At 43.9% G+C, this 65,815-nt stretch overlaps 3 protein-coding genes and 1 long non-coding RNA gene across 11 annotated transcripts; 1 reads left to right on the top strand and 3 right to left on the bottom strand.

The window, feature by feature from the left end:
* Window positions 1–5,960: 5,960 nt before the first annotated feature.
* On the bottom strand, window positions 5,961–9,907 carry LOC129848111 (fibrous sheath-interacting protein 2-like). The gene is made up of 6 exons (XM_055915577.1): window positions 9,866–9,907; window positions 9,465–9,527; window positions 9,124–9,285; window positions 6,749–6,838; window positions 6,422–6,540; window positions 5,961–6,251 (listed from the first exon to the last, which is right to left on the bottom strand). Exons 1-6 carry the CDS (start codon window positions 9,905–9,907, stop codon window positions 6,074–6,076), a joined length of 654 nt encoding a protein of 217 aa, XP_055771552.1. The 3' UTR covers window positions 5,961–6,073.
* A 6,040-nt stretch (window positions 9,908–15,947) lies between these two features.
* On the bottom strand, window positions 15,948–39,488 carry LOC129848108 (uncharacterized). 7 transcript variants are annotated; one of them, XM_055915575.1, is made up of 9 exons: window positions 39,272–39,488; window positions 38,977–39,136; window positions 38,363–38,779; window positions 33,140–33,300; window positions 23,596–23,746; window positions 23,412–23,468; window positions 16,997–22,968; window positions 16,777–16,852; window positions 15,948–16,656 (listed from the first exon to the last, which is right to left on the bottom strand). In XM_055915575.1, the coding sequence occupies exons 7-9, from the start codon at window positions 18,959–18,961 to the stop codon at window positions 16,550–16,552; spliced, it is 2,148 nt and encodes a 715-aa protein (XP_055771550.1). In that variant the 5' UTR covers window positions 18,962–22,968; window positions 23,412–23,468; window positions 23,596–23,746; window positions 33,140–33,300; window positions 38,363–38,779; window positions 38,977–39,136; window positions 39,272–39,488; the 3' UTR covers window positions 15,948–16,549. The 7 variants fall into 7 exon arrangements, with proteins under 7 accessions (XP_055771550.1, XP_055771545.1, XP_055771548.1 ...); XM_055915570.1 differs by lacking the exons at window positions 38,363–38,779; window positions 38,977–39,136; window positions 39,272–39,488 and adding an exon at window positions 35,446–35,532; XM_055915573.1 differs by lacking the exons at window positions 38,363–38,779; window positions 38,977–39,136; window positions 39,272–39,488 and adding an exon at window positions 35,446–35,532 and having other exon boundaries at window positions 16,997–21,888.
* On the top strand, window positions 36,604–37,864 carry LOC129848110 (uncharacterized). Its single transcript, XR_008758478.1, has 2 exons — window positions 36,604–37,019; window positions 37,675–37,864. It is a non-coding gene; the product is annotated as an uncharacterized LOC129848110 (long non-coding RNA).
* Window positions 39,489–48,437: 8,949 nt separating the features above from the next.
* LOC129848107 (mucin-17-like) lies at window positions 48,438–63,604 on the bottom strand. Of its 2 annotated transcripts, none has more exons than XM_055915568.1 (10): window positions 63,421–63,604; window positions 60,756–60,818; window positions 60,415–60,576; window positions 60,004–60,093; window positions 59,679–59,797; window positions 59,359–59,509; window positions 58,965–59,231; window positions 49,490–54,202; window positions 49,278–49,353; window positions 48,438–49,157 (listed from the first exon to the last, which is right to left on the bottom strand). In XM_055915568.1, the coding sequence occupies exons 1-10, from the start codon at window positions 63,442–63,444 to the stop codon at window positions 49,051–49,053; spliced, it is 5,772 nt and encodes a 1,923-aa protein (XP_055771543.1). In that variant the 5' UTR covers window positions 63,445–63,604; the 3' UTR covers window positions 48,438–49,050. The 2 variants fall into 2 exon arrangements, with proteins under 2 accessions (XP_055771543.1, XP_055771544.1); XM_055915569.1 differs by lacking the exon at window positions 63,421–63,604 and adding an exon at window positions 62,914–63,298.
* Between the last annotated feature and the right edge of the window lie 2,211 nt (window positions 63,605–65,815).

The raw sequence follows: 65,815 nt of genomic DNA, 5'->3' as shown, positions 1-65,815 counted from the left end.
GTCACTCCTTCTGTCTAAAAGCTTGATAGAGCACGAGGAGGGGCGGCTGCTGGAGGGGAGGTTGGTGTTGGTCTCTTCGCTGGAGAGTAAGGAGGAGAAAGGGGCCAAGGTCAGTTTGACAGGGATGACATGCCCACGACCTACCACAGCAGAGGTTCCAGAGTAGTCAGTGGCATTCTCTAATATCCGTCAGTGAGATGTGGGAAGGAACCTCCCCTTGCTGCTGCAAGACTAGGAACTGCTTCAAAAGATTTTTCTGAGAGAGAGAGAGAGAGAGAGATTCATTTGCACCCTTGCCCTCCACAAGTTTTTGGCCCTAGCCCTCACCCGCCGATCCAACAGGTCCCAGACGTGCTCAATGGGATTGAGATACGAGCTCTTCGCTGGCCATGGCAGAACACGGACATTCCTGTCTTGCAGGAAATCTCGCACAGGACGAGCAGTATGGCTTGTGGCATTGTCATGCTGGAGGGTCATGTCAGGATAAGCCTGCAGGAAGAGTACCACATGAGGGAGGAGGTTTTCTTCCCTGTAACGCACAGCGTTGACACTGCCTGGAATAACAACAAGCTCAGTCCGATAATGCAGTGACACACCGCCCAAGGCAATGACAGACCCTCCACCTCCAAATCGATCCCGCTCCAGAGTACAGGCATCGGTGTAACGCTCATTCCTTCGACGATAAACGCGAATCCGACCATCACCCCTGGTGAAACAAAACCATGACTCGTCAGTGAAGAGCACTTTTTGACAGTCCTGTCTGGTCCAGCGATGGTTGGTTTGTGCCCATTGGCGACGTTGTTGCCGGTTTCCTTACAACAGGCCTACAAGCCCTCAGTCCAGCCTCTCTCAGCCTATTGCGGACAGTCTGAGCACTGATGGAGGGATTGTGCGTTCCTGGTGTAACTCTGGCAGTTGTTGTTGCCATCCTGTACCTGTCCCGCAGGTGTGATGTTTGGATGTACCGATCCTGTGGAGGTGTTGTTACACGAGGTCTGCCACTGCGAGGACGATCAGCTGTCCGTCCTGTCTCCCTGTAGCGCTGTCTTAGGCGTCTCACAGTACAGACATTGCAATGTATTGCCCTGGCCACATCTGCAGTCCTCATGCCTACTTGCAGCATGCCTAAGGCACGTTCACACAGATGAGCAGGGACCCTGGACATTTTTCTTTTGGTGTTTTTCAGAGTCAGTAGAAAGGCCTCTTTAGTTTCCTAAGTTTTCATAACTGTGACCTTAATTGCCTATCGTCTGTAAGCTGTTAGTGTCTTAACGACCGTTCCACAAATGCATGTTCATTCATTGTTTATGGTTCATTGAACAAGCATGGGAAACAGTGTTTATACCCTTTACAATGAAGATCTGTGAAGTTATTTGGATTTATACGAATTATCTTTGAAAGACAGGGTTCTAAAAAAGGGAGGTTTATTTTTTTGCTGAGTGTACTTTTTCTACCCTGCACTGTGAATGTTTACACGGTATGTTCAATAAAGACATGAAAAAGTAAAATTATTTGTGTGTTACTAGTTTAAGCAGACTGTGTTTGTCTATTGTTGTGACTTAGATGAAAATCAGATAACATTTTATGACCAATTTACACAGAAGTCCAGGTAATTCCAAAGGGTTCACATACTTTTTCTTGCAACTGTACTTGGATATGGATTTCCCAGGAGATGGGAGACAGGGAAGCAGTAATATGTCTACAGCCCCCAAAGAGTGAAAGCTGGGAACATGTTCATGACCAAAATGACCTACCACTGAGTGGCTAGCTGAATGTGGTGAGCAGGTCGTCACAGTCGACAAGGTTCCAGAGTGATCAGAGTCACTGCTAGGTCTTTCAGTTGGTGGTCTGGCATAACGTGGTCTGGCAGTATGTAGCCTAGCAACCTCGAGGTTCTTAGTCGAGATCTGACTGGAAAGAGTGTCCATCGAGGAGGTGGAGTGTTTGAAGGGAGAGTCCATTACCAGAGGTGTGTGTGTCTCCATGCCCAGGGGTCTCCAATCTCATTTACATTTACATTTACATTTACATTACATTTAAGTCAATTAGCAGACGCTCTTATCCAGAGCGACTTACAAATTGGTGCATTCACCTTATGATATCCAGTGGAACAACCACTTTACAATAGTGCATCTAACTCTTTTAAGGGGGGGGGGGGGGTTAGAAGGATTACTTTATCCTATCCTAGGTATTCCTTAAAGAGGTGGGGTTTCAGGTGTCTCCGGAAGGTGGTGATTGACTCCGCTGACCTGGCGTCGTAAGGGAGTTTGTTCCACCATTGGGGTGCCAGAGCAGCGAACAGTTTTGACTGGGCTGAGCGGGAACTGTACTTCCTCAGAGGTAGGGAGGCGAGCAGGCCAGAGGTGGATGAACGCAGTGCCCTTGTTTGGGTGTAGGGCCTGATCAGAGCCTGAAGGTACGGAGGTGCCGTTCCCCTCACAGCTCCGTAGGCAAACACCATGGTCTTGTAGCGGATGCGAGCTTCAACTGGAAGCCAGTGGAGAGAGCGGAGGAGCGGGGTGACGTGAGAGAACTTGGGAAAGTTGAACACCAGACGGGCTGCGGCGTTCTGGATGAGTTGTAGGGGTTTAATGGCACAGGCAGGGAGCCCAGCCAACAGCGAGTTGCAGTAATCCAGACGGGAGATGACAAGTGCCTGGATTAGGACCTGCGCCGCTTCCTGCGTGAGGCAGGGTCGTACTCTGCGAATGTTGTAGAGCATGAACCTACAGGAACGGGTCACCGCCTTGATGTTAGTTGAGAACGACAAGGTGTTGTCCAGGATCACGCCAAGGTTCTTAGCACTCTGGGAGGAGGACACAATGGAGTTGTCAACCGTGATGGCGAGATCATGGAACGGGCAGTCCTTCCCCGGGAGGAAGAGCAGCTCCGTCTTGCCGAGGTTCAGCTTGAGGTGGTGATCCGTCATCCACACTGATATGTCTGCCAGACATGCAGAGATGCGATTCACCACCTGGTTATCAGAGGGGGGAAAGGAGAAGATTAATTGTGTGTCGTCTGCATAGCAATGATAGGAGAGACCATGTGAGGATATGACAGAGCCAAGTGACTTGGTGTATAGCGAGAATAGGAGAGGGCCTAGAACAGAGCCCTGGGGGACACCAGTGGTGAGAGCACGTGGTGCGGAGACAGATTCTCGCCACGCCACCTGGTAGGAGCGACCTGTCAGGTAGGACGCAATCCAAGCGTGGGCCGCGCCGGAGATGCCCAGCTCGGAGAGGGTGGAGAGGAGGATCTGATGGTTCACAGTATCAAAGGCAGCCGATAGGTCTAGAAGGATGAGAGCAGAGGAGAGAGAGTTAGCTTTAGCAGTGCGGAGCGCCTCCGTGATACAGAGAAGAGCAGTGTCAGTTGAATGACTAGTCTTGAAACCTGACTGATTTGGATCAAGAAGGTCATTCTGAGAGAGATAGCAGGAGAGCTGGCCAAGGACGGCACGTTCAAGAGTTTTGGAGAGAAAAGAAAGAAGGGATACTGGTCTGTAGTTGTTGACATCGGAGGGATCGAGTGTAGGTTTTTTCAGAAGGGGTGCAACTTTCGCTCTCTTGAAGACGGAAGGGACGTAGCCAGCGGTCAAGGATGAGTTGATGAGCGAGGTGAGGTAAGGGAGAAGGTCTCCGGAAATGGTCTGGAGAAGAGAGGAGGGGATAGGGTCAAGCGGGCAGGTTGTTGGGCGGCCGGCCGTCACAAGACGCGAGATTTCATCTGGAGAGAGAGGCGAGAAAGAGGTCAAAGCACAGGGTAGGGCAGTGTGAGCAGAACCAGCGGTGTCGTTTGACTTAGCAAACGAGGATCGGATGTCGTCGACCTTCTTTTCAAAATGGTTGACGAAGTCATCAGCAGAGAGGGAGGAAGGGGGAGGAGGATTCAGGAGGGAGGAGAAGGTGGCAAAGAGCTTCCTAGGGTTAGAGGCAGATGCTTGGAATTTAGAGTGGTAGAAATTGGCTTTAGCAGCAGAGACAGAAGAGGAGAATGTAGAGAGGATGGAGTGAAAGGATGCCAGGTCCGCAGGGAGGCGAGTTTTCCTCCATTTCCGCTCGGCTGCCCGGAGCCCTGTTCTGTGAGCTCGCAATGAGTCGTCGAGCCACGGAGCAGGAGGGGAGGACCGAGCCGGCCTGGAGGATAGGGGACATAGAGAGTCAAAGGATGCAGAAAGGGAGGAGAGGAGGCAGAATCAGGAGATAGGTTGGAGAAGGTTTGAGCAGAGGGAAGAGATGATAGGATGGAAGAGGAGAGAGTAGCGAAGGTTGGGACGGCGCGATACCATCCGAGTAGGGGCAGTGTGGGAAGTGTTGGATGAGAGCGAGAGGGAAAAGGATACAAGGTAGTGGTCGGAGACTTGGAGGGGAGTTGCAATGAGATTAGTGGAAGAACAGCATCTAGTAAAGATGAGGTCAAGCGTATTGCCTGCCTTGTGAGTAGGGGGGGAAGGTGAGAGGGTGAGGTCAAAAGAGGAGAGGAGTGGAAAGAAGGAGGCAGAGAGGAATGAGTCAAAGGTAGACGTGGGGAGGTTAAAGTCACCCAGAACTGTGAGAGGTGAGCCATCCTCAGGAAAGGAACTTATCAGGGCGTCAAGCTCATTGATGAACTCTCCAAGGGATCCTGGAGGGCGATAAATGATAAGGATGTTAAGCTTGAAAGGGCTGGTAACTGTGACAGCATGGAATTCAAAGGAGGCGATAGACAGATGGGTCAGGGGAGAAAGAGAGAATGTCCACTTGGGAGAGATGAGGATCCCAGTGCCACCACCCCGCTGACCAGAAGCTCTCGGGGTGTGCGAGAACACGTGGGCAGACGAGGAGAGAGCAGTAGGAGTAGCAGTGTTATCAGTGGTAATCCATGTTTCCGTCAGTGCCAAGAAGTCGAGGGACTGGAGGGAAGCATAGGCTGAGATGAACTCTGCCTTGTTGGCCGCAGATCGGCAGTTCCAGAGGCTGCCTGAGACCTGGAACTCCACGTGGGTCGTGCGCGCTGGGACCACCAGGTTAGAGTAGCAGCGGCCACGCGGTGTGAAGCGTTTGTATGGTCTGTGCAGAGAGGAGAGAACAGGGATAGACAGACACATAGTTGACAGGCTACAGAAGAGGCTACGCTAATGCAAAGGAGATTGGAATGACAAGTGGACTACACGTCTCGAATGTTCAGAAAGTTAAGCTTACGTTGCAAAAAATCTTATTGACTAAAATGATATAGTACTGCTGGCTGGTGAAATAGGCTAGCTAGCAGTGGCTGCGTTGTTGACTTTGTTTGAAAGTGTAGCTGGCTAGGTAACCTCTAACTGGCTAGGTAACCTCGACAATTACTCTAGACTACACAATTATCTTGGATACAAAGACGGCTATGTAGCCAGCTAAGATCAAACAAATCAAACTGTTGTACTGTAATGAAATGAAATGTAATACTACCTGTGGAGCAAAGCGGAATGCAACTACTCGCTCCAACCCGGAAGTGCGTATCGTAGAGGGAGAGGCAATAGAAGTGTTGTTTCTTGTATTATTGTCTTTTGTGTCTTTAGAGGACTGCTTCACCTTAATGTCCCCTTTCCCCCCTTTCCCTTTTCTTCTGTCCTTATTTTGTCCCACTTTGTCCCTTCTTTGTCCCTTCTTCTCTTCTGCCAACTAGACACTCCTTGTTAGCTAGCTAGCTTCTTCCAGGAATGTCCCTAGCAACTGCCTAGCAACAGGTAAACAACTTAGCTAGCTAAGAAAACGGTATAATTTTATGAAAAAATTGTTACTTTTTCAAAAGCCTTTCTTCTTTGTTTGCTGCTTGTTTGGTCTCCTATTCAGTTTGCAGTTTTCTTTTGATTTTTTTCGATGTACTTTACTCTAAAAAAACATTTACATTTCAATATTTGTAGGAGCTCATCTTTTCAGCTGCTGCTGCTTAATTTGGAACTCCGGAATGTTAATCTCCCATCAAAAATCATAAATCTCCCATCTGGCTACCAGGCTAAGAGAGACGGGTGAGAGAGAGAGGCAAATGGATGAAGATACCAACAGAAACACTGAGGTCCTACTGCTGCTTAAGCAACTATGAGTTGATATCAGCCCTAGGAGTGCCGCTGTTCCATCCTTACCTGTCCAATCACCGACCAGCAGATTCGGCGCTCCAGGCGCAGCTCCCTGCACACTTCTCTTTCCAGCTCCTCAAGCCTGCGGCGTCGTTTCACATCCCAAGCCAGTTCAGCCAAGTGAAGGTTCTTCCCCTCTTCCATTTCACTCTGAAACCTTCACATACAAGGGAACATCAAACATGATTTACCTTCATTTTTCTACAACTCAAACTGTCCACCATATCTATTTCTTAAGTTATTGCTAGATAGGAGGTCAACGTGATTCCACACCTTTGCTTATGTTTTTTTTAACAAATTTGGGTAAAAGATTCTAATAAAACTCACGTGTTCTTGAAGTAGTTTCTACCCTTGGCAATGAGCCATTCTCTAATATCCGTCAGTGAGATGTGGGAAGGAACCTCCCCTTGCTGCTGCAAGACTAGGAACTGCTTCAAAAGATTTTTCTGATAGTGAGAGAGAGAGATTCATTTGCACCCTTGCCTTCCACAAGTTTTTCCTGGTGTTGTCACGTGATCAGAAAACCCTTTCCCGATCCATGAGCGATAGCAAGTTACATACACAGTTGAAATATAAAACGCATGGAAAGGTGTGTCTTACAATATAGCTTTTGTGTTTTTATAATTGTGCATCTAGAAAGTAGACCACTCTAACCTGCAGGGCACAGCACTGCTTCTCCCACAGCAACTGAACTGACTTGATGTAGCTACTGTAGCGATTGTACTCTTTACACGTACACAGCACCTGAAAGGGAGGAGCCACAAAAGAGCCATTTTTAGAGGAAGTTCATGTGTACAAACACCCAATCCCAAATCTACCTCTAACCTCTACCCCAGGGGTGTCAAACTCATTTCGCATCGTGGGCCACATACGGCCTAGGGAGATGTCAAGTGGGCCGGACCATTAAAATTATACCATACTCTGCTATAAATAACCAAAATATCATGTCTTTCCTTTGTTTTGGTGTAAAGAAGCACAAGAACATTAGGAAAATATTGAAATTTAATGAACTATCCTTTTACAAAACATTTCATGAAACACCTCATATTTCCTTAGACAAATGTGCAATTTACTTTTATCATTCACAAATATGCATTGCAACTGATCCCACTGATTGTACAAAGGCACAAAACTTTAATTGGTACTGAAAAATATAGTAATGCACTTTAAGATTAAATGAGACTTTTAAAGAAAGGAATTTTTAAACCACTTACACATACGCATATAAAATCTAAATGTAATCCCTGCGTACACCTTACAAACTAAGGAGAGTGATTTTAAATGTGTAATGAAGAAAGTGTTCGCCTGTCCTGTAAATCTGTAAACTTCATACATGAAACATACATACACATACAATACATACTGAAAATTTATGGAGTTGTATGAACAGTAGAATTCCATCACACAACTTTTGTTTTGAAGCTGCTGACTAACATTAAAGTGCACATTTTTTAAATCACCACAGTAAGGATTCATCTTCACAGAGCTGTATTCTTTCAATGCAAACAGTATCTAAGGCAGCATTTTAAAGGTGTTAGTCTAGTCTGGACTTGTATTTGTTCCTGAAACTTGGCATCTTTTGGCCTGTACAAGTGCATCAACACCAGGTGTCATGTCCTGACTAGCTGTCACTTTCAGAATGTCATTTAAGTGCTTGTTTGTGAGCCTTGAACGCATTTTTGTTTTATTGATATTCATCACTGAGAAAATTTGTTCACAAAGGTAGGTTGTCCCAAACATGCACAAAATTTTAGCAGCCAGGGCTGTTAATTTGGGGTACCCTGGTAGTAGATACTGATAAAATCTGTCCAGACCTACAGAGGCAAATTTGCCCTTCAAATCTGCATCACACTGCAAATCAATTATCTCTAGCTGAATTTCGACCGGCAGATCAGAAGCTTTAACTGTGAAAGGTGAGCGAAAAACTGAAAATTCTGTCTCAAGTTCACCAAATACCTGAAAACGTTTCTCAAACTCCCGCAGTAGTCCTGCAATTTTGTCTTTGTACCGTTTCATGTCCGCATCAGGTCTGGTCACACACACATCTCTCAGACAGGGGAAATGAGCAGGGTTGCCATTTGCCAGTTGCATCTCCCACAAAGTCAGCTTCAACTTAAATGCATGTATGTTGTCAGAAAACTGTGTGACAACTTTTTTGCGGCCTTGCAACATTTTGTTCAGATAGCTGGCTTTTACCGCTGCTTCACTGACTTCTCGGCTCTGGATGAAAGTTGACTGCTGTTTCCTCAGACCCGCCAGCAATTCGTTAATCTTATCTCTTCTCAGTTGTCCTTGCAAGCCGTCATATTTTTCGCTGTGATGAGTCTCGTAGTGGCGTCGAATATTATATTCCTTCAATACCGAAACTTGTTGCAAACACACCAAGCACGAAGGTTTTCCGTGCATCTCTGTAAATAAATAGGACGTGGTCCATTTTTCTTTGAAAATTCTACACTCCTTATCTACTTTTCTCCGTTTGGATAACGACATTTTGGCTAATGAGGGTGTAGCGGAGAGGTAGAGACCAAGGTATTAACAACGTCGTAACAAGCAGCAGATGGCGCATTGATACCGTCTGCTGTTTTCAGTCTGTCTCAGTGATGCGGCTTGTCTTCTACTCTGATGGAAAGAGTGCGCCCCTTAGCGGATAATCCATGAATTGCAGCGAATTAAAAATATTAATTCCATGTCTTTTATGCATTTTTTCCACTTTCAAATTATCCTGCGGGCCTGATCGAACCTCCTTGGGGGCCGGTTTCGGCCCGCGGGCCGTATGTTTGACACCCCTGCTCTACCCCAATATTGATTGATTTTGCCTTTATTTAACCAGGTAAGACATTAAGAACACATTCTCTTTTACAACCTGCACTAACAATGACCATATGCACTTGTAGATTTGGATTTGTGTAAACTAAGCAAAATGGCAAACATTTCACCTAGCCATCATATTGCTTACACCTGTCCAATTTTCTCAGTTCCATATAAGTGTCACTTTAAGATTTTGGAAAGAAAAAGGAGGTTTGCCATGCCTTCTCATTTGAGGTGATGAGGCCTTGCTTCACCAGCCGCTTCTTCCTTTCCGGATGGCGGAAAAAACTCTTCAGGTGTTTGTCGTGGAGGCAGTTATAACTAACATCCATGACTCTCATGTTGGGGTCCAACAGGTCAAACCCGGGGGTCTCCTGATGGAGCTGTGGATTGTGTTTTAACAAACCTCAATGTCAGGGCAATGGATACTACAGTGGGAATGGTTGTGGAATTAGGACTGGAAATGGGAAGGAAGTCATTAAAAAGATATAATTAGGTAACATTTCATTTGAAAGAAATTGAGGATCTCAGATCATTTGGAATGTCATACTATCACACTAACCTTCTCCCCTAGTTTTCCTCTGAAGAATACAGGGAATGTCCTCTCTTGGGCTTCCTGTAACCCCTACAAAGACAGAGACAGTCATGACAAAACTTTTTAGACGTGGGGTTTTGATAGTAGACCCCATCCCTGTAACTTGGTTTGCAATAATTCCCCCTTTTGCCAATTCACTTTGCATGAAAAATGTTGAATCAAGCTCATATCTAAAACACATTTGTTTGATCCATTTACATTGTTAAACTATTCTTAAAGTAGTCAACTAGCCGTAGGCCTACATGATGATTGATTCTGTAGGCTACATATTCATCTCATAGACTTTCATCATCCATCTTTAGAATTATACAAATGTGAAGCGACATTAATATGAAGAACGAACAAAGCATTATCCTAGGCCTACTCACATGTTCTTCTTCTTTGCCCGCACTTTTTGACATAGTAGGCATATTGACTAATATTGTAAACAAGTGATGTCATAACTGAAACTTGATTATCCTGTGTCTCCAGAAAAGGTAGGCCCTAAGCCCCCCAAAAGTCCGCTATCTGATAGACCTATGTTGTTGTACTGATATAAACACTATGAAAGGATATTGTAGCCTTAACCTATTGATATAGTCTACAGGATTATTTATGGTGTGCCCACTCCATAAAGCGCACCTCCAGTAGTGCCTGGGCTTGCTGCAACAGGTGCACTCCACAGACTCATACCTCAACCCTAAAATGTGATCCACATGTATTCGTTTTTCGAAACTGTCAGTTATTTGCAGTGATGGATTTAAAGCATTATCACGACTAACAGGCTGACAACACCAAAATGAATTTAGAAATCTATATTATTCAATTATTGCACCCACCCTGCTCGGGCACGCCAAGGAGTGTCTGCATAGTAAATTGATAAAATAGAAGTCAGTTCTATTTCTGATGCAGATCGCACTGCAAGTCCTGCCTCTCCCATCTCCTCATTGGTTTATAGAAGCAGGTACCCACGTGCCATATCCTCATTGGTTATACCCACGTGGGTGACTGAAAAATGAACGAGGTCAGTGGCTGTAACGCACCTAATTTATGAAAGTTGCCAATCGCAATATAAAATCAAGAGAAGAAAAAGCCTGGAAGGAAGAGACATGACTAGAAACGATTCGGTTGACCGTTTATGTGTGGAATAATTGGTGGAGTAGAGGACCTTGTGCATTTTAGGTAAAATAACAACTCAATGTTTATATCCCAGGACAAATTAGCTAGCAAGTGCAAGCTAGCTAGCTAAATTGCCATAAATGTTTAATGCTTTTCAACCTGTCCCCAATTTAATCTAATTGGTTCAGAGTTTGGTTTGATATTTTAACCTGCGTGTCGTGATCTCGTTTGGTGTGGGTGGACAAAATAAATGTATGCACGATGGCGCACGCGCGCATCTGGTTTGGGTTCTGTGTTACAGACAGTTTTTTTGTGGTGCTTCGATGCACAAAGAGTCGGAAAACCGTGTGCACTTTGCCCATAAACTACCTGTGGTGCCAGTTAACAAAGCCAGAAAATTGCACCTGATTCCTCTCTCAGTCGATGAGCGCTCAATTTGGATGTTATTTTGCCCCTAGCCTATTGATTGAAGAGGGTGCAACCTCCTGTAAATGTACATTGCATTCGGAAAGTATCCAGACTCCTTGACTTTTTCCACTTTTTGTTACGTTGCACTCTTATTCTTAAATGGATAAAAAAAAAATCCTATTCAATCTACATACAATACCACATAATGACAAACCAAAAAGAGGTTTTTAGAAGTTTTTGCAATTGAAAAAAAAATATATAATAAGAAATACCTAATTTACATAAATATTCAGACCCTTTGCTTTGAGACTAGGGGTAGTTTTTTATTGCACCCAAATTACGACGTGCCGTGTAAAGGCACAGGGACAAAGACCAAACAAACACTCAACAAAAACACAGTGTTGAAACCCAAACAAAAGAGTGAGGAGTACCTCGAATAAATTACACACGCGCACAATGATTAACACACGGGACGAGACCCGTAATCATCTGCGCAATCCACAAGGGCACGAAAGACCAAAACACACAGCACAGGTACTCACACATACCAACGGACATTGTAACCATTTTCAACAGTCCAATGGAAACCAAAGGGCACACTTATACAAGTCCTAATCAGTGGGAATAGGGGACAGGTGTGCGTAATGAAAGTTCCGGTGGGATCCCTGACATCCGCGAAGCGCAAGAAGCATGAATGCTCTGACTTCTGTGGCTAATGCAGAATTCGGATTGACCATGCAGAGTCCTTAATAGTAATAATAATAATACTAGTAGTAATAATAGTAGTAATAATAATAATAGTAGTAATAATAGTAATAATAATAATAGTAGTACTACTAAAAATAGTAATAATAGTAATCATAACAGTAGTAATAATAGTAATAACAATAGTACTAATACTAATAACAATAGCAATCATAACCGTAGTAATAATAGTAATAATAATAGTAATACTAGTAATAGTAGTAATACCAATAGCAGTAATATTAAGAACAGTAATAATAGTATTGTTCATAATAATAGTAATAAAATATTAACAATAGTAATAACTGTAATAATAATAGTAATAATAATAAGAACAATAGTAATAATAGTAATAATAATATAAACAGCAATAATAGTAATACTCATAATAATAGTAATAATAATCATAATAATAATAATGTTAATAATAATCATAATACTATTAATAATAACAACAGTAATAATAGTCACAATGGTCATAATAATAATACTAGTAATAATAATAGCAATAGTAATAATTATAATGATAGTAATACTAGTAGTAATAGTATTAATAATAATAATAGTAATAATAATAATAATGTATGGCATTTCTATAGCGCTTTTCATTTAATCTCAAAGCGCTTCAACAGCAAAAAACAAACAAGCAATTTATCAGGACAGGTCAACCAATAGAGGCCAAGTCTTTGAAAGCTGCATCCTCCGAAGATGGAGGGTGTCACGCCCTGGCCTTAGTATTCTTTGTTTTCTTTATTATTTTAGTTAGGTCAGGGTGTGACATGGGAAGTTTGTGTGTTTTGTCTAGTTTAGGGTGTGTGTATTGTTTAGGGGGTGTTGTATAGTATATGGGGTTGTGTTCAGGAGAGAGTTCTAGGAAAGTCTATGGTTGCCTGGTTTGGTTCTCAATCAGAGACAGATGTCATTAATTGTCTCTGATTGGGAGCCATATTTAAGGGAGCCATAGGCTTTAGGTGATTGTGGGCGATTGTCTATGTTGAACGTAAGTAGCTTGTGTGTGCACTTTCGTTTGTAGCTTCACAGTTGTTTGTTGTTTTGTATAGTTTGTATAAGTGTTTCGTTTCGTGTTCATCTTCGTCGTAAAATAAAAGAAGATGTATTTATATCACGATGCGCCTTGGTCCATTCATTCACCTCAAGACGACCGTGGCAGAATCTCCCACCACACATGGATCAAGCAGCGTGAGCGGAACCAACAACAGCGGCAAAGTAACCAGGACTCGTGGACATGGGAGGATGTATTGGACGGCAAGGGTTGCTACACATGGGAGGAGATCCGAGCTGGAAGAGATCGCCTTCCATGGGAACAGCTGGAGGCGATTAGGAGAGCAGAGGCAACCGCAGAGAGGAACCGAAGTTATGAGGGTACGCGACTAGCAAGGAAGCATGTGAGTAAACCCCAAAAACTTCTTGGGGGGGGCCTAAGAGGTAGTGGGCCGAGGGCAGGTAGGAGACCTGCGCCCACTTCCCAGGCTAACCGCGGAGAGCGGGAGTACGGGCAGACACCGTGTTACGCAATAGAGCGCACGGTGTCTCCTGTACTTGTGCATAGCCCGGTGCGGGTTATTCCACCTCCCCGCACTGGCAGGGCTAGATTGAGTATTGAGCCGGATGTCATGAAGCCGGCCCTACATATCTGGCCACCAGTGCGTCTCCTCGGGCCGGTTTACATGGCACCAGCCTTACGCATGGTGTCCCCGGTTCGCCTACATAGCCCGGTGCGGGTTATTCCACCTCCCCGCACTGGTCGGGCGACGAGGAGCATTCAACCAGGTAAGGTTGGGCAGGCTCAATGCTCAAGGGAGCCAGTACGCCTGCACGGTCCGGTATTTCCGGCGCCACCTCCCCGCTCCAGGCCAGTACCACCAGTGCCTACACCACACACCAGGCTTCCAGTGCGTCTCCAGAGCCCTGTTCCTCCTCCACGCACTCTCACTATGGTGCGTGTCTCCAACCCAGTACCTCCAGTTCCGGCACCACGCACCAGGCTTCCAGTGCGTCTCCAGAGCCCTGTTCCTCCTCCCCGCACTCTCCCTATGGTGCGTGTCTCCAGTCCAGTACCACCAGTTCCGGCACCACGCACTAAGCCTCCTGTGCGTCTCCAGAGCCCTGTACGCACTGTTCCTTCTCCCCGTACTCGCCCTGATGTGCGTGCCCTCAGCCCGGTACCACCAGTGCCGGTACCACGCACCAGGCCTATAGTACGCCTTGAGAGTCCAGTGTGCCCTGTTGTTGTTCCCCGCACTAGCCTGAAGGTGCATGTCCTTAGCCCGGTACCTCCAGTTCCGGCACCACGCACCAGGCCTACATTGCGTCTCAGCCGGCCTGAACTGCACGTCTGCCCAACGGCGCCTGAACTGCCCGTCTGCCCAACGGCGCCTGAACTGCCCGTCTGCCCAACGGCGCCTGAACTGCACGTCTGCCCAACGGCGCCTGAACTGCCCGTCTGCTCTACGCCGTCTGAACTGTCCGTCTGCCAAGTGCCTCATGAGCTGCCCGTCTGTATTGAGCCTTCAAAGCCGCCCGTCTGCCATGAGCCTGCAAAGCCGCCCGTCTGCCATGAGCCTACAGAGCCGTCCGCCAGACAGGAGCCGCTAGAGCCTTCCGCCAGACAGGAGCCGCTAGAGACTTCCGCCAGACAGGATCAGCCAGAGCCTTCCGCCAGACAGGATCAGCCAGAGCCTTCCGCCAGACCGGATCAGCCAGAGCCTTCCGCCAGACCAGATCAGCCAGAGCCGTCAGCGAGCCATGACCAGCCAGAACCTTCAGCGAGCCATGACCAGCCAGAGTAGTCAGCGAGCCATGACCAGCCAGAGTAGTCAGCGAGCCATGACCAGCCAGAGCCGTCAGCGAGCCATGACCAGCCAGAGCCGTCAGCGAGCCATGACCAGCCAGAGCCGTCAGCGAGCCATGACCAGCCAGAGCCGTCAGCGAGCCATGACCAGCCAGAGCCGTCAGCGAGCCATGACCAGCCAGAGCCGTCAGCGAGCCATGACCAGCCAGAGCCGTCAGCGAGCTATGACCAGCCAGAGCCGTCAGCGAGCCATGACCAGCCAGAGCCGTCAGCGAGCCATGACCAGCCAGAGCCGTCAGCGAGCCATGACCAGCCAGAGCCGTCAGCGAGCCAGGATCCGCCAGAGCCAGCCAGCCAGGATCCGCCAGAGCCAGCCAGCCAGGATCCGCCAGAGCCAGCCAGCCAGGATCCGCCAGCCAGCCCGGTGTTGTCCCTCAGTCCGGAGCTGCCCTCCCTCAGTCCGGAGCTGCCCCTTATCCTGGTGCTGCCCCTTATCCTGGTGCTGCCCCTTATCCTGGTGCTGCCCCTTAGTCCGGTGCTCCCACTTAGTCCGGTGCTGCCCCTTAATCCAGTGGGGTTAATTTGGAGGGTGGCCATTTGGAGGAGGATACGAAAGCGGGTAGTGACTATGGTGGGGTGGGGGCCACGACCAGCACCAGAGCCGCCACCGTGGACAGACGCCCACCCAGACCCTCCCCTAGACTTTATGCTGGTGCGCACGGAGTTCGCACCTTGAGGGGGGGGGGGGGGATTATGTCACGCCCTGGCCTTAGTATTCTTTGTTTTCTTTATTATTTTAGTTAGGTCAGGGTGTGACATGGGAAGTTTGTGTGTTTTGTCTAGTTTAGGGTGTGTGTATTATTTAGGCGGTGTTGTATAGTATATGGGGTTGTGTTCAGGAGAGAGTTCTAGGAAAGTCTATGGTTGCCTGGTTTGGTTCTCAATCAGAGACAGATGTCATTAATTGTCTCTGATTGGGAGCCATATTTAAGGCAGCCATAGGCATCATGCATTTGTGGGTAATTGTCTATGTCAGTATGTTGAACGTTTGTTGCTTGTTTGTGCTATAACGTTTGTAGCTTCACGGTCGTTTGTTGTTTTGGTTAGTTTGTGTATAGTGTTTGTTTCGTTTGTCTTCTTTCTCAAATAAAGAAGATGTATTTTGCATACGTTGCGCCTTGGTCCACTGTCATTCAAGAAGACGACTGTGACAGTGCAACACAAGAACGCTTCACAAAATGCTGATCCTGCGTTCTTGTGTAGAGTGGCTTTTGTGTAGCTGCTTGTAGTTATTTCTTGTGTACGTATGTAGGGTATAAACTACGCTTTAGTCCCATGTCATCAAATGAATACCTAAATTAAAATGAACAATTATGAAAGATACAATATTAATCAAAATCTGCAATACAAATGGTTTATTAAAACATCCATTAAAAAGTATGTAAGTGATTGAAAAATAAAATACATAGTTCCTCAAAGCCCAAAAGGTTTAGCACCACTTTCCTAATCGTAAGAGTAGAAGCTGCTGTCGGCCTACCCTCCTTGTAATTCTTTAATTTAGGCTAAATATCTACATCAAATTTAGAGGCTGCAATGGACGTGGATCAATGATTACAATAGGGAGATGGCATCACATCTAAATTGGTTGGGCTTCTTAGCTTATCTTCCTGATCACAGGAGAAGCTGTAGATGTCTGAATGACATTTAGAAGCTCACATTCCTAGTTACAGGAGTGGGAGCTAATAAGGGATCAAAAGACCCAGATGGAATTTTGGTGTTGAGTAGCCTATAGTGGATCTTCCTTAAGGAGTATAAACTAATGGTAAGCTAGTCCACTGACAGCCTGGTTCAAATAGAGCAGCATTAGGGGACTCAAAATGAAAACAGAAATGAACAACAAAAATAAAAATGTTGTATTGAGGCCAGTTGTGGTGTTCTCCTCAGATGTAGCCTGGCAAAAGCAACTGACATGGGCTGCACGTCATCCAGGCTACCCATCAGAGGACCCAGAGGACTTGCAGGTGACCAAGCGTTTCCAGGCCTTCTGGACTCCCCAGAAGAAGCCCCGGATGCCTTTCCTCATCTTGGATAATTTAACTGGCAAGAAGATGAAAATATGTAAGAATTTCAGATGGACAATTGTCTGATAAAACAATCATTTATTACTTCTTTATATATAATTGTCCCATAAGAACATTTCCCCCCAGGAACACTCACTCATAGGTGGAGAATCCACAGCAATGTACATCTCTGGCTGTTCTGTAGTGTCTTTAAGGACAATGCTCATCTTGGACTGTGATCAGAATTCAAAGATGCACAATTAAACATCAATTTCACTTCCTTTACATATTCCTATAATTATACAACTATACTTACTGGTGCCGATATCAAAAAGCACAACCAATGACCATTCAAGAGTAATCTGAGCTTGTCTTACCTTTCTGCCGGTGGCATAATGCACCCCCTCAGATTCCGCATCCTCCACATCATCACTGCATGAATCTTCAAGGTCTGAGGTCTCGTGGTCATATGGGTTGGGCAGTGAGGGTTTCAAGATGGCCAGTAGCTTGTGGGAAACAATGTCAGAGACAATGGAAAGCATCTCCTGATCCTCAAATATATCGTCAATTTTCAAGGAGCGTTTCAAAGGCTTGACCTTCCCAAGGTCAGTGTAGATGGCATCTGCCAGCTTCGATGTCATCTTAGAATTGAAACTTTTTTGCTGGCTTTCCATTTCCTCAATCAGATATTTGGCCACCTCATCATCGAACAATCGGATCAGCTCAGTCACCAGATCACTGATCTGGATGCGCTGATGTTTGTTGGTCCTTTTTGGCACACGGCATATTTTCTTGACAAGCTTCATCAGGACTTCTTCTAATATTAGCTCCCTAATGAAGCTGGTGGAACCGGATGTCACTTGATCCACAGTGGACCACTCCGGCTGTTCAATCTCAGTCTTGATGCTGCTCTGCTCAGCTTTCTTATTCAAAGATTGACGGGTTGTCATTTCATTAAACAAGGCTGTCAATTCTTTCAAGTTGAGTGTAGATTCCAGATTTTTGGTGCCTTGAAGTTTGGATGGTGCATCCATAATTCCGTTTGTGACAAGACAGACAATGTCCTTGTGCAGCTTGGGTGCCTTGTGGCACAGTATCTCCTGTAGGGCTTCCTCTGTGCCATAGCGTTGCATCAACTTTCTATGCACAGACAGCACCAACTGAAAGATGTCTGTTGCCTTCAGGCAGACATTTGCTTCCCTCCACCTGTTAGTCACCCTCACCCACAGAGCACTGGACAGCTTGTTGGTCACATCCTCAACTAGGGTCCAGCTGTCATCGGGTACATTGTTCTCTTTGAGAGGTTTGATACCTGCCTCACACAGCTCTTTTACATGGATGTTCTCGGAAGACATCACTGCTTCTTGAATAGTAGGTGGTTGATTGGCTATGGTTGTAGCCATGATTGTCCTGACCATCAGAGGACAAAGCTTTGCAAACAGTTCATACTGTAGCTTAAAGTTCTCAGAGCGGCTGTCGTTCATGGGTACCTCAGGGATGTCAAGGCCCTGAAATAGCATCTTCCGTACCAGTTTGTCCACTACACCCTCCAGTAGGCAATTAGTAGGGCTCGGGGTCTCATTCCCTCTGTCACTGGTGCTGGAAGGTAATTCTTGCTTCTTGTGAAGGCCATGAATGGCCTCACTTTGCGCAATACAACCCTCAACAGGCAACTCCTCCAATGCAATCGTGTGCACAACCACATTGACATCGTTGGTGTGGGGTTCAATCAAAAGCTTCTTATAGGTTGGGTCTGTGACATATTGTAAAACACCCCCGCCTGTCTTTAAGTTCTGAGCTTCATCTCTAAATGTCCTATCCAGGAGACACAATACTGACTCAGATAGTGGGTCAGTGAACTCCTGGAGCTCTAGGCTGCTCTCAACTTCGAAGGGGCTGAGGCTGCAGCTGATCTGGGAGCTGTAATAAGAAGCTTGCAGCTCTCTCTTGGACTCCAATGTGTCATGCAACTTTGGATATAAGGCATCTGCAATGGAGTCTGTGAGCCGCTCATCCAAACTAACAGAGAAAATATTATTCAGGCTTTTGTTGGAAGCCTCCTCTTTGGTTTTCCTCAGGATGTCCCGCACAGCTTCCCTTGGGGCAGAACCAGAAGTGCAAACATGTCCATTGGATGGTGTCTGGGTGCCAGTAAGGGATTCCTTGATCAAGAAACTCTGGAGTTCAGTGGCCACTTCCTTAGACATCTCCCTTCTGATCTTCTGAACAGCAGGTGTCAGTGTAGCTTTCTCTGAGGTCAAAGGTGTCAGAACTCTGGTTAAAGTTGAGGGGCATCTGAGATGATCACCCAGACCCTCTAAGTCATCAGAGCAGGACACCATGGCAACTTGAAATAAAACCAAACTAATAAGGTTGAGCCATAGCAGATGATGTTGCTGATGCTGCCTGGAGTGTCTCTAAACTAACCTGATTGGAGGCAGCCATCTTTGTTGTTGCCCTGGTAATGATGTTACTCACAGGCTTGATGGAGTAGCTCAAACCGGGATCTCAGGCTTTCAAAGACTCCCTTCACTCTTTCTGCCTTCAGGTCTTCGTCAGTGGCAAATACACACGACTGAACAGCATGGAGAGATACAGGGAGAGGAAAGCCCAAGGGTGAAGCCACATCTGTGATATGGATGGAGGACTCTGAGGGTGTCCCCTCAAGGCGCCTCTGCAACAACTTTATCATCTCCAGGACTCTGGCATTGTCCTGTGGTGAGATGGAGCTCTCTCCTGAGAGGTTCTCACTGTCTAGTGTGTTCTGGATTCCAAGCAGTGTTGTGCTGAGTATCCTCCTGTCATGGGGAAGCACTCCCCTCAGTGCAGAAGAGGACCGGCTCTGTGGTGCTGGTGTGTTGCATGGTGTTGATGCACCAGAGACGTCACTTCCACTGTCATCATCTTTTTTTGGTCCTCATTATAATAAGGATTTCGTTAATGATCTCATCACTGTAGACTTCTAAGTCCTCTGTGATAACATGGGCCGTTGGGGTGGCGACACTCATAGTACGACCCCCAAGAAGTTTGAAGGACGTCTCCGACCCACTGCCAAGAGGGCCAACAGACACACATTGCAGTGTTTCGCTGGATGACGAAGAACAACTGGAGGAGAGATCAAGCAGCTCCTCGTCCAAAGTCGGAGAGGAGGAAAGAATTCCCTCCATTTTCAGGACAGAGATAACATCCGCAAGTGTTGAATCTACAAGGTCCTCACCTAGTGGGCTACTCCTTATGTGGCTGACAAACACCCTTGTAGGAGAATGGGAGACTGTGGTGGGAGATGGAGCGCCCTCCTCACCATTCACACTTCACCGCGGCTCAGCAATTGCTAAAGACTGGGAGATGACCGAACATACAAGTCTGCCAGCACACTCAATAATGGAGGGGAGGGAAACACCCAAAGGGGCTGGATGTGTCAGACTCCCTCCTTGACCATTTATATCTTGGCTGAGGCAGATCGACGAGACCTTAGTAGCAAATTTATTCTCCCGCATAGGGCTGCTGCTAGAGTCAGGTCCAGGAACAGTTGAAATAGAGCTCACAGCCAGGGAGCAAGGAATGTCACTCATTCTGTCTAAAAGCTTGATGGAGTCAGAGGAGGAGGAGAAGGAGTTGCTCCTGGCTGACCTCTGCTTGGGATGCATGTCAGTGGCTGAGATTTTCAAAGTGGTAGACACCAGGGAGCTTCTGCTAGATGAGCCCTGGCTGGAGGGGAAGCTGGTGTTGGTCTCTTCGCTGGAGAGTAAGGAGGAGAAACTGGCCAAGGTCAGTTTGACAGGGATGACATGCCCACAACCTACCACAGCAGATAAGGTTCCAGAGTAGTCAGTGGCAGTAGGTGGTTAAGCAGATTGTGCTTTAGCAGGTGGTGGTTTAACAGGTGGTGGTTTAGCAGATTGTGGTTTAGCAGGTGGTGGTTTAGTGTTACACCCCTGAACAAGGGGGGAAAGAATCACAAGAGTGATAGGTTAATGTTTACCCATTGAGAACTTTTAGTGCAATCATTTTACATAAGTAACACATTTTACAGAATAACAGATCTACAGGAAATAGATAGTTTTATTCAAGTCACAACAGTATACACTGTACATCACTGAAACAAATACTATTTTCAAAATAACTGTCAAGTACAAAGCTTTAACTCAGTAAACCATAACTCAATTTATCAACAGGCAATAAAGTGTTTGAAAAACAATTACACAAATAATGCCGCAAAATATCTTATTAAAGCACATGTTCATTCACAATCGACATAAAATGGCACCTACGTAGCAGTACCTAGCAGTACGAAGCTAGCTGCAAACGAGCACGGCTCATATTACTCTCTGCAAACTTAACTAACTTCCTCAATATGTTACTAAGACACACCTTAAACACTCTTGACATGTTAGCAAGTTATTACATTTAAATTACTCGTTTTAATCATCAATAACGTACCTGAACAAGGGGGGAAAGAATCACGAGAGTGATAGGTTCATGTGTACTCATTGAGAACCTTTAGTGCAATGAGAAAAAGACCGCGAATTCTCCGTGAATTTGAGTGGAGACCAGAGCAATCAATCTCAGGCTCATAGATTAAGAGCATTTAGTAGATCACAGATTAACACTTTTACCCACGACAACATAAAGTAATCAACATAACGTTTACACATTCCTCTCACAATTCGTACCCTTTGTATGCTTGACGGATTTGAACACAATTATATAAATGTTATCAATCTATCAACTAATACTGAATGCATGATCTTCTTAACCTTAGATGTTTTAAGATCCTCACATACTATGAATTTACTAATACTGTTTAATGTATAACAGGCTATTAGTATTTCCTTTAACCTGTCACATTATCAGATTGGGGCATGGCAGATTGGGTCCTGGTAGAACGTGGCCTAGCAGCCTGTAGGTTTTTATTAGAGATCTGACTGGAGGAAGAGTGTGCTCGTTCCTCACTGGACAGAGAACTGCTGCTACAATAAGTCTGGACAGCAGTGACTGGTTCATCAATGGAGATTGGGGAGAACCTACTGTCAGGACTCTGAGTGAGACAGGTCACATTGACTTTGGAGAGTAGGGAGGTACAGCTGACAGAGCCCTGGGTTGAATCTTCGTTGGTGTCTTTGCTGATGGAGAGCATACTCTCTGCATCACTTTCTGAAGCTCTCAACCTTATAAGGTCAACCAAGGCAGGGATCAGGATGCTATTTACCTCCTCCAATACTGAGCTAGTTATGTGCCCAATCATGAGCAGCAAGTCCCTAACAGTAATCTGTATATATGAACACAGAAAGGTACATCAACGGAATTGATATAGATTTACAGTATGTTGGAAATCAAAACACATGTTAATCCATATCAAATTTAAAAAAAAGTAAATATAACAAGTATACCTTTCATATTTTTTAGCAATTATTCTATATCAAATGTGTGGTCTCCATTGTTGCAACTTAATCATCCTCCTCATCTAAACGTTTTACATTTACCAAACTGGCAAACGCATATCACATCATCCAAATACAGTGGCAAGACAAAGTATATGAACCCTATTGGAATTATCTGATTTTCTGCATGAATTGGTCATAACAGTCTATTTAATCTTCATCTCAGTCACAACAACAGATTAACACATTCTGCTTAAACTAATAACACACAAATTATTGTATTTCTCTTGTCTATACTGAATACATCATTTAAACATTCACAGTGTAAGTTGAAAAAGTATGTGAACCGCTAGGCTAATGACTTCTCCAAAAGCTAATTAGAGTCAGCTAACCTGGAGTACAATCATTGAGACCAGATTAGAGATGTTGGAGATTGGAGATGTTGGAGATGTTGGTTAGAGCTGCCCTAAAAAAAACACTCAGTTTGCTATTCACAAGAAGCATTGCCTGATGTGAACCATGTCTCAAACAAAAGAGATCTCAGAAGACCCAAGATTAAGAATTGTTGACTTGCATAAAGCTGGAAAGGGTTACAAAAGTATCTCTAAAAAGCTTGATGTTCATCACTCCACGGTTAGACAAATTGTATATAAATGGAGAAAGTTCAGCACTGTTGCTACTCTCCCTAGGAGTGGCCGTCCTGCAAAGATGACTGCAAGAGCACAGCGCAGAATGCTCAATGAGGTTAAGAAGAATCTTAGAGTGTTAGCTGAAGACTTAAAGAAATCTCTGGAACATCCTAACATCTCTGTTGACGAGTCTACGATACGTAAAACACAAAAACAAGAATGGTGTTCATGGGAGGACACCACGAAGAAGCCACCGACTGTCCAAATAAAAACATTGCTGCACGTTTGAAGTTCGCAAAAGAGCATCTGGATGTTCCACAGCGCTACTGGCAAAATATTCTGTGGAGAGATGAAACTAAAATTTTGTTGTTTGAAAGGAACACACAACACTGTGTGGAGAAAAAAAAGCACAGCACACCAACATCAAAACCTTATCCCAACTGTAAGACAGGGTCTTGAAAAAGGGAAATTTATTTTTTTGTACTTTTTCCACCCTGCACTGTGAATGTTTACACGGTGTGTTCAATAAAGACATGAAAAAGTATGATTGTTTGTGTGTTATTAGTTTAAGCAGACTGTGTTTGTCTATTGTTGTGACTTAGATGAAGATCAGATAACATTTTATGACCAATTTACACAGAAGTCCAGGTAATTCCAAAGGGTTCACATACTTTTTCTTGCCACTGTACTTGGATATGGATTTCCCAGGAGATGGGAGACAGGGAAGCAGTAATATGTCTACAGCCCCCAAAGAGTGAAAGCTGGGAACATTAGTCCATTACCAGAGGTGTGTGTGTCTCCATTCCCAGGGGTCTCCAATCTCCCATCTGGCTACCAGGCTAAGAGAGACGGGTGAGAGAGAGAGGCAAATGGATGAAGATACCAACAGAAACACTGAGGTCCTATTGCTGCTTAAGCAACTATGAGTTGATATCAGCCCTAGGAGTGCCGCTGTTCCATCCTTACCTGTCCAATCACCGACCAGCGGATTCGGCGCTCCAGGCGCAGCTCCCTGCACACTTCTCTTTCCAGCTCCTCAAGCCTGGGGCGTCGTTTCACATCCCAAGCCAGTTCGGCCAAGTGAAGGTTCTTCCCCTCTTCCATTTCACTCTGAAACCTTCACATACAAGGGAACATCAAACATGATTTACCTTCATTTTTCTACAACTCAAACTGTCCACCATATCTATTTCTTACTAAATACATAGTTCCCCATTGAAACACCCACACTAGATATGCATGATAGCCACACCACAGTGTATATGACGTAGGCTCATTCAAAAAGAGACATCTCAGCAACAAAACTGGTTGTCATATCAACCAGTTTTGCCCACTTGGAAGGCACTCAATATGTTCTTCTGTTATTTCCCCACATTCTTGTTAGTAAGACCTCTTTATTATTCATATAGCTGACATGTGATAGTGCTGCTGAACCCTTTCACTAACAGACCCAAATCACCAGTCAGTTTGGGTACTCCATTAGTCCATTCTTTAATCTGCCACTGAGCTGGTGTGAGTATCCGGTCTCCGTGACAGTAAGGCTGTTATAGAGCTGACTGTAGGGGCCCTGTATACAGTAGCCTCTCCCTGGAGTCTCCACACATACTATATTACATTACTCTTTACTTTTCCTCTCCACTCGACCTGCTCAAAGAAAACATATCAAACCAATTTTTTGTATATTTTTTATGAATTCCTGAGAGTATTCTCAAATACACCCCAAAGTATTCCAAGAGAGGCTAAATAGGCAACAATTAAAGTCATTCCCCTATGTGCACTTAGGCCAAAAAAGGCCCAGTCAAAAAGTGTGGTGAAAAGCCATGTACTGTGGTGATTCCATGTTCTACTCTCAACCCTTCTCTCATCACATATTGTATTTGACTTTAACTCCACCGTGGTGTGACGGAATGGGATAGAACCCTTCTAACTGACCTCTACTGTTATCTCAAATGGGTTTTTAGAGTTAAAGACAAAAAAATAACCATAAGAAGTCAGGAAAGAGAGAGAGACAGACAGTTCTACAAATAGTACATTTCCCGCCCCTTCTTAATCATCTTTTAATGCATCATCATCATGATTCTATTACAGGCCACCTGCTTTAGCCATTACAGCTCTGTTCTCCGCTCCCATTGGCTACAGGGCTGGCCATGCCTCCAGTAACAGCTCTTATCAATGGTCCAGGGGAATAAAAGGAAACAAATAGTTTTTGTCAAGTGGTTCTTTGGTACCATGGTGACCATGCTGGACTGGATAATATGTTGTGAAAAGCATATTGACCTGGTAGATAGCAAAATAAAAGCATTCATTCACAAATGTCCGTTCACAAACACGATTACAGTACAAATTAAGATTTACCAATGATGTGTAAAAGTTGTTAATTTCTCTGATATAATGTTTTCAATGTACAGTACATAGCCAGTCACAGCTCCCTTTCTTTGTCTTTAATAGACAATATATATGAAATACTGCTTATACGTGCTATGAGTCGTAGTGGATGTTACTAATGGTGTCCAGTGCCAGACTACTGTACCTCTATGCCTATGATCTACTATACTGTGGTCCTTAGCCTAACACCCTTTTAACCCTGTCCTATGGTGCTAACTGATCTGAAACCAGCTTTGGGTAGGTTAATTTCTAAATGTAATCCGTTACTAGTTACCCGTCCACAATTCTAATCAGTAATGTAACATTTGGATTACCCAAACTCAGTATGGTAATCTGATTACTTTTAGTTACTTAAGGATTTATTTCCATTTACGGGGCATTAGACATAGACAAAACGGATTCATTAAACACATTTGGTTTGTCATCATAGTGGTATCTGACTTGTGGTCAGACTCAATCAGGTGGAACAAACTTAAACTTGTGCCTTTTTTCAATGCTGAATTTAATGTAATTTTCCCCAAACATCCTTTCTGAATTTAAAAGTAATCCTAGAAGTAAGCATCTAGTTTTCAAACGTGTCTGTAATCTGATTACAATATTTTTGCTGTGACTAACTGATCACAGTAAAAAAAAAAGAAATTGTAATCAGTTACTCCCCAACCCTGTCTGAACCATGTGAGGCATGTTTTTATCTCCAGGGCTTTGGGCCCATTCCAACTGGCCATTACTGCTAATGAACCACATAAATCACACACATAATTTGTGTTTTAAGAAGCCCCTTGCATTTCCTCAGCGTACGTTGTATTGGGCTCCAGCCAGCTCTCCTCTCCTTTAGTTATGTGGGGCTTCTCTATGTGTATGGTCTAGTAACATTACACTCTTGGTGCTATAGTGTACCTGTGCCACGTTCAATAGCTTTATGTTTGACCTGGATCACAAGCATGTGAGAGAATATATGTTGGATCTCAGGTCTGAGCTCTGATAGGCCAGCCACACCACATGCCTCCGTGGTCTAAAGATGCTCAAACTGCCAACAACATATCAACTGCAACTCTGTTGACTTGCAACTTTTTAGGGTTATATTTTGCATGTTTTGCTAAACAGTTGCACATTTGAGGCCTGCTGGAGGTCATTTTGCACAGCTCTGGCAGTGCTCCTCCTTGCACAAAGGCGGAGGTAGCGGTCCTGCTGCTGGGTTGTTGCCCTCCTACGGCCTCCTCCATGTCTCCTGATGTACTAGCCTGTCTCCTGGTAGCGCCTCCATGCTCTGGACACTACGCTGACAGACACAGCAAACCTTCTTGCCACAGCTCGCATTGATGTGCCATCCTGGATGAGCTGCACTACCTGAGCCACTTGTGTGGGTTGTAGACTCAGTCTCATGCTACCACTAGAGTGAAAGCACCGCCAGCATTCAAAAGTGACCAAAACATCAGCCAGGAAGCATAGGAACTGAGAAGTGGTCTGTGGTCACCACCTGCAGAACCACTCCTTTATATGGGGTGTGTTGCTAATTGCTTATAATTTCCACCTTTTGTCTATTCCATTTGCACAACAGCATGTGAAATTTATTGTCAATCAGTGTTGCTTCCTAAGTGGACAATTTGATTTCACAGAAGTGTGATTGACTTGGAGTTACATTGTGTTGTTTAAGTGTTCCCTTTATTTTTTTGAGCAGTGTATAAATGTTTGGGCGAACAGAGTGGCATAAACAAAGATACAGTAGAAAAGAATGAGAATGAGTAATGCAAAATGTGTAAACTAAAGTGACTAGTGTTCCATTATTAAAGTGGCCAGTGATTTCAAGTCTGTCTATAGGGGAGCAGCCTCTAATGTGCTTGTGAGGGCTATTGGCCTAGAGATAAAATCTGTTTTTAGTCTCTCGGTCCCAGCTTTGATTCACCTGTACTGACCTCGCCTTCTGGATGATAGCGGGTGAATAGGCAGTGGCTCGAGTGTTTAAAAATAAATAAAATGATTTAACTAGGCAAGTCAGTTAAGAACAAATTCATATTTTACGATGATGGCCTAACCCGGACGACGCTGTGCCAATTGCGCGCCACCTTATGGGACTCCCGATCACGGCCGGTTGTGATACAGCCTGGGATCGAACCAGGGTCTCTTGTTATGCCTCTAGCACTGAGATGCAGTGCTATTCGGGAGCACTGGGTGTTGTCCTTGATGATCTTTTTGGCCTTCCTGTGAGATCGGGTGCCGTAGGCGCCCTGGAGGGCAGGTAGTTTGCCCCCAGTGATGTGTTGGCCAGTCAAAAGTTTGGACACACCTACTCATTCCAGCAGGTTTCTGTATTTTTACTATTTTCTACATTGTACAATAATAGTGAAGACATCAAGACTATGAAATAACACATTTGGAATCATGTAGTAACCAAAAAAGTGTTATATTTGAGATTCATGCTGTTTTACCTGACACAATCCTGTCTTGGAGCTCAACGGACAAATCCTTTGCCCTTAATGTCTTGGTTTTTGCTCTGATATGCACTGTCAAATTTAGGACCTTATATAGACAGGTGTGTGGCTTTCCAAATCATGGTCAATCAATTGAGTTTACCAGAGGTGGACTTCAATCAAGTTGTAGAAACATCTCAAGGGTGATCAATGGAAACAGGATGCACCTGGGCTAAATTTCAAGTCTCATAGCAAAGGGTCTGAATACTTACAGTACCAGTTAAAGTTTTGGACACACCAACTCATTCAACGGTTTTTCTTTATTTTTACTATTATCGATATTGTATAATAATAGTGACGATATCAAAGCTATGAAATAACACAAAAAAAGTGTTAAACAAATGAAAATATATTTTATATTTGAGATTCTTCCAAGTAGCCACCCTTTGCCTTGATGACAGTTTTGCACACGCTTGGCATTCTCTCAACCAGCTTCATTAGGTAGTCACCTGGAACACATTTCAATTAATAGGTGTGCCTTGTTAAAACTTAATTTGTGGAATTTCTTTCCTTCTTAATGCGTTTGTGTCATGCCTGCTCCCGCTCCCCCTCCCTGGCACTTGAGGGCGCCACGCTACCCGTCATGATACGCACCTGTTACCATCATTACGCGCAGCTGCGCTCATTGGACTCACCTGGACTCCCTCACATTGTTGATTGCCCCTGCATACAGTTGAAATCGGAAGTTTACATACACCTTAGCCAAATATTTAAACTCAGTTTCACAATTCTTGACATTTAATCCTAGTAAAAATTCCCTGTCTTAGGTCAGTTAGGATCACCACTTTATATTAGAATGTGAAATGTTAGAATAATAGTAGAGAATGATTTTTTTCACCTTTTATTTCTTTCATCACATTCCCAGTGGGTCAGAAGTTTACATACACTCAATTAGTATTTGGTAGCATTTTCTTTAAATTGTTTAACTTGGGTCAAACGTTTGGGGTAGCCTTCCACAAGCTTCCCACAATAAGTTGGGTTAATTTTGGCTCATTCCTCCTGACAGAGCTGGTATAACAGTCAGGTTTGTAGGCCTCCTTGCTCGCACATGCTTTCAGTTCTGCCCACATATTTTCTATAGGATTGAGGTCAAGGCTTTGTGATGCCCACGCCAATACCTTGACTTTGTTGCCCTTAAGCCATTTTGCCACAACTTTGGAAGTATGATTGGGGTTATTGTCCATTTGGAAGACCCATTTGCAACCAAGCTTTAACTTTCTGACTGATGTCTTGAGATGTTGCTTCAATATATACACATAATTTTCCTTCCTTATGAAGCCATCTATTTTGTGAAGTGCACCAGTTCCTCCTGCAGCAAAGCACCCCCATAACATGATGCTGCCACCCCCATGCTTCACAGATGGTGTTTGGAGGCTTGCAAGCCTCCCCCTTTTTCCTCCAAACATCCAAACACCAGAGGACATTTCTTCAAAAAGTACGATCTTTGTCCCCATGTGCAGCTGCAAACCGTAGTCTGGCTTTTTTAATGGCGGTTTTGGAGCAGTGGCTTCTTCCTTGCTGAGCGGCCTTTCAGGTTATGTCGATATAGGACTCGTTTTACTGTGGATATAGATACTTTTGTACCCGTTTCCTCCAGCATCTTCACAAGGTCCTTTGCTGTTGTTCTGGGATTGATTTGAACTTTTCGCACCAAAGTACGTTCATCTCTAGGAGACAGAACGAGTCTCCTTCCTGAGCGGTATGATGGCTGCGTGGTCCCATGGTGTTTATACTTGTGTACTATTGTTTGTACAGATGAACGTGGTACCTTCAGGCATTTGGAAATTGCTCCCAAGGATGAACCAGACTTGTGGTGGCCTGATTTTTTTTTCCTGAGGTCTTGGCTGATTTCATTTTCCCATGATGTCAAGCAATGAGGCACTGAGTTTGAATGTAGGCCTTGAAATACATCCACAGGTACACCTCCAATTGACTCAAATGATGTAATTTAGCCTATCAGAAGCTTCTAAAGCCATGACATCATTTTCTGGAATTTTCCAAGCTGTTTAAAGGCACAGTCAACTTAGTGTATGTAAACTTCTGACCCACTGGAATTGTGATACAGTGAAATAATCTGTCTGTAAACAATTATTGGGAAAATGACTTGTGTCATGCACAAAGTAGATGTCCTAACCGACTTGCCAAAACTATAGTTTGTTATCAAGAAATGTGTGGAGTGGTTGAAAAACGAGTTAGGTTGGAGTCATTAAAAGTGTATGTAAACTTCCGACTTCAACTGTATGTATGCATGCACACACATTTTCCACACTATAAGGTTGGAATAATGCTGTGATTATCATTTTCACAATGTCCTTTTCTCCTGTTTTGGCGGGATGGAGTTTTGGCCTATCATAGTGACACCACCATGCAGTAAATTAGTTAGACCAATAAGAAAGAGTTCCAAACCTCTGTCAATAAAAGCCAATATTCCATTTTCCCCTCTCCACTCAGACCACTCACCAACAGTCCTAGCTAAATTCTTGCTTGAGAAAATGACCTTTACTAAGAAGCTATTTGTTTCTTTTTTACAATTTTAATTGAAAACAATCCCAGTAAGATACGTATTGTTACCCGGAATTTATGTGGAATTGAGATTAAAACAGCTGCACTGGACCTTTAAAGTGTATTACACATATCCCAAAGGTGACAAAGACATCACACTCATTGGCATTTACTCACATCTTCATTTGTGGTCAGGTTAGAAGCAACCAGGTAGGTATGGAAGCCTGAGAGGCCCAAGATGGACCAAACTGAAAAGAAGCAAATCACCAGCTCCACAGCAGTGCAGGAAGAAAAGTCAAGGACAACGTTTATGGTTTGAGTATCATCAGAGACATCAGCTGGATAAAGAGACTTATTCTTATTCTGCAATACGGCCAAGAAACTGAAGTGAATGACAGTTTAGGTGCCCTAACACCACACTACTGGAGGCAGGGAGTGGTATTATGAGGGGATCAGATCGGTTACCCTAGACACACAGAGTCTTGGTAAAAGGATATCTGGCTGGACTCTCCTGAAGAGCAAAAATAAGGCCTCTGCCTCCTTGTGCCCCCGAGGACAGAGCAATTGAAGATTGTTACAGGAAACCATGACAGGATAATATCAGGATCCACTCAGCAGTTGCACACAATATCACAAGCCAGGGCAGCGGCCAGATGTGTCTGCTGTGTAGACTACGTACTCAGTGCTAGATGTGTGGCGACGCAGCCGAAGGCTGTAAGGAAGGACAGCGAGACGATGAAGGTGCAGAAGAAATGATAGTTCCTCTTCCCAGCACAATTCCCCACCCAGGGACAATGGTGGTCGAATCGCTCTGTAGAAGGTTTCAGATGAGTGTCGATTTGGTGTATAAATAGACTGGCTCGATCACGTCATGGCATGAGCCACTTTCACAGTAAAGTGTAAGGTACTCTCAAGAGAACAACTTTGCCTCACAATGACAGCTGAATATTAGGCAGCTAGTCAGAACTAAGTATGATACTCCTGATAAGAACTTTCTGGATGTATTCATCTAGTTTAGGAAATTAGGCCTAACCAGCAGATATGTAAAACATTAGGCTTAAACCATGTTGCAGAGAGTATCACCACACAACTTTTTTTTATATCATTTTGGTGCAAGAAAATAACACTTCTCTCTCTCTACTCTGAGCTGTGTGTGTCAGTGGTGTGTATTCATGGACGCCAAGGGAAGCCAGCCTTGCCCATAAAAAAATATATATACAATGTTTTTTTAATCTCCTCCGTTTCATCATTTTCGTTAATTTCGCAAGTGGCCAGGCTGAATCTATATCTCAAAGGAGGAAACAGAGCGAGGAAAACAGCACCCCTCTGTCTCAGTAGCCTATGTGTAGCCGGCGTTAAGCTTCCATTGATAAAAACGGAAGCCAAACGCTCAACTCTGAATGGTCTAGGTGCAGCAACAAAAACAAAAAACAAGTCAAAAGGAGGCCAGTTTGGATTCGGCAAATCACACCAAAGCGTCACTGTTAGCTTAAGGTCTGTGTCCTGCAGTAGCTAGCTATGGATGCAGATCTGGAGTTTCTAGTTCAAAACAAGTTTGAGCAGCAGCTGAAAAGCAAAAAGAACGGGAGGGTGACTCCAAAATTTGATATTGTGCAGGGGAGAGGAGCACAGGGTGGGACCCGGTCTTTCAACACAGAATTACAATTGAACCGACTGGCTAGCTGGGAGTGCTAGGCTAAAGAAGCGGTTTTGCTGGCCATGCCTTTTATTTGACAAGAGCACACGATTGATCCACAACCCTTGGGCCACCACTGGTTTTTCCTGATCTTGCAAACCTGGGCAGGTCCCTTGACCGACATGGAAACACATGGGAAGCCTGAAACTAAGCCCTTTGGTCGAGTCTGGATCAACGAGGCTCTCGGCCAGGCCACAGTGATCAGTGTCCAGAGGCACAATGAATAGGTGAATAAAAACAGAGACATTCTGAAGAAACTGGTCATCGCAATGTACCTGGGACAGCAGGAGCAAGTTTTCAGGGGGCATGACGAGTCAGCAACAAGCCTTAAAGATAATTTGGTTGAACTTGTCAATGCATTTGCAGAGTTCGATACTGCTATGGCTGAACACCTTGGGACAAGGACCATATTTACAGGCATGTCAAACACCATACAGAATGCCATTCAGAACGTCGCAGACGTGATACAAAGTGAAATTGACAGTGAGATCAGTTCAGCACCCTTCATAGCAGTCCAGGTGGATGACACCACAGACATATCCGGCAAATGTCAATCATTGCATGCTTGGTCAATGATAAGGGTGTTATATGCGAGAGATTGCTGGGATTTTCTGATGTGAGCCAGAGAGAAACACAGAGGCGATCACCACTGTTGTACTGGAAATTCAACCCGAGCAGCCGAACTCAGACTGACAACGGGGCAAGCTGCATGAGTGGGCAGTGAGGTGGGGTTCAGGCACTCGTGAAAATCCACTTTCAATACGCCATGTTCATTCATTGTTATGCCCACAAACTAAACTTACGTTTTAGCACAGGAGACAAGCAATATTCAATATTTTTTGGACATCCATTGACAGTTATTATAACTTTTTTTTACCGTGTCACGCAAAAAGACAGCAATGCTTACCGAGGTCGACAATACCAGTCAGGTACTGAAGGCTGTGCCACTCCTTGGAACTTCAAAAGTAGAGACGTGCACGCTGTGCACGAAGGCCAGATTATTGGATATCGTTTTTGATCGGATCGTTACTGAGCCAGAGTGTCTTAAATTTCTCACACAATTAAACAGCAGAGGCAATTAGCCCAGGGGGCTGACCACACACCGCAACAAGCAGAGTCATTAACAGTTCAAAGACCTCTAGCCATCCATCCCTCCCTCCCACCATGCTCTGTCAGAGGGGACTGTGTGTGGTTCTCTCAAGGGAGGAGGAAGCCTGTAATTATGGAGGTTCAACCATTTGCTGGCTGAATAATGCATGGCTTCGAACAAAAAACAGGAAACTAACATATATGTTGCTGTTACAGTGTCTCAAAACCAGTGCAAAAACAAACAGACCAGAATATGGAACAGAAAAACAGATGCTGTCACTTGGGTAGTGTAGGTGAACAAGTGCACAAAGCTGTAAAAGTGAGGGGGACAGTAAGATTGTTCTTTCAAGTGTGTACTTGTTGCCCTTACCGATCTGCTTCTCAATGTCTGCGGCATCATCCGGCGTGGCCCGGGGCAGGATGCCAGGGTCAGTGAAGCTGGTCTGCAGGAGAGAGATGACCACAAACACAAACAGCACTCCTCCAATCGCTGGGATGAACACAGTCAGGTGCTTCACCAGGAAGGGACAGCTGTGATGAAAGGACAAAAAGAAAAAAAGGACAATATTCAGCAACAATTGAAGTGGTAAGGTTGTGTTTACACAGGCAGCCCAATTCTGATCTTTTGCCCAATGACTGGCAAAAAAGCTGATCTGATTGATCAAGACCAAATAGGCCCTTTTCTGTGTTTGCAAACTTTTCCGCACGGGGCGATGAGCACACAATTTGGTTGCAGAAACCCCTCCCTGCAAATAAGTAACTCACTAGTTATGTATACTGCTAATTACAGATGCAGAAAATCTGTGTGGAGCTCAAATGGTGAGCTTAAGTATTTTTTCCCACAATGTATTCCGAATATTACTGAGCATTATCGGCGCAAGATCAGGAGTGCTTCTCCAGAAATATCACATTCAGCAATACTCCGAATTGCTATTCACAATTTCCCAACCATGAAGGAAAACACAGGGCGTTCAGACAGCCAACATAAAAAATTTAAAAAACGATTTACATGTTGATTATGAGTGCATTTCACACAACTTTTCAATTATAAAATTGGATTATAAGTATTGCATGAATGTTCTGCTTAATATAATTGTGTCATAGTTGCCAATCAACTGCATTACACTTCAAAAACACATCAACCAGTAAAATAGCTCTTTGGCTAGCTTTGATACCAGCCTATGTCTATGAGTGTTAGCATTATAGCTAACAACTGCTGCATCTAAAATAGGTATTTTGCAACTACCACAACCAAATATAATCTTAGGGACTGTTCAAGCAATAATCAAAACATTGTAAGCAAAGAGAATTTCAAAGCTTATTTCAGGATATTTCTTAACGTAGCTCTTTATTAGCTAGCTATAACTGGCATGTTCACGTATCGCCAACCAGGATCAAACTGACCATCACCTAACCATTTGGGTGGTCTTAACCAATCATAGCACAGTATGATATGGCGGTAAAATGCATCCAATTACAATTCAGTAGGCTAACGAAAGCTAGGCTAACGTTAACTAGCTAGCCCAAAATTGATGAGCAGACTATCGTTAGTGGATAGTAGACTACATAGTGTAACGACCCTGGGTTTATAAGCGCGGAAATCGACTCTGCCGCTCGAGCATGCTTTTGCGGCACAGTCGATAGCGCGCCGGACTTCGGGCTAGGAGGTGGAGGGTTCAAGACCTGCTCCCTACTGTTTCATTACATTGGTGTCAGAAGTGGGATCAACATGTATATTGGTACCATACCGGGGTTCTGTCTGATACGAACAGTTCAATTTGATCCTATGAGCCCACCAACTCCTACACTTCCAGCCAGGCAGAAAGTAACGTTAATGTTGAAATTTTCCGGTGGTGACGTTGACAGATGAGAGCTTTTGTCGGAGTTTTCGTAGCTACGAATCGACGCTAACTAACCAACTGCAGACAGTCTGTTAAACATATACATTTGTAATATTCATATGTGGTGAAAAAGGGAGAGATATTTACAACACATGGACACTTACCGAGGCGGAATCAAAGGTACTGAAAACATACTACGATCGTTTTGAAGCATATGTTGTGCCGAAGAGCAATACGATATTCGCTAGGTACAAATTCCATGAGAAAGTACAGGGAGCTAGCGAGTCTTTTGAACAGTTTGTGACAGAGCTGCGTCTGCCTGTGAAAGACTGTGATTATGCAAACAAGGATGAGATGGTCAGGCACCGTATTGTATTTGGAATACACTCACCGCGAGTGAGAAACTGTTGAATGTTGGGTCTGAGGTAACGCTGGACAAAGCTATCGACATAGCCAGATCTCACGAGCTAGCACCCGCTCAGATGAAACCATTTCGCGCGGTAACACGGGCGCATCACGTGAACAAGTAGTGCACGCAGTCAGGCAGACATCAAAGCACACCTCCGGTGCACAGAGAGCGCGTTTTAGAACGGAGAGAGACACAACTCCAAAACAGAGCGACACAGACTCAAAATGCCCCAAAACATGTGGATATTATGGATACAAAGTGCATGGTGAACAAGGAAATTGCCCAGCTAAAGGCAAACAGTACTAAATGTGGAAGAGCACGACCGAAACCTCCGCGCGATGCTGCAAAGGTCCACATACATGTGGACATTGTTCAGAGTATATGTTGATTCAGTTGGTGTCGTAAGCAATATAAATGGTTACTTACCTCGAGTTCAAACTGCAGAGCATGTTTTCAAAAGAAACGCTTAGAATATGTAAACATTTTTATTTTGTTTTAAAAGGGGGATGTAATATTCATATGTGTAAACATACTGAATTATAATTGGATGCATTTTATCGCCATATCATACTGTGCTATGATTGGTTAAGACCACGGTCAGGTCATGGTCAGTTGGATCCTGGTTGGCGATACGTGAACATGCCAGTTATAGCTAGCTAATAAAGAGCTACGCTAAGAAATATCCTGTAGTACTGCATTTTATTATTTTGTACAAAGTATACAAAACAAGACATTTAACGAAATATAATTTGTTTTGGTCTTGTGCAGTCTATTAAAAGTCAGGAAAGCGTGCAGGTCAGGTGTACTAATATCGTATGGTCCAGCCCTATGGAGAGAGAGAATTTACTCCGCCCAAAATCTGCTTGCGTGAGATAAATCTTTTTTTATATGGAGGTCTATGATAGTGTCGAATTACTTGAGTCTTATTTACGTTTCGTAATGTTTCGGCTGTTAATGTTCTGATATAAGTGGATGCACGTGGCATTCCAGCAACTTTGAGAAAAACTACTACGGCCGAGTGTGTTCGTAAATTAATTGAGGTTATCTACTCGTTTGAGTGTCAGAGCGCAGAATAACTGATGGATTTACCAACGCGCAACACCCTTTGAATACAACAGGTGTCCGAAAAGGTTGGTTTAAAAAAACGGAATTAAATTGTTGCTAGCAGCACAGTTAGTCACTAACGATCTAGATAATATGAACACAGCCCAAACTAGCTCTGCTAGGACTGGTAAAATTGTCTGAGTGAGGTGTTCTCTCGTTTGTGTCTCGAAGTAACAGTTAGCTAGCAAGCTCGAGTGCGCTCTGAATTTACGAACGGACTATGGCACTCCAGATGTAATTTACGAACATAACCTCTTACTAAAAAGAAAGGGAGGACCAAGGCACTCTTCATATAATTAATTAAAATGCCTTTATTAGTATGGCATGTTCAATAGAAACAAAGTTGTTTAAAAACCGACGCGTTTCGGCTGCATGGCCTTCGTCAGGGAGTATAGAAAAAGGAGTACACAATGTCCTCTTTTGAAAGGCTTTTCCAATTAGCCCTAATTAGAAGAGGGAGTGGTTACCAAATTGGACACACCTAGTAAGCAATAACATACACGTGAAAAGGTGAAATACTGTAGCTATGTTATCATGAGCATACAACTCCAAGCTAGAAGCATCAGAACACCCAGAGAGGCAGTTCTAACCTTAAATATGACTGGGAGAAGTGTCCAGAACAAGAAAGCAATATATTCCACAGTATACTAGAACACAGCAAAACATGAACAACAGTCCAAACATAGCTGAGGGCAATAGAGCAAAATGTCCACTAGATGACAGCAAAATGGACCCATCACAACCCTACAGGAAGGGTGAGAAATCCATATCTTCATTTAAACCAGGGTACTTAGTGGCCTGTAGTTTGTAAATCCAAAAACTTTCCCTTTGGTTTAACTGTTTGAGACGGTCCCCTTTTCTAATAGAGGCTGGAACATGATCAATACCCATAGCTTGTAGGGAGGCAGGATTGCCATGGTGTAAGGACTTGTAGTGCCTAGCCATGGGGTCTATGTCATCTATAGATTAGAATGTCCACAGTGCAAGGTGTTCTACATTGGACGGACAAAGAGACGCCTTCAAGATCGCTTGGCGGAACACAAGTACGCCATACGGGTAGGCAATGAAGACTACCCCATGGCTAGGCACTACAAGTCCTTACACCATGGCAATCCTGCCTCCCTACAAGCTATGGGTATTGATCATGTTCCAGCCTCTATTAGAAAAGGGGACCGTCTCAAACAGTTAAACCAAAGGGAAAGTTTTTGGATTTACAAACTACAGGCCACTAAGTACCCTGGTTTAAATGAAGATATGGATTTCTCACCCTTCCTGTAGGGTTGTGATGGGTCCATTTTGCTGTCATCTAGTGTCATCTAGTGGACATTTTGCTCTATTGCCCTCAGCTATGTTTGGACTGTTGTTCATGTTTTGCTGTGTTCTAGTATACTGTGGAATATATTGCTTTCTTGTTCTGGACACTTCTCCCAGTCATATTTAAGGTTAGAACTGCCTCTCTGGGTGTTCTGATGCTTCTAGCTTGGAGTTGTATGCTCATGATAACATAGCTACAGTATTTCACCTTTTCATGTGTATGTTATTGCTTACTAGGTGTGTCCAATTTGGTAACCACTCCCTCTTCTAATTAGGGCTAATTGGAAAAGCCTTTCAAAAGAGGACATTGTGTACTCCTTTTTCTATACTCCCTGACGAAGGCCATGCAGCCGAAACGCGTCGGTTTTTAAACAACTTTGTTTCTATTGAACATGCCATACTAATAAAGGCATTTTAATTAATTATATGAAGAGTGCCTTGGTCCTCCTTTCTTTTTGATGACCTATTTACACCTTTTACCAAAGAGCACCTTCTATTTACCAATATACTATAGTGTACCTTAGTAGCGCTTCCCTTCCTCCTCTTTCTACATAACCTCTTACTACTTGTGCCTGTTGTTCACACGGGTATCTGCCCTCTCAGAGGCTCTGGCCAACTGCTGATAATGATAGCGGAGGACGCGCACACATTGGTGTCATTATCTGGGCTAAAATGGTCCCACCTTACCTCACTCGCCTTTACTAATTGAGGATATGCATTTCCATTGTAAGAGCGGTCACTGGGCTATCTTGTCAATATAATAGATAACCTTTGGTTATGATTGCTATGAAATGTTTACAACACATTCACAGCGTTCATGATTTGCTGGCAAGGAATGAAGTCAATATTTCCCGTACACTCTTTTCTTTTTATGATCTATGCTTACACAACAGACACACGAGGAAACCTTTAGTGCGTTACTTACCAGTATTTTTGCTTACACCTCAAAATGCGAAATTCAGGTAGTCTACTTTGAATGATCATATTAAAATCATGAACAAGTGACCAAATAATGTCATTGCAAAATTATTTGTATTAAGCCTAGATATTTAGAAAATGAGGTTTATGCAGTTCCATTAGTTGAATGTTGTTCCTCAGGGGCTTGGGCTGGTGTGGTTGCTGGATGACATGAAGTCTGGAGAATCCCCCTGGAGGAGTTTACACACCAAATTCTCAGTGATCTCAGAGGCTGCTAGGGATGTGTTTGAGATGGCTGCAGAGGTGCTGGGAGGCTCGCTGAAGAGATTGTTGTTGCTGTTGACTGGACAAGCCAGCTTGACCCACCATCCCACTGCTTCTACTAGTGGTCCTGAAAATGTCCAAGTCCATGGAGCTGACCACCCTTTTTTAGAGAATAAGGGAATACAAATATATAACTTTATTAGTCCATCTTGCAAAGGATATTCAAAAATGTATCTGAAACCACCAGCCCTTCAGTTGTAATTTCAGTTCCCACATTTTTTCCCATTGCCCTGCCTTGGATTTGAACCAGCGACTTTCCAGCACTACTGGTCTGCCTCTAACCTCTGGGCTACTTACCTCTTGGGAGCCTGAAGAGTACGGAGATGTCGGATTCTCCTCCTGCTGTCCTCTTGGACAGGCTTATTATCCCTCTGACTGATAGTGAGGGTGGGGCGAGGAGGGGGCGTTCTGGCATTCGTACCCAACTTCACAGCAGAAGCTCTGCTTTCCTTTGTATCTGTGGAAAGAAAAATACATCAGGATTCAATTAAATACTATACAGTAGCTTATGGCATATTTTGCACCAAATTCTATCTAATATGAGGTGTGATGAATATCATACAGGATCAATAAAGGTATTCAGGACTCCTACCTGAGACTGCGTCAACTGGAACCTGAAAAGCTCTATCCAAAGACAAGGAGCTAATGATGGATTTGCTCATCAATGCACACAGCATACTAATTAGCTCCTCCCGTTTCAGTTGGCTCCGTAGTGAATCTCCTCTGAACACTCTGTGGTGTACGTAGGTTGTCTGTGAGAGAAGAGGTAATTATTTTATTTACATTTAGGAAACATTACATAGTATTAATAGCGAAGAAGGCTGAATCATTTGTTTATTTATGCATTTTATAATAAAAATAGAATTAAAAAACAAGAAAAAATATACATGTATTTTCTTTAAAAAAATAGAGAAATACCTCTGTCGATCTTACCAGGATCCTTTCCTTGCTGGGGCCTGGTAGAAGTAGACATTCCTTCTCCTGGTAGAAGTAGACATTCCTTCTCCTAGTTCTGGGATGGGCACCCGCTCACCCTTCAGCTTATGCACAAACTTTTCCACAGTGGTTTGTAGGAGGTTCACGGAGGACCTGGACATTCTAGCCTTGATCTTGATAGGCTGCGCTGGTTAACATCACTGATTCTGATTGGACCACAGTTTGTGACCATTGCCCCAGAGACATGAGTAACATGAGGAGGATAGCCCCCCTCAGTCACACGTTTAAACATGGTGTCAGAGATAGTCGTGGACATGCAGTCAACTGCCCAGGCGCTGCATGCCTCATCGCCTGTTCCGTGACTCTTAAGTGTCTGCAGAATCTCCATGAAAGCACATTCTACCTCGAGGCAGCTCTCCGCCATCTTCTGCGCTAAGTGCTCTGTGGGCTTGTGAAATGATCCCCCTTTGGTGACAAAACTCCTCAGCTTGGTCACAACCATCTCCAGAACCTCCCTGTAGATGTTGTTAATTTTTGACCCACCCGAGGTGGCCTGCTGGCTGAGCTCTGGATGGCTGACGGTCATGGCTCTGACAAAGTCCCGAAGGCTAGTCATCGAGCAAGTGGTCTTGCTGCTACCTGAGGCCTCTTTGAGCTTCTCAACCACATTGGAGCTGATGTCCATGGCCACAGCCAAAGCCACAGCTCGGCTCCCCAGGTTGGTCATCGGAGACGCTCTTAGCCAGGATGGTTGACGACGACCATCTCTTCTTGGGCACGAAGCAAGACTCGAACCTCAGCAGATTGATGGACAGATGTCCGATGATATCGCTGATGGGTTCAACTGTAGCCTCCTGCAACTTCGTCTTGAAGCGGTTGTCAGTATGTAGGGCATATGTTTGGGTAGGTGCCACCTGTAGATCTCCAGCAGTGGCCATCTTGTGGTAGAGCTTCTCAAGCAGGACCTGGATGACATCACAGAGCAGCAAGCTTTCTTTGGCCTGTCTGCTGTGGTCGTTAGCCTGACCCAGCCACCCATGGCGTCTATAGATGGTCTGCAGTACCCACCTGACTACTCTCAGGGCCTTCGGATCAACTGACTTCAGTGATTTCCGATCAGCCCTCTTGGGGATGTAAAGCACAGGGATCTTGGCGTTGTCCTGAGGAGAGTATTGTGACAGAAGAGCTGGGCGTAATCGCCTTCTTGGGGACAGTGGTTTCTGGCCACCCACGGACTCGTAAAGGTCATCGTCATGGTGCATCTTCTGCACGATAATGTTTATGCATTATGGCCCGCTACCATATTGGATTGAACCTCAGCTTTTACAGATAAAACTCACTGGACCATACATGTCAATTAATCAATTGCGGAATATCTATACAGCACATTCCATACATATAAAAGCAAATATTTACAAATGTTTGAAAGTGCAGACTTACATTTCCGACAGTTGCTGGGTGATGGACTGAAGGGAGCGAGCTTGTCCAATCAGATTGCTACAGGTCACCAAGGTGGAGGAGACAGAGTCAACCAGCCCTGGGCCCTCAGCACCTACAAGACATGAACAAAACACTCTTTATACTATACACATAGAGTATAGAATGAGTAAGTTAAAAGTCACCTAAGGCAAGAAATGATGATGATGGTTTTCACTCTATATTGAAGATATAGTTAAAATATTGTTATAGATAAACTGTCATGTTATAAACAAATGGCCCCCCAAGTTTTATCATTGGAACGGTGTGCTTTAGGACCATGCGGTCGCCTCCGAGCGGTCGGGTAGGCTGTTTGGAGTGTTTATCTGACCGGATAAAGAAAAGATGTCCGCCCCACTTCGAAAAACCAAAGTTGCACCCCTGAATCTCAGTGTGGCGTTTCATAGTAATGCTGATTTACTAAATCTAAAAATATTTTAAACAGAGAGATGAGAGGAATCCTTGCCTTCTACTTACAGAGGTTGTGGGCAGAGATGATGGACTTCTGATTCACTGCTTCAACCATGTTTTGACACAGAGCCGAGAGTTTCTGTAAACACAAATACAACTTTTCATAAGTAAGATGTTAACCACATACAAACACATACAAATTACAGCCTATTCACTACGTAGTGCCCTAGTTTGGATCAGAAATAAATCACCTCCGCTATAAGTGATAAATTAAGATTCTTACTCTCGTATGTCACATTTCTGTTCCACTGGAGAAGGTAAGGATTGATGATCAGAGGGGTCGACTGATGAGGGATAAAAACAAAGACTAAACATCAAAGCATCTCTTACTGGCTAATTCCTTTACAAAGAGCTTATGTATTGCACCATACTTCAGGACTTGGCTGTCTGTTCAAAGCAAACATCAGTAGGAAAGTCTCACATTGGTTGTTGTCAGGATTTGATACTGATATCAGGATGTTGTCCATGCTCTCTGGGTTGTCTTGTGAATCTGCCTTGGTTGGAGAATGCCTCTCTTTCTTCTGGCCTTTGAGACATCTTTTCTGTTGTCTCTCTCATTTCTAGGAGCAAGTGATCAAAACAATATCATTTTAAGTTGCGATCCATGTATTTTGTTTCTGTTGGTGAAGTCATTGATGCTTTTTGCAACAAAACACACTGGCTTTTCCCACTGCATGCTCTTAGACTAGGGCTATCCTTAACCTGCCGTTTGAACTAGTAAGTGTAGTGTGACCACGACTAAGACCAGGGCTATCCTTAACCTGCCGTTTGAACTAGTAAGTGTAGTGTGACCACGACTAAGACCAGGGCTATCCTTAACCTGCCGTTTGAACTAGTAAGTGTAGTGTGACCACGACTAAGACCAGGGCTATCCTTAACCTGCCGTTTGAACTAGTAAGTGTAGTGTGACCACGACTAAGACCAGGGCTATCCTTAACCTGCCGTTTGAACTAGTAAGTGTAGTGTGACCACGACTAAGACCAGGGCTATCCTTAACCTGCCGTTTGAACTAGTAAGTGTAGTGTGACCACAACTAAGACCAGGGCTATCCTTAACCTACCGTTTGAACGAGTAAGTGTAGTGTGACCACGACTAAGACCAGGGCTATCCTTAACCTGCCGTTTGAACTAGTAAGTGTAGTGTGACCACAACTAAGGAGAGTTGAAACATAAAATTAAAATTCCAAGCCATACCATTTTCTCTTTTTCCTGTTGGTTTGTGACCCATCGTTGCTCCAGCCTCATCTCTCTCTTCACCTCCTTGCTGACCTCTTGCAGCAATGCACGACTCTTAGTATTCCACAACTAAGACCAGGGAGAAAGGGTTCTCAGTCAGTGACTGAATATAAATGTACCAAAAGTTAATTTTTATTTTATGTTAGAAAATACTACAGTATATCAGAACTTTATTTCACCTGTTCAGTGGAATATAGAGATGTATATTAACTTTTATGTATTGCTTTCATTACTGATGATGTGGCTATATTTGAATGCCATTTTTCCCCCCAGCCATTCTGGTTGGCCTAATAACAGTAGCCCTCATGTTTGATTCTCCGGTATCGCTCTGCTTCCGATAAGCGCTCCTGCATGTCTGCTATGGTCTTCTCTTGTGCAGTGCATTTCTCAGAAGTAGCAGTGTTTGCACGTTTAAGCTCTTCGATACTCTTGTATGCATGATTCAGAGAGGTCTCGAGGTCAACTATTTTTGATGTGTTTTCGCGTATCATTTTCTCCAGACCATCGGCTCTTTCGTTTATCTTTGCAGAGACAGCATCGATTATGTTAACCTGTAGTTCGCGCAAAGATAATTCTTTCTGTGTCTTTTTGGGTGCAGGACAATTGACTGGATTTTCAGAATCAACCGAATGTCCAGAATCCTCAATTTCTTCTCCTGAGGAGTCAGGTGGTGGTTTTTCTGCAATGTGTAAGTGCTCAGCTAGCAACTGCCTTCTCCTCCCTTTGCTCTTTCGCACATTTTTTTCTTCCATTTCTCAAAGTTTCAGATCACATTAGCGGTCAAATAAGTGTTGTTCTCTATTGTGTTTACTATAAGCCAAGTTCTGTTACATTTAAGTAAGTTCGAGAGGGATAAAAGTTAAGGTTACTCGGAGCAAGCTGAAATCTCGTCTGCACTCTCCGCCATCTTCAGCCGAAGTTTTTTACCCTATAGTGATCCACTGCTTTGCCAGCAAATCGTCTTGAGTGTGTCTCAATGGAGTCAATCAAAGTTGTTGCTTTCTCATACAGTGCAAGGTAGCTTTCGTCATTTCTGCTGTTTACCCCACGTGCTGGATAACTGGGCACTGATTAGATTTAGCTGGTGTGCTGTTACAGTTACAAAGTGGAGGTGGGTTTGGCAGTTTTGATGTGCTGTGAATTTTTCAATGGCTTTTCTCCAGTTCCTAAATCCTGCACTAATGAAGGCAGCATCTGCTCTTTGGCCAAAATATGGCTGGCTTGAAAACCCTTGACTACAGTGAACACAACACTCCTTTTATTGATGGATTATAATGTAGCCAGGGGAAATCGCGAAACCATCTCTCTTGAAATGTCAACACTCTGTTGGCAAGAGTTTGCGGTTCTATAAATTGTGGGTGTGGCTGCTATGGTTTTGTGCCATCACTGAGGTAACTGGACAATGCTGTGCCACTGTCCCCTATACTGGTGCTGCTGGCAACAAGGTTGACACCTGGTCTTGCCGTGGCTGTGACACTGTCCTCTGAAGTTTCTCTCCCTGGCTCTTTCACCACCCTCATAGTCTGTCTCCTAGAAAATAAATAAGATGTTTGCCATTCTCCTAACTACCGGTACCCAGAACTACACAATTAACCACAACAGCAATACCATTGCCTTAAACACATTTTAGTTCAGTCACCAGTTTAAGTTGAGAGTGGGGGTATCCATGGCATTTTCCAATTATGCCCCTATTTTACAAGTCTAAAAAAAGAGAGAACCTTTCATTATGTTGCCAAATAAAGACTCAACAATCTTACCTGAGACTCTCTGTCTCTGCCAGTCTGTCCCTGCCCATCTGTCCCTAGTTCTGTCTGTGTGCCGTCTGTTGCCTGCTCTGCCTAATGACATCATTGTGAAACATTTCCATTAGCATTTCACTTCTTTCTTATTAACATTTTATCAACTAGTATTTGAGATATTAGGCTACTAGGGTTCTTACTTTGCATTTTGGTGTACTGAAAAAAATACTCTGATGTCTGTCTTTTTTCTGCCATTTTTCTACCTGGCTGTGTGTGCAGGTTATTTACAGGAGCTGGGCTTCTATCATTCTGAAAGGACTTCGATCTAAAAGGTAGCTAGCTAGTCAGCTAGCAAATGTGAAATGAATTACACTGACAAGGGTTGACAGATGTATGAGTTCACCATTTACACAAGGTATGCTGCAACCTTTTGTCATTTGAATATAGTTTGTTTTATATTGTCTGGCTTCCACAATAGCTGAAATTGCATATAATCTTTGCCATCGTCAGTTTCCTCCAAGATCGGCACATAGTTGCTTCAAAGTCCCCTAGCGACAATTTAGCTTTTGCAAAGAGACCATTAAAGATATTTAAGATAATGGTAGAAGAGAGTAGTTCTGTTCAGTTTATCGCTAACCTTATCACAGGGACTTCGAAGCACTACAGCTGCATGCTGATGTTGGAATAAACTGACAATAGCAAAGATTCCATCTCTGATTGTCACAATGATGGGCAAGTCAATCACCACCTAACTGATTCCACCAAAGGATCAGAGGGGAAAGAAAGCTTCAGCGAGCAAATTGAACATAAATCCAATCCTGCAACACATTGAGTCCTTCCATCCCCATATCAGCCATTACAGATGAGAGCATGCCCCACATCGCCTCTACCTCCCTGATGACGTCAATATTTGGTAATTTTGTCAATCTAAAGGCACAACCCGAATTCGAGACAATAATAAGAAGCGTTATGAGGACGTAGCACAACTCCACATGCACATACATTTGAAGAGGATCCCTGGGCTTTGATGGAAAGTAAAGGGGTTGCAGAAGGAGGTGGAGCTGGTCAAGCATGGTGCACAAAGACCACTATCTCACAATCAATCCCCAGCCACCATACACAATGACATATAGCATCTTTGTTTAAGTTTGTCCATTTTAAGAGGCCTCTTTTTGGCCATAGATGGCATATGTCCATAACTGCACCTTCTGATTTGGCCTGGTTTTTATTGGATTGCTCCTCAAGCGGCCATGACAGAAGCCAAACGTGAGTTGGCTTGGGGGTGTGGTTTGATGTGGGTGTTCTTGAGTGTGTCCTTGCCACCTTCAAGACCCAGGAGTAGAGATCAACACCAGGGCAAAATGGAGTGTTAAAAAAATATGTTGTTGTTATAGTTTACTCATGTTCTCTGTACCAGACAACACAGTGCCTAACATCTCTTTGCTCTAAAATAAGACATTGTCCAAGGACAGGAGTTTTCCCTGGTCAGTTCATGTGGTTCAGGAAAACCTCCTTACCCTGCTCATACTTTACAGATATGCCGCTGGGTCAAGGTCAGATCCCATTCCTTTAGCATCACTGTGCTTCCTCTATGTATGAAGGGAGTGAATACTGAATATACATTGCTTTTACACTCTTTGGTTTACTGCTGCTGGCGAGTGTATGTAGTGACCCGCAGTCTAAACTCAGGGTCACTCTCAAATTCCAAATGGGGTTTGAAGGCATTTGTCGGTCCACTTCATCCTTGCGCAGAAGAAATACACCCATGGCTGTGCTTTTAAAGAAGATACATGCTTTTAGTATGGAAAATGTTATCCCAAGAGAGGAGCCAACCCCCAGCTGGCTGGATGTCCTTTGGTTGGTGGACCAATCTTGATACACATGGGACACTGTTGAGCGTCAAAAACCCAGCAGCGTTGCAGTTCTTGACAGACTCAAATCGGTGTGCTTGGCACCTACTACCATACCCCATTCAAAGGCACTTCAATACTTTGTCTTGCCCATTCACCCTCTGAATGGCACACATACACAATCCATGTCTCAATAGTCTCAAGGCTTAAAAATCCTTCACTAACCTGTCTCCTCCTCTTCATCTACACCAGGGGTCGGGAACCTTTTTGACTAAGAGAGCCATGAAAGCAAAACATTTGGAAATGTATTTCAGTGAGAGCCATATAATATATTTTAAAAGTGAATTCAACTAAATGTCAGTATAATAAGCCTCTGAATTTGTCGAAGTGCCGCTTTACATTCAACCATTTCATCGATGTAATTTTGTCATTGCAAATTAGACACACCGCAGAACCTGCTCTCTCCACAAAGGCGAATTCTTCGGTCCATTCGTCCTGAAATGTACGATACTCGTCATCTTTTTTTCTTTTCGCCATCTTCTTTGTCGAAGGGTTAGCTTTGAGCTAATGACCGAGCAGACTGATTCAAAAGGAGGCGTTTACCTGTTTTACCTAGCAACGGCCAACGTAGGCCAGTATCATTTTATTAAAATAATGGACAATTGCTCCTGCAGCCCTGAACAGGACATGAGCAGTGAAAAATTGATGGATGGATTAAAACAAATGAGAATAGGCCTCCCGGGTGGTGCAGTGGTCTAGAGCACTGCATCGCAGTGCTAGCTGCGCCACCAGAGTCTCTGGGTTCGCGCCCAGGCTCTGTCGCAGCCGGCTGCGACCGGGAGGTCCGTGGGGCGACGCACAATTGGCTTAGCGTCGTCCGGGTTAGGGAGGGTTTGGCCGGTAGGGATATCCTTGTCTCATCGCGCTCCAGCGACTCCTGTGGCGGGCCGGGTGCAGTGCGCGTTAACTGAGGGGGGCGGGTGCACGGTGTTTCCTCCGACACATTGGTGAGGCTGGCTTCCGGGTTGGAGGCGCGCAGTGTTAAGAAGCAGTGCGGCTTGGTAGGGTTGTGCTTCGGAGGACGCATGGCTTTCGACCTTTGTCTCTCCCGAGCCCGTATGGGAGTTGTAGCGATGAGACAAGATAGTAATTACTAGCGATTGGATACCACGAAAATTGGAGAGAAAAGGGGATAAAAAAAGTTAAAAAATGTGAGAATATTTTGTTTTATCTGCGAGCCAGATGCAATCATCAAAAGAGCCACACCTGGCTCGGGAGCCATAGGTTCCCGACCCCTGATCTACACTGTGAAATCAATAAGGGATCATAGCTTTCACCTGGATTCACCTGGTCCATCTATGTCATGGGAAGAGCACTCATGTTTTGTACACTCAGTGTATATTACACTGCTAATTAATTTGGCAGGCAGCAATGTTGTATTTCACACTAGAAACTCTGAATTCAATATACTGTATATGATTCATCAAGCCCTTCTCTGCCAAGGCAGAGTTTGAGGAAGATGTAAGTACGCATTTCACCTGTTCTACTCAGCGCATGGGATAAATACATTGATTCGATTTTCTGATAGAATATATTTGTTGCCATCTTGAGGCCTTTTCTACCTCTTTCAGGGCCGTGCCAATTAAATAAATATGTGAATGTCATGCAACTTCAGACCTTCTAACACCAATATAGCTTTTGTTGAGCAAGCAAATATCGCCATCAAGTTGACATACATCAATTCACTTTTACTCATTTACATTATTTCTACTATAATATAAAGCTCCATAATGAATATCTTAATACTGCACTATGGATACCATTATATACCCTTATAGAAGTCATAAAATGACTAAGCCTAGTTCATACCCTTCGTGTGCAACACAAGAACGCTTCACAAAATGCTGATCCTGCGTTCTTGTGTAGAGTGTTTTTTGTGTAGCTGCTTGTAGTTATTTCTTGTGTACGTATGTAGGGTATAAACTACGCTTTAGTCCCATGTCATCAAATGAATACCTAAATTAAAATGAACAATTATGAAAGATACAATATTAATCAAAATCTGCAATACAAATGGTTTATTAAAACATCCATTAAAAAGTATGTAAGTGATTGAAAAATAAAATACATAGTTCCTCAAAGCCCAAAAGGTTTAGCACCACTTTCCTAATCGTAAGAGTAGAAGCTGCTGTCGGCCTACCCTCCTTGTAATTCTTTAATTTAGGCTAAATATCTACATCAAATGTAGAGGCTGCAATGGACGTGGATCAATGATTACAATAGGGAGATGGCATCAGATGTACAGCACATCTAAATTGGTTGGGCTTCTTAGCTTATCTTCCTAATCACAGGAGAAGCTGTAGATGTCTGAATGACATTTAGAAGCTCACATTCCTAGTTACAGGAGTGGGAGCTAATAAGGGATCAAAAGACCCAGATGGAATTTTGGTGTTGAGTAGCCTATAGTGGATCTTCCTTAAGGAGTATAAACTAATGGTAAGCTAGTCCACTGACAGCCTGGTTCAAATAGAGCAGCATTAGGGGACTCAAAATGAAAACAGAAATGAACAACAAAAATAAAAATGTTGTATTGAGGCCAGTTGTGGTGTTCTCCTCAGATGTAGCCTGGCAAAAGCAACTGACATGGGCTGCACGTCATCCAGGCTATCCATCAGACGACCCAGAGGACTTGCAGGTGACCAAGCGTTTCCAGGCCTTCTGGACTCCCCAGAAGAAGCCCCGGATGCCTTTCCTCAACTTGGATAATTTAACTGGCAAGAAGATGAAAATATGTAAGAATTTCAGATGGACAATTGTCTGATAAAACAATAATTTATTACTTCTTTATATATAATTGTCCCATAAGAACATTTCCCCCCAGGAACACTCACTCATAGGTGGAGAATCCACAGCAATGTACATCTCTGGCTTGTCTGTAGTGTCTGTAAGGACAATCCTCATCTTGGACTGTGATCAGAATTCAAAGATGCACAATTAAACATCAATTTCACTTCCTTTACATATTCCTATAATTATAATTACTGGTGCCGATATCAAAAAGCACAACCAATGACCATTCAAGAGTAATCTGAGCTTGTCTTACCTTTCTGCCGGTGGCATAATGCACCACCTCAGATTCCGCATCCTCCACATCATCACTGCATGACTCTTCAAGATCTGAGGTCTCGCGGTCATATGGGTTGGGCACTGAGGGTTTCAAGATGGCCAGTAGCTTGTGGGAAACAATGTCAGAGACAAAGGAAAGCATCTCCTGATCCTCAAATAAATCGTCAATTTTCAAGGAGCGTTTCAAACGCTTGACCTTCCCAAGGTCAGTGTAGATGGCATCTGCCAGCTTCGATGTCATCTTAGAATTAAAACTTTTTTGCTGGCTTCCCATTTCCTCAATCAGATATTTGGCCACCTCATCATCGAACAATCGGATCAGCTCAGTCACCAGATCACTGATCTGGATGCGCTGATGTTTGTTGGTCCTTTTTGGAAAACGGCATATCTTCTTGACAAGCTTCATCAGGACTTCTTCTAATATAAGCTCCCTAATGAAGCTGCTGGAACCGGATGTCACTTGATCCACAGTGGACCTCTCCGGCTGTTCAATCTCAGTCTTGATGCTGCTCTGCTCAGCTTTCTTATTCAAAGATTGACGGGTTGTCATTTCATTAAACAAGGCTGTCAATTCTTTCAAGTTGAGTGTAGATTCCAGATTTTTGGTGCCTTGAAGTTTGGATGGTGCATCCATAATTCCGTTCGTGACAAGACAGACAATGTCCTTGTGCAGCTTGGGTGCCTTGTGGCACAGTATCTTCTGTAGGGCTTCCTCTGTGCCATAGCGTTGCATCAACTTTCTATGCACCGACAGCACCAACTGAAAGATGTCTGTTGCCTTCAGGCAGACATTTGCTTCCCTCCACCTGTTAGTCACCCTCACCCACAGAGCACTGGACAGCTTGTTGGTCACATCCTCAACTAGGGTCCAGCTGGCCAGTTTATCCTGGGTCCGAGGAACAATCAGAGCGCGCAGCCGGACAATGATATCCATCACCGCCTCTACGTGAACAATAATATACACCGGTTGGGATGCCTTCACCTCAGCCGAGCCACATCGGCTCTTAACCGTGACCTTGTCCTGGTCTGTCCTTAGGCAGATGTCTGAGGAGAGCGGCCGGACAGAGACTTTGGGTACGATTGAACCCAGACGGTTGACTTCCCTGGTGACTGCACTCGCAATGGCTGTTGTCATCTCCCCGCTGCCGCGCCTCAAAGCTCGCCTCAGAGCATCAGGAGAGCCCACGTGCTCCTCCAGCTCTCTGCAGAGGGCACTTACAATCCTTGCACTTGAGGGGCGGGAGTACGGCGTCTTGAGATCCTTGGTCATTTCCAATGCTGAGGTAACGTCTGGGGAATCGGACAGGTCCCGAAGGACAGAAACCACCATGTCCATTGCCACATCAGAGAGAGTGGTGGTTGGGGATGACACAGGTGATGCAAAGTCCTCTGAGGGAAGTTCATACCCATGAAGCAGCTTGGTGATCAGGTCTACAACCACCTCTGGTGTGGAATGTAGACTGGGAGAGTCGTTGGCGGAGGTCTCAATCATACAGGATTCAATTTCACTCAAAGCCCTTCTGACCATGATGTTTGTCTCAGAGTCATCGGGTACATGGTTCTCTTTGAGAGGTTTGATACCTGCCTCACACAGCTCTTTCACATGGATGTTGTCGGAAGACATCACTGCTTCTTGAATAGTAGGTTGTTGATTGGCTATGGTTGTAGCTATGATTGTTCTTACCATCAGAGGACAAAGCTTCGCAATCAGTTCATACTGTGGCTTAAAGCTCTCAGAGCGGCTGTCGTTCATGGGTAACTCAGGGATGTCAAGGCCCTGAAATAGCATCTTCCGTATCAGTTTGCCCACTACACCCTCCAGCAGGCAATTAGTAGGGCTCGGGGTCTCATTCCCTCTGTCACTGGTGCTGGAAGGTAACTCTTGCTTCTTGTGAAGGCCATGAATGGCCTCACTTTGCGCAATACAACCCTCAACAGGCAACTCCTCCACTGCAATCGTGTGCACAACCACATTGACATCGTTGGTGTGGGGTCCAATCAAAAGCTTCTTATAGGTTGGGTCTGTGACATATTGTAAAACACCCCCGCCTGTCTTTAAGTTCTGAGCTTTATCTCCAAATGTCCTATCCAGGAGACACAATACTGACTCAGATAGTGGGTCAGTGAACTCCTGGAGCTCTAGGCTGCTCTCAACTTCAAAGGGGCTGAGGCTGCAGCTGATCTGGGAGCTGTAATAAGAAGCCTGCAGCTCTCTCTTGGACTCCAATGTGTCATGCAGCTTTGGATATAAGGCATCTGCAATGGAGTCTGTGAGCCGCTCATCCAAATTAACAGAGAAAATATTATTCAGGCTTTTGTTGGAAGCCTCCTCTTTGGTTTTCCTCAGGATGTCCCGCACAGCTTCCCTTGGGGCAGAACCAGAAGTGCAAGCATGTCCATTGGATGGTGTCTGGGTGCCAGTAAGGGATTCCTTGATCAAGAAACTCTGGAGTTCAGTGGCCACTTCCTTACACATCTCCCTTCTGATCTTCAGAACAGCAGGTGTCAGTGTAGCCTTCTCTGAGGTCAAAGGTGTCAGAACTCTGGTCAAAGTTGAGGGGCATCTGAGATGATCACCCAGACCCTCTAAGTCATCAGAGCAGGACACCTTGGCAACTTGAAATAAAACCGAACTAATAAGGTTCTGAGCCACAGCAGATGATTTTGCTGATGCTGCCTGGAGTGTCTCTAAACTAACCTGCTTGGAGGCAGCCATCTTTGTTGTTGCCCTGGTAATGATGTTACTCACAGGCTTGATGGAGTAGCTCATAAACTGGGATCTCAGGCTTTCAAAGACTCCCTTCACTCTTTCTGCCTTCAGGTCTTTGTCAGTGGCAAATACACACGACTGAACAGCATGGAGAGATACAGGGAGAGGAAAGCCCAAGGGTGAAGCCACATCTGTGATATGGATGGAGGACTCTGAGGGTGTCCCATCAAGGCGCCTCTGCAGCAACTTTATCATCTCCAGGACTCTGGCATTGTCCTGTGGTGAGATGGAGCACTCTCCTGAGAGGTTCTCACTGTCTAGTGTGTTCTGGATTCCAAGCAGTGTTGTGCTGAGTATCCTCCTGTCATGGGGAAGCACTCCCCTCAGTGCAGAAGAGGACCGACTCTGTGGTGCTGGTGTGCTGCATGGTGTTGATGCACCAGAGACGTCACTTCCACTGTCATCATCTTTTTTGGTCCTCATTATAATAAGGATTTCGTCAATGATCTCATCACTGTAGACTTCTAAGTCCTCTGTGATAACATGGGCCGTTGGGGTGGCAATACTCAGAGTACGACCCCCAAGAAGTTTGAAGGACGTCTCCGACCCACTGCCAAGAGGGCCAACAGACACACATTGCAGTGTTTCGCTGGATGATGAAGAACAACTGGAGGAGAGATCAAGCAGCTCCTCGTCCAAAGTCGGAGAGGAGGAAAAAATTCCCTCCATTTTCAGGACAGAGATAACATCCGCAAGTGTTGAATCTACAAGGTCCTCACCTAATGGGCTACTCCTTAAGTGGCTGACAAACACCCTTGTAGGAGAATGGGAGACTGTGGTGGGAGATGGAGAGCCCTTCTCACCAATCACACTTGACCGCGCCTCCACAATTGCTAAAGACTGGGAGATGACGGAACATACAAGTCCGCCAGCCCGCTCAATAATGGAGGGGAGGGAAACATCCAAAGGGGCTGGAGGTGTCACACTCCCTCCTTGGCCATTTCTATCTTGGCTGAGGCAGATCGACGAGACCTCAGTAGCATATTGATTCTCCCGCTTAGGGCTCCTGCTAGAGTCAGGTCCAGGAACAGTTGAAATAGAGCTCACAGCCAGGGAGCAAGGAATGTCACTCCTTCTGTCTAAAAGCTTGATAGAGCATGAGGAGGGGCGGCTGCTGGAGGGGAGGTTGGTGTTGGTCTCTTCGCTGGAGAGTAAGGAGGAGAAAGGGGCCAAGGTCAGTTTGACAGGGATGACATGCCCACGACCTACCACAGCAGATAAAGTTCCAGAGTAGTCAGTGGCAGTAGGTGGTTTAGCAGATTGTAATTTAGCAAGTAGTGGTTTAGCAGATTGTAGTTTAGCAGGTGGTGGTTTAGCAGATTGTGGTTTAGCAGGTGGTGGTTTAGCAGATTGTGGTTTAGCAGATCGTAGTTTAGCAGGTGGTGGTTTAGTAGGTGGTGGTTTAGCAGATGGTGGTTTAGCAGATGGTGGTTTAGCAGATGGTGGTTTAGCAGGTGACGGTTTAGCAGGTGACGGTTTATCAGATGGTGGTTTAGCAGGTGATGGTTTAGCAGGTGGCGGTTTGGCAGATTGGGGCCTGGTAGAACGTGGCCAAGTAGCCAGGAGGTTCTTAGTAGAGATCTGACTGGAGGAAGAGTGTGCTCGTTCCTCACTGGACAGAGAACTGCTGCTACAACAAGTTTTGACTGGTTCTTCAATGGAGATTGGGGAGGACTTACTGTCAGGACTCTGAGTGAGACAGATCACATTGACTTTGGAGAGTAGGGAGGTACAGCTGACAGAGCCCTGGGTTGAATCTTCGTTGGTGTCTTTGCTGATGGAGAGCATACTCTCTGCATCACTTTCTGAAGCTCTCAGCCTTATAAGGTCAACCAAGGCAGGGATCAGGATGCTATTTACCTCCTCCAATACTGAGCTAGTTATGTGCCCAATCATGAGCAGCAAGTCCCTAACAGTAATCTGTATTAATGAAAACAGAAAGGTACATCAACGGAATTGATTAAGATTTACAGTATGTTGGAAATCAAAACACATGTTAATCCATATCCAAAATATTTTTAAAGTAAATATAACAAGTATACCTTTCATTTTTTGTTGTTGCAATTATTCTATATCAAATGTGTGGTCTCCATTGTTGCAACTTAATCATCTTCCTCATCTAGACTTTTTACATTTACCAAAGTGGCAAACGCATATTACATCATATCATCCAAATACAGTGGCAAGACAAAGTATATGAACCCTATTGGAATTATCTGAATTTCTGCATGAATTGGTCATAAAATTAGATTTAATCTTCATCTAAGTCACAACAACAGATTAACACATTCTGCTTAAACCAATAACACACAAATTATTGTATTTCTCTTGTCTCTACTGAATACATCATTTAAACATTCAGTGTAAGTTGAAAAAAGTATGTGAACCCCGAGGCTAATGACTTCTCCAAAAGCTAATTGGAGTCAGCTAACCTGGAGTACAATCATTGAGACGAGATTGGAGATGTTGGTTAGAGCTGCCTGCCCTAAAAAAACTCACAAAATTTGAGTTTGCTATTCACAAGAAGCATTGTCTGATGTGAACCATGCCTCAAACAAAAGAGATCTCAGAAGACCCAAGATTAAGAATTGTTGACTTGCATAAAGCTGGAAAGGGTTACAAAAGTATCTCTAAAAGCCTTGATGTTCATCACTCCACGGTTACACAAACTGTAGATAAATGTAGAAAGTTCAGCGCTGTTCCTACTCTCCCTAGGAGTGGCCGTCCTGCAAAGATGACTGCAAGAGCACAGCGCAGAATGCTCAATGAGGTTAAGCAGAATCTTAGAGTGTTAGCTGAAGACTTAAAGAAATCTCTGGAACATCCTAACATCTCTGTTGACGAGTCTACGATACGTAAAACACTAAACAAGAATGGTGTTCATGGGAGGACACCATGGAAGAAGCCACCGACTGTCCAAATAAAAACATTGCTGCACGTTTGAAGTTTGCAAAAGAGCATCTGGATGTTCCACAGCGCTACTGGCAAAATATTCTGTGGAGAGATGAAACTAAAATTTTGTTGTTTGAAAGGAACACACAACACTGTGTGGAGAAAACAAAAGCACAGCACACCAATATCAAAACCTCATCCCAACTGTAAAGTATGGTGAAGGGAGCATCATATCATGGTTTGGAGCTGCTTTGCTGCCTCGGGGTCTGGACAGCTAGCTATCATCAATGGAAAAATGTATTGCCAAGTTAATCAAGACATTTTGTTGGAGAATTTAAGGTTGTTCGCCAATTGAAGCTCAACAGAAGTTGGGTGATGCAACAGGACAACGACCCAAAACACCGAAGTAAATAAACAACAGAATGGCTACAACAGAAGAAAATATGCCTTCTGTAGTGGCCCAGTCAGAGTACTGACCTCAACCCGATTGAGATGCCGTGGCAGGGCCTCAAGAGAGAGCTTCACACCAGACATCCCAAGAATATTGCTAAACTGAAACAGTTTTGTAAAGAGGAATGGTATAAAATTCCTCCTGACCGTTGCGCAGGTCTGATCTGCAAATACAGAAAACGTTGAGGTTATTGCTGCCAAAGTAGGGTCAACCATTTATTAAAACCAAGGGTTCACATAAACTCAGCAAAAAAAGAAACGTCCTCTCACTGTCAACTATATTTATTTTCAGCAAACTTAACTTCTTCTTAATAGGGGGGGGCGCTGTTTTCACTTTGGGGAAAAATCGTGCCCAAATTAAACGGCTTCGTACTCTGTTCTAGATCCTACAATATACATATTATTATTACTATTGGATAGAAAACACTCTGAAGTTTCTAAAACTGTTTGAATTATATCTGTGAGTAAAACAGAAATCATTTGGCAGCAAACTTCCAGACAGGAAGTGAACATTCTGAAAAAGGGGCTCTGTGTCAGGGCCTGCCTATTCAACTGGCTTATATTTATGGATCTGTATGCACTTCATACGCCTTCCACTAGATGTCAACAGGCAGTAGAAGGTTGAATGGGTGTCTAGCTTGATGTGAGGCCGAATGAGAGCTTTTGGAGTAACAGGTCCGCTCTTTTGTCAGTAGTCAGCTGTGCACAAGGGAACCTCACATTGTCTTCTGAAATGCGTTCGGTTTACACGACGAAATGCTCCGGCTCTGATTTTATTGGATACATATGAGAAAAACATCATAAAGTAGGATTTTTCAACCGAGTTTGACCAGTTTATTCAACGTTTATTGGGACTTTTGGAATTTTTCGTTCCAGGCGCAAACATTTCTTGGACACGTGAGCTCCACATGGCTAGCCAAAGTTGCTAATTCGACAGAAGAAATGGACATTCTAAAAACAAACAACGATTTATTCTGGAACAAGGACTCCTTGCACAACATTCTGATGGAAGAACATCAAAAGTAAGACAATATTTATGATGTTATTTCGTATTTTATGTTGGCTCCAACAAGGTGGAGAATTGTAGGGCGCTGTCTCACAATATTGCATGCTGTATGTTGTACTAAAGTTATTTTAAAAAATCTAACACAGCGGTTGCATTAAGGACCAGTGTATCTTTCATTTGCTGTACAACATGTATTTTTCATAAATGTTTTATGATGAGTATTTATGTATTTCACATTGCTCTCTGTAATTATTCTGGCTGTTTGGTGCTATTTGTGATGGTGGCTGCAATGTAAAACTACAATTTATACCTCAAATATGCACATTTTCGAACAAAACATAAATGTATTGTATAACATGATGTTATAAGACTGTCATCTGATGAAGTTGTTCAAGGTTAGTGATTAATTTTATCTCTATTTGTGGGTTTTGTGAAAGCTACCTATGCGGTGGAAACATGGTGAAAACATGGCGTTGTGTGTTTGGCTATTGTGGTGAGCTAATATGAATACATAGTGTTTTTGCTGTAAAACATTTTAAAAATCGGAAATGATGGCTGGATTCACAAGATGTTTATCTTTCATTTGCTGTATTGTACTTCTGATTTCATGAAATTATATATGTGTAAATAATTGTATGAGCATACAAGATTGAACAACTGAGACATAAACTGAATATGTGGCTAACAGAAATGGAATAATGTGTCCCTGAACAAAGGGGGGGTTCAAAATCAAAAGTAACAGTCAGTATCTGGTGTGGCCACCAGCTGCATTAAGTACTGCAGTGCATCTCCTCCTCATGGACTGCACCAGATTTGCCAGTTCTTGCTGTGAGATGTTACCCCACTCTTCCACCAAGGCACCTGCAAGTTCCAGGACATTTCTGGAGGGGATGGCCCTAGCCCTCACCCGCCGATCCAACAGGTCCCAGACGTGCTCAATGGGATTGAGATACGAGCTCTTCGCTGGCCATGGCAGAACACGGACATTCTTGTCTTGCAGGAAATCTCGCACAGGACGAGCAGTATGGCTTGTGGCATTGTCATGCTGGAGGGTCATGTCAGGATAAGCCTGCAGGAAGGGTACCACATGAGGGAGGAGGTTTTCTTCCCTGTAACGCACAGCGTTGACACTGCCTGGAATAACAACAAGCTCAGTCCGATAATGCAGTGACACACCGCCCAAGGCAATGACAGACCCTCCACCTCCAAATCGATCCCGCTCCAGAGTACAGGCATCGGTGTAACGCTCATTCCTTCGACGATAAACGCGAATCCGACCATCAACCCTGGTGAAACAAAACCATGACTCGTCAGTGAAGAGCACTTTTTGACAGTCCTGTCTGGTCCAGCGATGGTTGGTTTGTGCCCATTGGCGACGTTGTTGCCGGTTTCCTTACAACAGGCCTACAAGCCCTCAGTCCAGCCTCTCTCAGCCTATTGCGGACAGTCTGAGCACTGATGGAGGGGTTGTGCGTTCCTGGTGTAACTCGGGCAGTTGTTGTTGCCATCCTGTACCTGTCCCGCAGGTGTGATGTTTGGATGTACCAATCCTGTGGAGGTGTTGTTACACGAGGTCTGCCACTGCGAGGACGATCACCTGTCCGTCTTGTCTCCCTGTAGCGCTGTCTTAGGCATCTCACAGTACAGACATTGCAATGTATTGCCCTGGCCACATCTGCAGTCCTCATGCCTACTTACAGCATGCCTAAGGCACGTTCACACAAATGAGCAGGGACCCTGGACATTTTTCTTTTGGTGTTTTTCAGAGTCAGTAGAAAGGCCTCTTTAGTTTCCTAAGTTTTCATAACTGTGACCTTAATTGCCTATCGTCTGTAAGCTGTTAGTGTCTTAACGACCGTTCCACAAATGCATGTTCATTCATTGTTTATGGTTCATTGAACAAGCATGGGAAACAGTGTTTATACCCTTTACAATGAAGATCTGTGAAGTTATTTGGATTTATACGAATTATCTTTGAAAGACAGGGTCCTAAAAAAGGGAGGTTTATTTTTTTGCTGAGTGTACTTTTTCCACCCTGCACTGTGAATGTTTACACGGTGTGTTCAATAAAGACATGAAAAAGTAAAATTATTTGTGTGTTATTAGTTTAAGCAGACTGTGTTTGTCTATTGTTGTGACTTAGATGAAGATCAGATAACATTTTATGACCAATTTACACAGAAGTCCAGGTAATTCCAAAGGGTTCACATACTTTTTCTTGCAACTGTACTTGGATATGGATTTCCCAGGAGATGGGAGACAGGGAAGCAGTAATATGTCTACAGCCCCCAAAGAGTGAAAGCTGGGAACATGTTCATGACCAAAATGACCTACCACTGACGGGCTAGCTGAATGTGGTGAGCAGGTCGTCACAGTCGACAAGGTTCCAGAGTGATCAGAGTCACTGCTAGGTCTTTCAGTTGGTGGTCTGGCATAACGTGGTCTGGCAGTATGTAGCCTAGCAACCTCGAGGTTCTTAGTCGAGATCTGACTGGAAAGAGTGTCCATCGAGGAGGTGGAGTGTTTGAAGGGAGAGTCCATTACCAGAGGTGTGTGTGTCTCCATGCCCAGGGGTCTCCAATCTCCCATCTGGCTACCAGGCTAAGAGAGACGGGTGAGAGAGAGAGGCAAATGGATGAAGATACCAACAGAAACACTGAGGTCCTACTGCTGCTTAAGCAACTATGAGTTGATATCAGCCCTAGGAGTGCCGCTGTTCCATCCTTACCTGTCCAATCACCGACCAGCGGATTCGGCGCGCCAGGCGCAGCTCCCTGCACACTTCTCTTTCCAGCTCCTCAAGCCTGCGGCGTCGTTTCACATCCCAAGCCAGTTCGGCCAAGTGAAGGTTCTTCCCCTCTTCCATTTCACTCTGAAACCTTCACATACAAGGGAACATCAAACATGATTTACCTTCATTTTCCTACAACTCAAACTGTCCACCATATCTATTTCTTAAGTTATTGCTAGATAGGAGGTCAACGTGATTCCACACCTTTGCTTATGTTTTTTTAACAAATTTGGGTAAAAGATTCTAATAACACTCACGTGTTCTTGAAGTAGTTTCTACCCTTGGCAATGAGCCATTCTCTAATATCCGTCAGTGAGATGTGGGAAGGAACCTCCCCTTGCTGCTGCAAGACTAGGAACTGCTTCAAAAGATTTTTCTGACAGAGAGAGAGAGAGATTCATTTGCACCCTTGCCCTCCACAAGTTTTTCCTGGTGTTGTCACGTGATCAGAAAACCCTTTCCCGATCCATGAGCGACAGCAAGTTACATACACAGTTGAAATAAAACGCATGGAAAGGTGTGTCTTACAATATAGCTTTTGTGTTTTTATAATTGTGCATCTAGAAAGTAGACCACTCTAACCTGCTGGGCACAGCACTGCTTCTCCCACAGCAACTGAACTGACTTGATGTAGCTACTGTAGCGATTGTACTCTTTACACGTACACAGCACCTGAAAGGGAGGAGCCACAAAAGAGCCATTTTTAGAGGAAGTTCATGTGTACAAACACCCAATCCCAAATCTACCTCTAACCTCTACCCCAATATTGATTGATTTTGCCTTTATTTAACCAGGTAAGACATTAAGAACACATTCTCTTTTACAACCTGCACTAACAATGACCATATGCACTTGTAGATTTGGATTTGTGTAAACTAAGCAAAATGGCAAACATTTCACCTAGCCATCATATTGCTTACACCTGTCCAATTTTCTCAGTTCCATATAAGTGTCACTTTAAGATTTTGGAAAGAAAAAGGAGGTTTGCCATGCCTTCTCATTTGAGGTGATGAGGCCTTGCTTCACCAGCCGCTTCTTCCTTTCCGGATGGCGGAAAAAACTCTTCAGGTGTTTGTCGTGGAGGCAGTTATAACTAACATCCATGACTCTCATGTTGGGGTCCAACAGGTCAAACCCGGGGGTCTCCTGATGGAGCTGTGGATTGTGTTTTAACAAACCTCAATGTCAGGGCAATGGATACTACAGTGGGAATGGTTGTGGAATTAGGACTGGAAATGGGAAGGAAGTCATTAAAAATATATAATTAGGTAACATTTCATTTGAAAGAAATTGAGGATCTCAGATCATTTGGAATGTCATACTATCACACTAACCTTCTCCCCCAGTTTTCCTCTGAAGAATACAGGGAATGTCCTCTCTGGGGCTTCCTGTAACCCCTACAAATACAGAGACAATCATGACAAAACTTTTTAGACGTGGGGTTTTGATAGTAGACCCCATCCCTGTCACTTGGTTTGCAATAATTCCCCCTTTTGCCAATTCACTTTGCATGAAAAATGTTGAATCAAGCTCATATCTAAAACAAATTTGTTTGATCCATTTACATTGTTAAACTATTCTTAAAGTAGTCAACTAGCCGTAGGCCTACATGATGACTGATTCTGTAGGCTACATATTCATCTCATAGACTTTCATCATCCATCTTTAGAATTATACAAATGTGAAGCGATATTAATATGAAGAACGAACAGAGCATTATCCTAGGCCTACTCACATTTTCTTCTTCTTTGCCCGCACTTTTTGACATAGTAGGCATATTGACTAATATTGTAAACAAGTGATGTCATAACGGAAACTTGATTAAACTGCGTCTCCAGAAAAGGTAGGCCCTATGCCCCCCAAACGTCCGCTATCTGATAGACCTATGTTGTTGTACTGATATAAACACTATGAAAGGATATTGTAGCCTTAACCTATTGATATAGTCTACAGGCTTATTTATGGTGTGCCCGCTCCATAAAGCGCAGCTCCAGTTGTGCCTGGGCTTGCTGCAACAGGTGCAGTCTGTTGCCAAGCCTTCCACAGAATCATACCTCAACCCTAAAATGTGATCCACATGTATTCGATTTCGAAACTGTCAAGTTATTTGCAGTGATGGATTTAAAGCATTATCACGACTAACAGGCTGACTACACCAAATGAATTTAGAAATCTATATTATTCAATTATTGCACCCACACTGCTTGGGCGCGCCAACGAGCGTCTGCATAGCAAAGGGCTAAAATAGAAGTCAGTTCTATTTCTGATGCAGATCGCACTGCAAGTCCTGCCTCTCCCATCTCCTCATTGGTTTATAGAAGCAGGTACCCACGTGCCATCTCCTCATTGGTTATACCCAAGTGGGTGACTGAAAAACGAACGAGGTCAGTGGCGGTAACGCACCTAATTTATGAAAGTTGCCAATCGCAATATAAAATCAAGAGAAGAAAAAGCCTGGAAGGAGGAGAGATGACTAGAAACGATTCGGTTGACCGTTTTGTGTGTGAATTAATTGGTGGAGTAGAGGACCTTGGTTCACATAGGGTCATGTCTGGCGAGTCAGTGGACACGTTTCCTGCCTCTATTGTATTGTGTTTTGGAGAAAATGGGGGCCGTATTAGCAGTAACTGCAAAAGGTTACTGTGAAACCAAGGTAAATGGCAGTAACTGAACTTAGTGCTTTTTAGCTTGGTTTCAACCTGCCCTTGGCTGCAGTTACTGCGTTTTACCTTGGTATCATATCATTTTATTCTGATAGTGATGCAATCGAACCTGTATGACACTGACTGACAGCTACACACACATACATTGCTAATCTAGGGATACAACACCATGGCACAGCATTCCCAGGGGGAAATGATGGTTGAACTTGCTCTGAAACGCCGATATCCAGACACTGGTAAGAACTAGCTAGCTAAGTAGATCCGACATCAAAATTAATTAGCTAGCTAGTAAGCTAAGCTAGCTAGCGAGCATAGACTAACAATGCAACCTGCTCTCATCAGATATCTGCAATTGATACTAACGTCAATTAGCCATATAATGACTTATATTCTGAAATTTCATCTGATGTCTTCTTTGAATCAGTACACCATACACACGATTTCTAGCCAGTGACAGCCACCTAGCTAAAACTGACGCGCCCCTACCAAAAGGTCAAAACCTACCTAGCTAGCATTAGCATGAAGCAATAGATTTGTGCTATATGTTCCCATAAGAGTTTATAGCAGTTTATACTAGCTTCAATCTTTATACAGCAGTTTATACTAGCTTCAATCTATTATACCTATAATTAATATAATCCTTGTAGTTGTATTCTGACATTCAATGGGTTATTTGAATCTGTAACGTTACACCACACACACGATCTCTAGCCAGCTGACGGTCAGTTGGACGTGCACCCCATACTGAATTGTCAAAAGCCACGCACACTCGTTTTCCGGATGAGCGCGCAAACAGCATTGCTAGCTCATTAATAATATATCTACTCACATGTTCAGGGTTTCTGGTTTTATTTTATATTCCAGTATTGCGTGACTGTCCTGGTCAGGAAAGTTAAAATCCCAAATTGTATCCATCCCCTTTGTTGGTGGCATATGTTATTAGTACAACAAGCGTTGACATGCCAAACGTGTGCTCAATGTGTCTGCTTCAGTGGCATCTTTACATGAATGCGGAAAAAACTGTTTTGCATGACTTCCACCAATCCCTGTGGTCTAGATGATTAGTATCTATGCGGATCAAAATTGCCATGTGAGGGTGTATTAGGACAGTACAACCACGTCAATACTAGGTTTTATTCCTGTCAATGTCCATCCATGCAATTTTTTTGTATTTGTAAATAAAAATGAATATGTAAGAGCCTTTTTGGGAGCAGGGGATTTACACATAACCTCAGACATGCACCCTTTTCCATACATTTTTCAGTGTAATCAATACAAAAACTGTCTACAGTCAATCATTTCAAGGCTAGGCCTATAGCGATAGAAATTGACTTACTTTTCGGGCCTCGTCGCTGTCCATGCTACAGGTCTAGTCTACGTTGGTCTCCAAAATGAGCCGGTAAAACATCGTACTTCATCTGAGGTTGCTACTGAATATTAAACTGGCTTAGAAATAAGAATGAAGAGAAATTCAAAACTACAATTGAAATTATTGCGTCACAATACCAGGCAGCCGTTGACAGTGTACCCATGAGTTTACCAGTCAATTTCCAGGGTTAGAGTTCCAAGCCCATTCTATTCATTCTTATTTCTGTGAGCCCAGGCCTACCCCCATTATGGTGTAATTTGCAGTCCACATCATTAAGCATAAATCATAGACCACAGACGCTGAGACGCACTATTTAGCTGAAAATATATAGATTTTACCCTTTGGTGTAAACTATACAGTACCAGTCAGAAGTTTGGATGCACCCACTCATTCAAGGGTTTTTCTTTATTTTTACTATGTTCTACATTGTAAAATAGTGAAGACATCAAAACTATGAAACACATATGGATTCATGTAGTAACCAAAAAAGTGTTAAACAAATCAAAATATATTTTATATTTGAGATTCTTCAAAGTAGCCACCCTTTGCCTTGATAACAGCTTTGCACACTCTTGGCATTCTATCAGCCAGCTTCACCTGGAATGCTTTTCCAACAGTCTTGAAAGAGTTCCCACATATGGTGAGCAATTGTTGGCTGCTTTTCCTTCACTCTGCGGTCCAATTAATCTCAAACCATCTCAATTGGGTTGAGATCAGGTGATTGTGGAGGCCAGGTCATCTTGTGCATCACTCCATCACTCATCTTGGTCAAATAGCCCTTACACAGCCTGGAGGTGGGTTAGGTCATTGTCCTGTTGAAAAACAAATGACACTCCCACTAAACACAGACCAGATGGGCTGGCGTATCGCTGCAGAATGCGGTGGTAGCCATGCTGGTTAAGAGTCCCTTGAACTCTAAATAAAGCAAAGCACACCCACACCATCACACCTCCTCCTCCATGCTTCACGGTGGAAATCACACCTGCAGAAATCATCCGTTCACCTACTCTGCGTCTCACAAAGACACGGCTGTTGGATCCAAGAATCTCAAATCGCAGGCTGTCAAATCAAAAGGCTCCATCGATAAAGTTCTTTTTGACTCAAATGAAAACATGTCATTTTCACAAGTTTGTGGAGTAACATGTTCAACTACTTATTATTGGCTCGAATTCTGGTTGTGCCTTTAGATTGACAAAATTAACAACCAGTGCAAGAATTTTCACTTCTTAAACCCCGCCCTGGTCTGCATGGTTTGTTTCGCGGTCAATCATTTCTTGTATTAGTCATCTCAGGAATGGTAAATGAAAAATGTAGCAGAAACAATTTCCGGTTTAGCTCCTCACTAAACAATCTATAGACATGAAATCATAAAATTACACAACTGAGTATGACAAAATAAAACCACCAAAACTCGCAATCGGAAAAAAACTGTCCGTGAAATCCAAGTCATCTAACCAAAGGTAATAACTGCAGGCAAGAGCGAAATGGATTCAATAGTGTTGGTTGTTTGAAAAGTTCAAATGAAAGACTATTTTTAAATTCGTTTTCAAATAATTTGTTCTGTTTTTAAATTAGTTCTGCTCCTTTTGTTTACAAATCTACAAACGATTCTCTCAACATCCATCACTTCTCTCATTCTTCACATTTTCAACTTTATTTCTGATGTTTACAATTGATTTTATTTTGAAATCAATACTTAAGGCGTGAAATTGACCCCATATTTTTTCCCCAAACAATATACAATATTGTTGCATTCCCTCCCCACCCCCATAACATCATAATAAACATCAAGGGCGTTTTACTAAGACATATGCAATGTACACAACTGATAACTGCTCCCAAAAAAACAGGACACTGCCCTTGCCACCAAACTATACTTGATTTTCAACACAGGGAAAGACCTCAAATTGAAAATACATTTATGTGATCAAGACAAAGGAGATGATTGTGGACTACAGGAAAAAGGGGACCGAGCACGCCCCCATTCTCATCGACGGGGCTGCAGTGGAGCAGGTTGAGAGCTTCCAAGTTCCTTGGTGTCCACATCACCAACAAACTAACATGGTCCAAGCACACCAAGACAGTCATGAAGAGGGCATGACAATGCATTTTCCCCCTCAGGAGACTGAAATGATTTGGCATGGGTCCTCAGATCCTCAAAAGGTTCTACAGCTAAACCATGGAGAGCATCTGGACTGGTTGCAACACTGCCTGGTATGGCAACTGCTTGGCCTCCGACCGCAAGGCACTACAGATGTAGTGCGTACGACCCAGTACATCACTGGGGCCAAACTTCCTACCATCCAGGACCTCTATACCACGCGGTGTCAGAGGAAGGCCCTAAGAATTGTCTAAAACTCCA

The sequence above is a fragment of the Salvelinus fontinalis genome, unplaced genomic scaffold (genome assembly GCF_029448725.1).
Source record: "Salvelinus fontinalis isolate EN_2023a unplaced genomic scaffold, ASM2944872v1 scaffold_0987, whole genome shotgun sequence".
Lineage (NCBI taxonomy): Eukaryota > Metazoa > Chordata > Actinopteri > Salmoniformes > Salmonidae > Salvelinus > Salvelinus fontinalis.
The sequence above is the reverse complement of the archived record's forward strand: the minus strand, read 5'-3'. Positions and strand labels throughout refer to the sequence as shown.

What these genes read in the sequence shown, in the direction of transcription:
- LOC129848111 (XM_055915577.1), bottom strand. Translation starts at nt 9,907, where the DNA reads ATGCCTACTATGTCAAAAAGTGCGGGCAAAGAAGAAGAACAT. An exon ending in TCATCACCTCAAATGAGAAG is followed by an intron (nt 6,839 to 9,123) that starts GCATGGCAAACC and finishes CCTCCCTTTCAG; the next exon opens with GTGCTGTGTACGTGTAAAGA. An exon ending in AGCAGTGCTGTGCCCTGCAG is followed by an intron (nt 6,541 to 6,748) that starts GTTAGAGTGGTC and finishes TCTCACTATCAG; the next exon opens with AAAAATCTTTTGAAGCAGTT.
- LOC129848108 (XM_055915575.1), bottom strand. Translation starts at nt 18,961, where the DNA reads ATGGTGTCCTGCTCTGATGACTTAGAGGGTCTGGGTGATCATCTCAGA. An exon ending in ATTATGCCACCGGCAGAAAG is followed by an intron (nt 16,853 to 16,996) that starts GTAAGACAAGCT and finishes TTCTGATCACAG; the next exon opens with TCCAAGATGAGCATTGTCCT. An exon ending in TGTGGATTCTCCACCTATGA is followed by an intron (nt 16,657 to 16,776) that starts GTGAGTGTTCCT and finishes TCTTCTTGCCAG; the next exon opens with TTAAATTATCCAAGATGAGG.
- LOC129848107 (XM_055915568.1), bottom strand. Translation starts at nt 63,444, where the DNA reads ATGGACAGCGACGAGGCCCGAAAA. An exon ending in ACAGCGACGAGGCCCGAAAA is followed by an intron (nt 60,819 to 63,420) that starts GTAAGTCAATTT and finishes CTGTATTTGTAG; the next exon opens with GGGTTACAGGAAGCCCCAGA. An exon ending in GCTGGTCGGTGATTGGACAG is followed by an intron (nt 59,232 to 59,358) that starts GTAAGGATGGAA and finishes CGTCTCTCTTAG; the next exon opens with CCTGGTAGCCAGATGGGAGA.